At 43.4% G+C, this 71,465-nt stretch overlaps 4 protein-coding genes across 4 annotated transcripts; 3 read left to right on the forward strand and 1 right to left on the reverse strand.

Moving 5' to 3' along the window:
• Positions 1 to 1,563: 1,563 nt before the first annotated feature.
• On the forward strand, positions 1,564 to 21,460 carry LOC306703348 (calcineurin subunit B type 1-like). The gene is made up of 6 exons (XM_079169291.1): positions 1,564 to 1,801; positions 10,910 to 10,949; positions 17,776 to 17,952; positions 18,187 to 18,246; positions 19,291 to 19,475; positions 19,953 to 21,460. The coding sequence occupies exons 1-6, from the start codon at positions 1,799 to 1,801 to the stop codon at positions 19,998 to 20,000; spliced, it is 513 nt and encodes a 170-aa protein (XP_079025417.1). The 5' UTR covers positions 1,564 to 1,798; the 3' UTR covers positions 20,001 to 21,460.
• A 66-nt stretch (positions 21,461 to 21,526) lies between these two features.
• pno1 (partner of NOB1 homolog) lies at positions 21,527 to 24,970 on the reverse strand. The gene is made up of 7 exons (XM_079169290.1): positions 24,716 to 24,970; positions 23,304 to 23,450; positions 23,143 to 23,226; positions 22,847 to 22,907; positions 22,634 to 22,751; positions 21,842 to 21,912; positions 21,527 to 21,728 (listed from the first exon to the last, which is right to left on the reverse strand). Exons 1-7 carry the CDS (start codon positions 24,884 to 24,886, stop codon positions 21,661 to 21,663), a joined length of 720 nt encoding a protein of 239 aa, XP_079025416.1. The 5' UTR covers positions 24,887 to 24,970; the 3' UTR covers positions 21,527 to 21,660.
• A 536-nt stretch (positions 24,971 to 25,506) lies between these two features.
• dnaaf10 (dynein axonemal assembly factor 10) lies at positions 25,507 to 29,873 on the forward strand. Its single transcript, XM_079168877.1, has 8 exons — positions 25,507 to 25,784; positions 26,839 to 26,939; positions 27,081 to 27,211; positions 27,299 to 27,400; positions 27,521 to 27,636; positions 27,938 to 28,072; positions 29,104 to 29,201; positions 29,277 to 29,873. The coding sequence occupies exons 1-8, from the start codon at positions 25,599 to 25,601 to the stop codon at positions 29,482 to 29,484; spliced, it is 1,077 nt and encodes a 358-aa protein (XP_079025003.1). The 5' UTR covers positions 25,507 to 25,598; the 3' UTR covers positions 29,485 to 29,873.
• Positions 29,874 to 41,023: 11,150 nt separating this feature from the next.
• On the forward strand, positions 41,024 to 43,024 carry c1d (C1D nuclear receptor corepressor). Its single transcript, XM_079169039.1, has 5 exons — positions 41,024 to 41,173; positions 41,461 to 41,602; positions 41,844 to 41,910; positions 42,152 to 42,207; positions 42,304 to 43,024. The coding sequence occupies exons 2-5, from the start codon at positions 41,465 to 41,467 to the stop codon at positions 42,493 to 42,495; spliced, it is 453 nt and encodes a 150-aa protein (XP_079025165.1). The 5' UTR covers positions 41,024 to 41,173; positions 41,461 to 41,464; the 3' UTR covers positions 42,496 to 43,024.
• The last annotated feature ends 28,441 nt before the right edge of the window (positions 43,025 to 71,465 follow it).

The raw sequence follows: 71,465 nt of genomic DNA on the forward strand, positions 1-71,465 counted from the left end.
GTATGCAGCAACGTGGCCAAAGAAAATCTCTACACTCTACAAAACTGGACTATTTTCAGTTTATTCTGCTGCAACAGTTATTTACACGAGATTATTAGCTCATTGTTTGTCTGAAAGCTTTATTTAAAATAATACATTTGCACAAAAAAAAGACTTTTCTGAAAGACAATGAAAACAGTTTTGTGTTTTGGAATGGAGCTCTGTGCGTAGCTGCGTGTTTTATCTTGTGGTACCTGTGAACAGTTTGATGCAGTACTGGATGTAGAGGTTTCGTGTTTGGGTGAAGTTGTGCTCCTATTTACAGCGTGTTTGTTTTGTTCTCTACCTCTTCCTCTAAGGACTTAGCCATGAATATCAATTATGTTAAATAATGCATTTGGAATATTCAAAACTTGTATTTCTAGTGGTAACCGGCAGTATTTTTGTACAGTGAACCATTTGAAATGTCTTCATATTATTGTGTGTAGAAATGATCTGAGACATATTGAACTGAGCTATGCAAGAAACCAGAGCAACAAAATCACATTCTGACCTTTTGTTTGTTTATAATGTTGTTAAATGTAAAATGGAAAATGTTTTTGTGTGGCAAAATGTATTCATCCATCTTATTTATTCTAAACCGACGGTACACTATTAACTTTAACTGCTTTATGTGTATTTCAGCAACACAAGTGCTGACAACTCAAGAAACCAGCGCTGTAAATGACTATAAAGGAAACTACATAAGTGACTCATATCAAGTCCAAACTCACAGTTTATGGGCGCTTTTATACTTCTGACCATCACCATTTACTAGTGTATTTACAAGGCAAAAGAGGGAAACTTATGCTTATAATAAAAGCTGCTGGTGCATCACAAACACTGCAGAAATATGTGACATGGCGATAGCAGAAAAATCCCCAAAAGCACACTGATATAGATCAATATGACGCTCACCAACCTGCTGTTTGGTGTCATGCTATTGACTGTTCTGCAGCAGGTTAGAGTCTGCAGAAGGATGATAAAGTGGGATGAAGTCTTAAATGAAGTCCATCTGCCTCTTGTGCGACTTTAAGTTCAGAGTGAACAGTATAAAAGTCTTATTGGAGCAAAACACCCGTGACAGTGGAATGTGTAGTTGTAGAAAAATGTGTAGTTGTCACACGTGTGTAAATTTGAAGTCACAGAGAAAAATGTTTTAGCAGTTTCACAGGTTTTTTTTCTCTCCCACAAACACAACACAACAATTACAGCTGTTTTTTTTTACTAAAGTTCAGAGGTGCAAAACACATTCATACACCTGTATCAAAATAACGTGACGTCATATGCAAAAGACACGTTATTTTTCTAGCACGAGCACGAGTGAATACCTGCAGGTGTTTAGCTCCAATGACACCTTCATAGTGAAGCGTGGACGTCCTGCAGTACCGCAACACCACCAGAGGAGGGAGCCAAAGCACAGACCTAGACAGGAGGTAAATAAACACAACCTGTAGTTCCCGGATGTACAGTAGAGTGGCACCTCCTCCCCCGCCCCCCCCTCCCACCTCCTCCTCCTCCACCGACCGTCCCCTCCCAGCGGGTCTCCCTCCCTCCGCCACTGCAGAGAAAGAGAGCCTGAAGCTGGGTATAAAGCCAGGACGAGCCCTCGGAGAGAACCACATATATACACATATACATACATATATATATATATTTAGTTTTTTTGTATTTCTCGCCACAGCTCGGCGACCTACCAACTCTCCCCCTCCCTCCCCTCCTGTTGGACCTCTTTTCCGCTCTCATCGCCTCCTGGTATTTCATCATCTGACCTGCAAAGATGGTAAGTATAAGCTCTCTTCTGTTATTTCTTCCCGGTGTAAACACAGCACCGGGCGGGCCCGTGGTCGGTCACTGGGTCGCTTCATTTAGTGGTGAAGCGCTTTTTGCTTTAAGTTCGACAGAAAGTGGAGCTCCTCGCTTCTCTCACCCACTTCTGGGTGCAACACCTCCGGAGCGGACCGCCTAAAAGCCCAGATCTGTCTTCTCCTTTCTCTTTATGAGCACCCGAGGCCTGTGCAAAACACATGTACTTTTCCTCATTAAAATACACGTTTTGTTTATGTCTTTATTGTCTTATTGTTGCACGTTTTTACAAAACTGCAACTCAAGACTCGCTCTAAAAGTCTCATTAGTCTTGTTTGTGTGTCGCGTGACGCTTTGTTGACACTTGCAACATTGTTTCATTGGTCGTTCTAAACGCTTTGATAAGTGGCGCGAGGCTTCATTTGTATCCGCTCTACCGTTCTGAGGTACTAGTACTGTGCTGTGTGTACTAGTACTGTGCAGTATGTGAGGTACTAGTACTGTACTGTATGTGAGGTACTAGTACTGTGCAGTATGTGAGGTACTAGTACTGTGCAGTATGTGAGGTACTAGTACTGTGCAGTATGTGAGGTACTAGTACTGTGCTGTATGTGAGGTACTATTACTGTGCTGTATGTGAGGTACTAGTACTGTGCAGTATGTGAGGTACTAGTACTGTGCAGTGTGTGAGGTACTAGTACTGTGCTGTATGTGAGGTACTAGTACTGTGCTGTATGTGAGGTACTAGTACTGTGCTGTATGTTCTCTCCCATAGATCAAACACTCCTCCCACTCGGTTGCTGATCACTTATTGACGTCCTGAGCGTTTCTCCGTTAGCAACAAGAAGAATCTCTTCTGTTGTCGTCTGGACTCAGAAACACATTTATGTTCTCTGCCGCTGTGCCGGAGCTCCAGGAAGCTTTGTTTGTTTTAGTATTTTATAGATTTGGTTTGTTATTTTCTGGTGTATTCAAATGTCTGTAAATATTGACACGAGCCGTCGTTAAGTTGACAGAGTGGAGCCGGATAAATACACATACAGGCTGATACGATCATATAGTAGAAGCATTAATAACACAACATGTCACCGATATGTGTGAGCTCGTTTAGAGACACGGTTAGTTTGTCCACCGGAGACAAGCTTGTTTTTCATCTGTAAAATGTTCTTTTTAGTTCATAATATCACGGTTATAATTCTTTATAACCAGCATGAATATGTTTTAATGTTATCTTTCTTAACTTCTTAAAGTATCGAGCTAAATCCAGGATTGTTCAGGTTAATTAAAGTCAACTATAGCTGCTCAAACAGCTGGTGTTCACGTTCACACTGAATCTGAATGTGAGACATTAAGAAGGTGTCCTGAGATATCTGGACACATTTGAGGAGTGAGACCTCAGATATTGATTATTATCTGATATAAAAAAACACAGATACTTTGGACTATTTCTATAATAAATATGATAACCAGACGCCGTGAGCTGAACCTTGCTACACGTTTGCCCTGCAGACGTCTGGAAGCTGCTGTCGGGGACAGATAGTGTTCATGTCACAGTGTGGTATCCTCAGCTGTGTGTGTGTGTGTGTGTGGGGGGGGGGGGGGGGGGACCAGGATGCTGAGGGGACCGTATGCTGCCTAGCAATCAAGCACCACCCACATGAAGGATGGAGAGATAATGTGAAAGAGATAGAAAGAAAGCCACATTAGAAGTTGCTGATCCACGCGGCCCACTCGTCTGATTCCACTCTGCTCTCTGGCTGCAGAGCTCGGCTCACGCAGCAGATCAGACGTGAACGTGTAGTAAACGCTGATGAAGAGATGAAGAGGAGTAAGGATTCTACTCTGTGACTTTCTGTTGTTGTGTGTCTGTGTGTCTGTCCTGGTGACACCATGATGGACTCCTTCCTCACCACTGAGTCAATGCACGAGAACATTTAGTCGCTGTTAGTTTACGTCTCATCACGAGGTCTTAAACGTCTTCACGGTGAGCTCGAGAAGTCAGGGAGAGAAACGGCTGAGAGGGTTATCTTCATTATCTTCATATTTACACTCGACTCCTAACTCCGACGCGGATCCTCGACACATTTTCACTCAGTTAGTGAACATCAACGTTCTACATCGGGGAACATTAGAACACAGCTGGTGCTTTGAGGAACAAGCAGAGAGTAACTGAGAGACGGGTGAGTGTAAACTTCCACATCTCCTCCTCCTGTGTGATAAAGTAGTTATGATTCTGCATCAGCTGGTTACTGGCCGAGGTTTAATAAAGACCAGCCCGAGAGACTCTGGAGTTTATCATCAACTCTTTGATTCATCATGAAGTGTGGCCCTGAACTAATAAAGCAGAGAGAAGAGACACACAACACACTTCTTCACCTCAAAAAAGAATAAATCAGGAACATGCATCAAACACACACACACACCAGAGGTCTTTTCTTCATGGAAGGCCTTGTAGTTTATCATGAACTGTCATTTTCGGCTCCTCAGAAGTTCCCTGAGCCCTAAAAGACGGCTTCAATTTGCATGTTTTTTTATTAGGACTAACCTCCACATTTTTTTACTCACAATGACATGAAAACATTAGAGAAGCAGGAGACAGGAGAAGCTCTGTATTCTACCTTTAACAATGACTCAGCACTACTCTATATACTGTCTGAGGTTTCCTGTATTAATTACTGAGATCCATTGAGGATAAACTTGACGAGCTTTGGATACCGTGTGACAGACGGCTGCAGCATCCGGACGAGGGTGAACGAGGCATTTTGTGTAATGTTCTTATGTCACTATGTTAAAATGGGTTTGAGAGACTTTGTCTCACGTATACAATCAGAAGACGGCAGCGTTGCCTCTCAACACCCTCAGTGTTAGTTCACAGATTCAGTTTAGTGGTGGAGGAGGACAAACATACAGACCTGACTTGTTGGCGTTACAGAGACAAACAGTGTGTAGTACATATGAATCCACGCGGATGTTTGAGGCGGATTCTGGTGTTTGTCCACATGAAGGCAGAGGACACGGATCAGTCCGCTGGTTCTCATGCACCACAGACGGGATTCATGGAATGATGCGTTCCTCCGCTGTGTTCTTGCATTTTCCTCTGTTACACTTTTAGGATTTGTGCAAGTCATCGCTAGAATCGTCATTCTAGGAAGCAACGGCTGCACTCGGAGGGGTTTACGTTTCTTCAGTGCCACATTAAATGAGAACTCTCTGGTTTTACAGCCTGTTTTTAGTTGTTTAAGGAGTCATAATTCAAGGATTCAGTTATGATTCATTGTCATTCTGTGCACAACAAATTGCAGTCGTAGTCTGTTTGTGCTGAACAAGGAATATAAAACAACAGAAGCGTTCCTGTTTTCATGTCGTGCATTTTATTTAGAATTTGCATCGGAGGAATGCAAACACAGCGAATACTCTGATCAGATAATATGACCAGCATCCCAACATAACAAAGATTAGACGTCGTCCATACACATGAGTTGGGTGTGACTTTTAAACAGTTTCTTTTTATGTCTGTGAAGTTATGAAAACATAATCTATTCCACAAAACAAGTATCTGTCCAAATACAGCTACAACTTTAATATGAACAGGAAATAAATAGTGAAGATTTCAGCTTTTTACTCCCAATATCGTGAGCAAGTTACGATGAAAGGCTCACTTACTGCTGACCACACACTAATTATCTGTCGTTGGCTTATTGTAGAGCAGAATACGTTCTCATGTGCTGCCAAAGACGCCGTCCATGTCTGCTCTCCTCGGCCTTTAGTGGGACGACTGGGTTTTATAATTAGCCGGCGTTTGGGTCGCTGCTGCTGAACCGGCGGCGACGCCAAACTCTTCATTATGCAAAGCGTGTTTTGTGTGCTGAGGCCTAATTGATTCTGAATGAAGCATGCATTATTGATGAGCCAGCACGAGTCTCTCTGTTCCTCTCTGTGCATGCAAGATGCTTTTTCTTTTCTTTTCTGCGTTTTCATAATCATCACATCTGATATGCTCCGTTAGTTGGTATGTGAAGAACAGTGTGAGGGGGTTTGTACAGGAGTTACACCGGAGACCTAACGCAGGCCTTAGTTAGTAAACCTATAATCCTCGGCACTAAATCTGCTTTGCTGTAAGTCTCTTTACCTCCAGGGACTCCACACTTAAAGCACACTGGACATCAGCAGAGAGGACACTCATTTACCCACCATGTTGTTTAGTTTCTTTGAAAGCTATAATATATATCTATCACAAGATTTCATTAATAAGATTTCAGCGTTTCAGTACTGAAAACAAACATTTTGAAATGGTTTGAAACAGTTATTTTGTTTCCACTTTTACTTCTACTTTCTCTTTTCTTTTCTTCAAAACACACTTTTTCTTTTGAGAAAAATACAACTCTCAGTTTGTTCCTCTGTTATAGTTGTGAGTTATTGCGGTTGATTTATTTTCATCTAATTTGACTCAATGATTAGTTTATGTTGCCAAAAAACGACCAATAGATTTGTCCTTCAGACCCCCCACTGACTCGTTAACTACGGATTAAAACACGACCTGGTGACGTCCGGTTTCACAAAGCTTTGGGGACAGCATAGAAATAGAATTAGAGTAGAACGGACATTTAACTGTTTTCTGTGGTCATTTGACTTTTACAAAAGAAAATGGTGATTGTTGTGTTTGGTGACAACAAACGTCAGTTGGGACGTAAAGCTCTGGAGATGGATGGCTGGCTAGTTAGCTAGGTAGGCTAACGTTAGCTTGTCCTTCTCCAGAGGAGCGGAGAGTCGATGCGGAGGCGCCTTTAGACCCAGCACTGCTGCTGACCAGCATCAAAGCATGGTGGAAATTAGCAAGCTAGCTAACTAGCCAGCTTTACGCTATTGTGTCCACCGGACGTGACGTTTAAATGAACTCTGGGATTTTCTGCCGCCGTGCATTTGTGACGAGCTCCTTAGATAAACGTGGAATTAGAAGTGAAATCAAACAGATTTGTCTGCTTATCAATGCAATTTCTAGATGTGAGACATATTTAATGACAGCTGAAGTTGAGACGCAGTTGACCGCCAACCAAGACAAATGTGATGTCTTTGAGCATGCACGCAGAACTGATAATTCATGTGTTTTTAATTATTTATAACTCTTTGTACATTTGCCAGAAAGTCAGTAAGGACCCTAAAAGACAACAATGAGTCATTCTTTTTTCTTTAGTCCTGACCTGAGGACCAAAATAAAAGTGTCTCATGTAGCATTGGTGCATTGAGAGCCTGTCCTTGAGCGAGAGGACACCAGTCCAAGGCGTTGAATCCAGAATCCTGGTGCCCTTTAGCGAGCGACTTGTATCTCCTCATCTCCTGCAACGCTGCTGTGTAGCGGAGCCAACAAAAGGACTTTTCCCTCCAGGGAACAAAGTGTCACTATTACTCTTTGAGCCACACAGGCAGAGGGACACCCAACCCCAGTAAAGCACACTGAGCTGCACTGGAATTCAATCCGTTTAAACTGGGGAGTGGTCAGGCAACTTGTTGTTCCACCAAGCAACGCCACGTTTATGTGTCAACGCTCTCCTGACAGGGTGTCAAATGTAAGTCTCTCTCCTGGCTAATCCCGTGTCACCTCTTTTCTCCTCGCTGCTCTTAAAATACCTCGACCTCCCTGAGGTGAGTCTGCTGGCGTACGGCGGCGCAGCGATAAGACGGGAGATGACATAACGGCCACGAGCCTTTTTATTTCACCGGTGTGTAGTAGTGTATCTGTGTCACTGTGATTCTCTGTCATAATGCGTTACCAATGTTCTTTGGGTTTTCTTTGCAGTTTTCTTTGGTCTTGGCAAACCAGTCAAAAGTCAATTATACACAATTTCCCTTCTCTGTTTTTTTTAAGAAATATTATATATTTATCAAGTATCTCATTGTGGAGAAGAGGGAGCTGATTACTAGTCCATCTACGCTCCGACCACCGACTGTATGTAAGACGTGGACATATCACTTGTTTGTGGACGAACGTTTTGAAGCCTCGAGTTCTGCATTTTGGCCGTCGAGTCATTTTCTCATAGACTTCTATAGAACCAGAGGAGTCGCCCCCTGGTGGACAGTAGAGAGAATGCAGCTCTAAGACACTTTGCATCGGCTTCATTTTGAGAACTGGAGGTTGCCTCCAGAGACATCCAGAGTAGAGCCTCTGCTCCTTCACGTCTGAAGGATCCAACTGAGGTGGTTCAAAGTCAGACCAGGGCGCCTCCCTTTAGAGGTTTTCCAGGCAGAGAGATTATGTATATCTGGTCTGGCCTGGGATCACCTCGGGGTTCTCCAGGAAGAGTTGGAAAAAGTTAACGGACGGATAATAGATTGTAAAATGAGAATCCTTTCAGGTTGCAGCATAACTTCAACTCTACTTGCTGCCTGAATCCGTCTCATTGAATCCACAAACTCAAAACATTTGAGGGTTTTGCTGTAGTTTGTTTGGATTACATTGTGCGCAGAGCGGTTATTTTCAAAGTTCAAATGTTTTTGGAATAAACAGCTCTGAGCATTCCTTGGATGCCCGACTTCTATGTTTTAGAAACTTCTGCTGGTAACGACATTAAAGACAGCCTTGTTTCCACTCATTTAAGATACACAATTTTGACGTTAACATTGAAATAAAAAGGGTTATTAAAACCCAGCTTTGTTGACCAGTAGCTGGTATCCTGGCCGCTGTATCCAGTCCATCTCTGGTCTGCATGTCCAGTTTCTTTGTGTTCCTCGATGGAGCTGAAGGACACTTCCAGATGATTGCTTGCCAGCCCGGAGCTTCTCTCTCTCTCTCTCTCTCTCTTAGCTGTAGGATCAGACTCAAAGGACACTGCAGTGTATGATGGGATGTGAACGCTGAACATGAGCCAAGCACACACACACACACACACACACACACACACACACACACACACACACACACACACACACACACACCGCCGTGCAGTTCCTTTGGATAACATGGTTCATCTAAAGAGCCTTTGCGTAATGCTGGAGGATTCGATGGCGTGCGTTGCTTGTCGCGTGATTTGAAAGACGCTGCACAGTAGATGGGAAACTTCCTCAAGGGGTTTGAGTGAAACATCACTCTGAAAATGTTCCAGAATCTGTTTTAAGTGGCTTCTTTCTGATCTGCAGTCACTGTCACTTTTGAAGCATGCAGGTGAAACCCAAAAAAGCAGAAGACGGGAACTGAAGAATGATCTATTTATTTGCATAATAGGAATAGAAAGTAGACACACTTGGCGGGTCGCGAGAGGCAAAAGAAGTCGCTTCAGCTGAGGACGAAGTGACAAAGAACAGACGGATATAAATACCCAGGGTGCTAATCAGCAGACGAGGCACAGCTGGACTTATGAGGGAAACACTGTGGTCTGGTGACAGCGAGGAGACTGGCAACACAAAGGAAGAGCTGAGGAGGCTCGATACAGAGCTACAAAGAAAGACATGTAGGGACATGTTTTCGGGTGGACATAATCAGAATAACATTATTCATTAAGTTCTTTAAAATGAAAATATCTGCAAAAACACCAAGGAGCCCAACAGAACCAAGACAGTTACGTTCTCAGCCCAACCTCAGTAAACCTCAGTATCATATCTCGTGTAAAGCCTCGAGTTCGCCGTCGCCATGTTTATTTTCATTTTTTGCAACCAATGAACAGGAATCACTGTGTAGCCCCGCCCCTAAAGCATCCCCTGCTTTATGGTCTGTTTGACTCTAAATGGACCATCATTTACTAAATGAACACCATGCTGTATTGAAGAAGACTTGAAACTAGAGATTGAGACCATAAACTCATGTTTACAATGTTTACTGAGGTAATAAATCAAGAGAGAAGTAGAGTCATTTTCTCATAGACTTCTATACAACCAGAGGAGTCGCCCCCTGGTGGACACTAGAGAGAATGCAGCTTTAACACACTTCACCGCTCCACTCGGCGGAACCGGAGGTTGCCGCCTGGTTTAGACTCTTTTCTACAGAACTTTTCCTTGTTTGTCAAAAGACCAATGATGGACCCTAAAGCTCACAGACAATAGAGTAGAGTTGGGTGATCTGTGGTTCAGGTTTTCAGGAATAATGCAGGATATAAAGAGCATTCAGAGATAATGTTGGTAGAGAAGGCTGCTGTAATTATAAAAGAGGTTCCATCCTGACAAATGACAGAACTGACAACAAGTCATCTGGTTATGTTCTCTGGTGTGGAACATGTGAGGATGTTATCAGTGTGGTTTTAGACTTTCAGAGGTCGCGTGTGAAGGCTTTTTATCAAAAACAAAAATCTTTAGTGCTAGAATCTTTAGAAACATCTTCATTGTCTAGAAACTGTAAAAGAATTCCTCAGATTCTCTGTGAGCAAACGTGTCCTTCAAGTAACACAGAGACAACAGTCCATCTCACAAGTCAGGACAGATTCATCATGACAAATACTACTCCTGACAACTGTTTCTGTTTTGGAGAACACACTTTTGGATTTTGGATTTGCATATTAATATTTTCCATATTTGCAAATTATACTTTTAACCACTGCAGATATGACATGTTCTATGATCAACAAGACTGAAAATGTTGCAATGTTTGATTATTTTAGTCCTCGACCAAAGAAATTGTTAGTTGACTAACAGATCCTATGATTGATCCACAAAGAATCAGACAAAAGCTAAACTTTCAATCTTATTATGTTTACCAGAGGACCTGCTCAGTGTCATGAAAAAAGCTTTAATAAAACGACTAAAGTACGAAAGAAGTCTTGGTCAATAAGACCAAAAGCACTAATTAGTTGATTAGTTGTCCCCTAACCCTAAGCCGGGGAGGCTATGTGTGCGGTGTGGTTGGGTTCTGTTTGTCAGCAGGATTATGGAAAAACTACCGACGCGATTTGAATGAAACTTGGTGGAGGATTGTAGCGTTGTAGCGTTGGGGAAAGGAGGAACCTGTGAACTGTAGTAGCGGACACGGGCATTACATCTCCTATATGGAAACGGCTTCTAGCGGAGCGCCCTTTGTGGTCGTTTCTGTACTTTCGCGACTTCTCAAGTTAGAAAATGAAACTGACACCTCTGTCTCTCTCTCTCTCTCTCTCTCTCTCTTTAGGGAAATGAAGGCAGTTTCCCCCTGGAGATGTGCACACATTGTAAGTATTTTCTCTTCTTTTTACCCAAGAATGACCACTTCTAAATTTTTTATACATTTTGCTGCGTGAAACGGTGCCTCTGTTGACGTGTGAATGTCATCTTGGAATCAAATGCTTGTTGGTCCCGTTTACAGAATGTCTAGATCTTTGAGCTCCTGAGAACATATGAGGATATGATTCATATTTCTTCTCTGATGCATCAGCTGAAACATCTCAGTCTCGCGTTGTTGAAAAACGTCGTCAGAGATGCAGCTTTGCTCGCTTTGCTTAGCTGGGTTAGCTTAGCTTCCATCTCACACTCGTCTCTGGGGGCAGTTTGGTGGCGTTTGGTCCAGCAGGTCTGTCGTGTGCCGTTAGCAACACATATACACACATAATATCAAACTAATCAGCCACTAAATCAGTAGACACACTTGCACAGGTGCAACATATCAAATGCATTTATTTTAGCATTTAGATAATTAACTGCAGGGATGACTTTCTTTTTACCTCCAAGATTACACAGGATTTAAAAAAATTGGCTTTCCTCTATCACCTCTCGTTTTGTGCTCCTCTCTCTCTCTCTTTCTCTCTCTCCTTGGCTCTCCCCCTCTCTGTGTCTCTCTCTCTTTGTCTCTCCCTCCTCTCTGTGTCTCTCCCTCCACCGACTGAGCAGCTGCCGAGCTCGTCAAAATGCTCGGACAGGCCGGCTCTGGCCTGCATGTCAGATAGATAAACCCTCCTGCACCCTCAGAGAGACGTCAACCAACAAAAGTCTAACACCCACTCAACCTGCACGGCCATCGTTCAAGTCAAGTCTTTGTTGACGTGCAAAAAAATCAACACGATTAGTCTCTAAGAACCGCCTCCATGAGATGAAAGTAAGGTCATTATTCTGTGCTGGTGGATGAATTTCAAAAGGCCTTCAGTGTGTCACCGCTGCCGGCTTAGCTGAGCTTAGGTCAGGGCAGAATGTAATGGCCTACTTTGAGCGTGCACACACACACACACACACACACACACAACTTCCGCGTGCGAGGACCTGAAACCATGGCAGGTCTGTCTGCAGCCGCCCAAAAATAAACAGCGGGCGGCTCTGGTGGAGTTCCTTGTTGCTAGGGGTTTCCCTGAGGGCGGGAGCCACAGGGTGGATGGGGGGGGGTTCTGATGACGGCACGGCTATAAATAAACACATGAGAGCACGCTGCCTGTCCTTTAGGTTGGTCCACGCTAGCAAGCTGTACATTATCAGAGTATTCAGACTAATGCACCGAGTCCTGGAGCTCTGGTCTGTAGAGCTCACTATGGCTGTGAGGCCTCCTCTCAACCTGCAGCCTGAATGAGATACGACCGAGGGGAGAATGTGTGAGTGTGTGTGTGTGTGTGTGTAATTATAATAATGACCTGATGTCTCCAGATTCTCAGGTAAACCAGAGTCTGTTCTACAGAACCTGATGAAAACAGTAGGAAGACCAAGTCGCCTTCAGCTGTTTTTTATTTTAACACTCACTAATTTTTACCGAATAAAATCTTCTTACCATGACTTTTCTAACGTGTAGCTGCATTGTTCATATCACGAAGAAAACATCGGTGCTAGCTTGTGCAGTTTGGAGTGCCGTAAGCATCGCAACAGAACGGGAGTAGCAGGAGGGTGAGAGCGGCGGCCATTTTTTATGTGTACAGGTTGTTATAGCTTGCGTTGTAGCGGGCTAGCTTCCGTATAAGCTAAATCGACTTGACGACAGGTCGCTGACTCACTGATGTGAGGTTTTATAGTATCGACTAAAACGAGCAGTGGAGTTTTAACGTTACGCAGTGTAGAGATCCAGAGTAAATGAGTAAATGCAAAGTAAAACTAGCAAGCTAGCTAGCTGGCTAACTAGCGGACCACGGGCTAGTTAGCTATCTTGCTAGCTCCACCATGCTTTAATGCTACACTGGTGTTAGAAAATGAGCTGAACGGCTGGCTTGAAGTTACAAAAGCATGAAGTGTTCTTTAGATATATTTACTTAGCTATCTTGTATACATTTTTAGAAGAAACCTAAGCAGTCCTCATCACCAGTAAACTGGTTTACGAGTTCCTCTTTTGTGTATCTGGTGTCCGTCTGCAGCTCACTGCCGTCGGCCCGTATGTTCCCGAGCTGACGCTGCCCCCTCAACACAACCCCATCATGCTGATATTCAGTGTCATGTGTCGCCCTGCTGTAGTTACGGAGCTGTAATTATCGGCAACATGTCGGCTTTGTGTGTCACTTCCTCCCCGCTTGTCTCAGTTCATGTTCTCCGTGTTAATGCAGTCACACGTCTCCATTAACGTGCAGAGGGTGAAGCGCTTTAGAGGGCAAATTAACGACGTTTTGGGGAACTTTTGTTTTTTTTAAATAATCGAACACGAATGGGGAGGAAAAGCCACGTTGCACTGAGCAGATGTTTGTGTTCACACAGCTGTGCTGCTGTTTACTGGTTAGCGTCAGAAATCGATAATACCAGTGATACTTTAATGCTGGACGATAGGAGGGATTCATGTAAGGATTGAGACTCTCGTCTTCTAAGATTCTGAATTCATTCATTACTTCTGAAGACAAAGCGGTATTGAGTGAGGAAGACCGACAGGAAATCCAACACGAGCACAGACGTAGACACCAGCGAACCAAAGCAGACGACCTGACACTGAAACGCTCGGACTAATTACACAAGACACTAATCAACCAATGAAATCACAGGTTTGGTAGAAAACAGGCGGGAAAAAGACAGAGTCAATTTCAAAATAAAACATCATGACATCTTACGATTGAGAAATACTAAAAACTTTTTTTACAAAATGTATTTAATTACATTTATTTTATTTATTGTTTGTGTACATTTTTAAATCTGGAATCGATATTGAACCGAATTATGACCGAAAGAATCGAATGACACACACACCTGATGACATATTACACTTTCATTTCCAGCTCGTAATATTCCGCCTAAGAATTAAAGTCCAGTATTTGACACAAACACACACACACACACACGCACACAGACACACACACACACACACTCATACAACTATAAAGGCACAGGTGGACCTCAGTATGTATTTATGTTAATCGTGTGACAGGCGTTGTGTGAACTCAAAATCTGGTGACATCTACATATGCATGTGTTTTCATGCTTACACTTTCTTTCATGTGTGTGTGTGTGTGTGTGTGCGTGTGGGCTACTTTGGGGGGCTAACGGGTTCCAGTTGCCTAGTAACACAGTTGAGGGTGCATACAGTGCTTATGAAAGTGTGTGTGTGTGTGTGTTCAGTATGTGAGATAATAATCATAATCATCTCACAGTTACACTGGGTCTCCCTCAGAGCGGCTCATTAGCATAAAGCAGTGTGAGACTGTGCAGCCCTCAGAGAAGAACTAGTGTTGTTATTGTTCTGAAACAAATAGATTTACTGAAAAGCTCGTAGTTCTATACTAATATATCAAAACAACATTATTTTATCTTTCTCTTAAGTGTACAAATTGAACATTAATTTCAATTATTTCGGAGATGAAATCTTCGTATCGGCCCGAGCCGACACAACATCCTGTTTTTAGAAGAAGAAAATAGACTCAAGGAAGACATTTAGAAAACTAAACATATTTCATGTGATCTCTTCTCCAGCGGCAGTGTTTTCCTCTCGTCTATAATTATACGTACAGGTGTCGCTGGGATTAAATAATGAGAACATCTCGTACCTTTCCTCTCTGGCTCATATTTCTGCCCACAGCTGTGACACTTTGTTCCAGTTTATTTTAGAAATGTGATTCTGTTCTTCCTCCTGTAAACAAACCAAGAATCGCTGGCAGCGTATGATCTGTTGTTTCCTTTTGAGACGTTGGCTGCAGTAAAGAAGGATGGAAGTCAGCGCTCGTACAGAGTTAGTTAGGAGTCAACGAGATGATGAAAGTTCAATCACAGAGTCTCATTAGTTTATTTTTGATGCAGGAGAAGAGTTTTAAAACGCAGAGCTACATGTCGGATTAGTCGGTTAAACGTACTTCTGTAGTAAAAGTACTGCAGCAGTTCTTCGGCTCAGCCGGCGGACGTGACACTCGTCGGGTCGAGACCAGGACGGAGACTCAGACCATGAGGAAGCTGTTGTTGCTGCTCTCGTGAATAAAACATGTTGTCTCGACTCCTCTGGTTGTATAGAAGTCTATGAGAAAATGACTACTTCTCTCTTGATTTATTACCTCAGTAAACATTGTAAACATGAGTTTATGGTCTCAATCTCTAGTTTCAAGTCTTCTTCAATACAGCATGATGTTCATTTAGTACATGATGGTCCATTTAGAGTCAAACAGACCATAAAGCAGGGGATGCTTTAGGGGCGGGGCTACATGGTGATTGACAGGTCTCTACCAGAGACGTATAGAGAGTCTACGTCACTCCTCCTCAGTCCACATATGGTTACTTCCTGTTCATTGATTGCTAAAAAAACAATATGGGGGCGGACTAAATTGCCGAAGTTAAAAAGGGAGCGCTGCTCTCTCAACTGGTTCTTGCACCATCGTGCAGAATGTGGTGTGTTTGTGTCCGGAAGATGCTGAACCCTCAAACCATAACTACATTTATAACCACACTATCGTGCTCATATGTTGGGTCACACTTGTATCTTTAGGTTTCTATAGAACATGTTTACCTGCGTTCACGTTCAAAGGCACCTAGACCTGCCTGACGAACAAGAAGACATCTCACATTCTACAACACGAGAGCTCAACACTGGCTGTGATTTACGGTGGTGGTGATGTGTAGCTCTGTGTAACCGTGTTACTGCTGTGAACAGGAAGTGGGAGGCTGCTGATAAGGATGTGTGTTTAGTGTCAGAGGACGGACGAGTGGACACAGAAACCTCTCGGCGTACATCAGATTGTGTGCTCGTGTGCAGGTTTCATCTTGTTTCAGCACTTGTTTCAGGAACGTCGTTCAGAACAAAGAGACGCAGCGTCACAGGCGCCTGTTTGTGCTGAAGGGCTGAGTTTCAGACTGACGCTCGGTTTATTCATCAACCGGCTGCAGTGACGTGTTGACGAGGGCCGTAATCCAAGATGGCGACGGTTAAATTACCGAACTCAAGGCTTCAAAGCACCAGTCCACAAACCAATGTTACTATGACTACGTCCACTTCATACACAGTCTGTGTTCCTAACTCACTTAACACCGACCCGCTCCACTAGTTTACTAGTATTTGTTGTGTGATGTCTGTGTTTGCTTGAAGAAAAGGTGCCAAGTCCAAAACCCTGAAGTTCAGGCGTTTTAGTTTGAATGTTTTTATAGCACCTCTGAGCAAATAAAGCTCTTTGTTATCTCTGATATCAGCTTCAGTGAGAGAACAGAAGTGTCCAGAGAGGAGCGTTACATCACCACTGCTTCATGAGCCAAGCACAATAAAGTAGAGCAACGTTTCACTCAACTCACAGTAATAATGATGAGATCTGAAGAGATCTGATGAGGTCTGAAGAGATCTGATGAGATATGATCAGATCTGAAGAGATCTGATCAGAAGAGGTCTGAAGAGATCTGATGAGATCTGAAGAGATCTGATCAGAAGAGGTCTGAAGAGGTCTGATGAGATCTGAAGAGATCTGAAGGTCTGATGAGATCTGAAGAGGTCTGAAGAGATCTGAAGAGGTCTGAAGAGATCTGAAGAGGTCTGATCAGATCTGCTGAAGAGTCGTAACCAACACGAGTCATAACTTCTACTTTCTGCTCATTAAGTGTTTGTGTTGTTTGAGGGATGAACACACTTCTTCTAAAATATATCCGCTCATTATGTGTTTTGGGAAAGCTCTTTATGTTCGGCTATATTTCAAATTTATATTTAGTATTAAGACGTATTGTGTGTAGTATTTTTGAAAGACCTCACTGAAATGCTTCTTCGTTGATTGTGTTTTATATTAAGTGATGTTTTGACTAGTAGTTACGTTTAATAATTCACATCATGTGCATTGTTTCTTTTTTAACTTTGAGCAATATCACTTTAAATATATTAAATCTTATTTGAATGATGACAAAAATGCAAAAACACATCCAACACGTCCGTTTGTGCATTTACAACAGAAGTGAAGAGAAAGAGAGAAGCTCCAAAACAAAAGCTCTGACATGAAGAACTTTTCCTCTTTATTATATTAATAAAGACTTTTATTCTGATCGTCACCACCACATGTGAACCTCTGTTCATCTGGTGTCCGTCTGTCCTCACGGAGGTCAGTGAACATGAACATGAGCGTTACGTATTAACATTAATAGACTCCAGATTAAAGCGGTTGGCCGCTGGGATCACGTGACCGTGTGTGAACGAGCTTATATAGTAATTAACAACTGGCTTTGTTGTTCTGGATTAAATCCTCGTCGCTGTTTGCTGCAGCGTTCTGGAGGTTTTCATGTTTCTGATGGCAGCGGAGCGGACGACACAGACTTATAGAAGAGCAGACAACAAAGGCTGTGAGTGTGTTAGATGATATATAACGTGCACGTTGACTGTTCATGTTCACAATCGGTACTTCTGTTCTCGAGCAGAGAGTCCTGAGGGGACTGTGGCTCTGCAGCGTAGACAGGAAGTGTGTCCTTCACCTGGTTGAGGTGTTTGCTCATAAAAGTTATGACGACTGTTCATCTGCAGGTGTTAGCTGTGATATATATGCTCATTTGTTTGTGTCAGTCATGGCCTCGTGCATCATGACTCCTGCACTTTATGATTTGTTTTCTTAAAGTTCTGATGATCTAAAGAGAAAATCAGATGAACGTCTGTAAAAAAAAGTCTCATCCGGACCCCTCTCCTCCTCCTCGTCCTCTCTCTCCTCTCTTCATCTCTCCCTCCAGTCGATGCCGATGAGATTAAGAGGCTGGGGAAGAGGTTTAAGAAGCTGGACCTGGATAACTCCGGCTCCCTCAGCGTGGAGGAGTTCATGTCGCTGCCGGAGCTCCAGCAGAACCCTCTGGTTCAGAGAGTCATTGACATCTTCGACACGGACGGGAACGGAGAGGTGGACTTCAAAGGTGAGCGAGGAGCTGATGTGTGTAACAGCTTTCTGCTCTATGATGATGTGACACCACGACACTGCTTATATATATATATATGGTGTTGGTTCAAGAGTATTTGGATTTTGGAGTGCAGTTTTTATGTTGCTGCTGGTTACTCTGACTAAAGTAAGTCTCTTTATTTGACATGCAGAAGCTTAGCAGTAGAAGCCAGAGCTCTGACTGTCGTTCTCTCGTTCTCTCGTCTCCCAGAGTTCATCGAGGGCGTCTCGCAGTTCAGCGTCAAGGGGGACAAAGAGCAGAAGCTCCGCTGTAAGTAGTCCTTCATTCTGCTGGTTCCAGGTCTCTGATCCCCAAACATCTGTTTATCCTGCTGCTCTGGGACCTGAACCCAGCGGAGCTTTGTCTCCTGGGTCCCCCCCACGTTCTGTTTGTCTCACCTGGACCTGCTTCCTCTGGGGGAAACATAGAATGATGAGCTGGGTACTAAATGTACTTTTTGTCTCTCCTGCTGAGAGCTTGTGAAGTAAAAAAAACGACATCTTATTGTTATTTTTCAACCAGTTTTCTGTGGAGTTTGTCTCTAGAAAGAAACTTAAAGATAGAAAACTAACCCAAAACAAGAGGGAGGCAAAAGTAGAGTCCAGCACCAGGTAACCAAGACCACAGGAGGGAAGATGATGACAAGCGACGAGGAGGTACTGAGACGAACCGAACGAGACAAAAGGAAGCACAGACTAAATACTGGGGGGGGGGGGGGGGGGGGGGGGGGGTGAAGTGATGTGAAACGAGAGGTGAGAGATGTAAATATAACAGGAAACAGAAAGATTACTTAATAATAAAAACAACAAACAAGAGTTTCAGGTTTGATCAGTTTACTTTATGTATCATGTGCAGTAATACTTTAATATATCAGGCACAGTATAAATGTTCTATTTTAGTTTCTTTAGGGTCTGGTTTCAGTTAACTTCTTATACACGTATTACTTCTATTTTTACTCTTACGTGGTGTAATTTACATTCTTCTTTTCTAAACTTCTTTTACTTAATGTATCTTGGCTCTACAGCTATTCTATTTTTAGTTGTATTTCTTATACACTTCATATATTACGCTATTGTTTATGTATAATTATATAGTTTTTCTTATCTTTCTGTAGTCTTTGATCAAACTCTGACACTAGACTTTCCATTGGTTGAGGATTAACAAACGTCTATTTTTTCTTAAACGTTGCCGTCAGTCTGGCCCTTTAATTAAGAGATTTCTTTATCAAAGACAACATCTGTCTCTCTGCAGATGTTTTTATGTGTGACTGACGCCCCCCCCCCCTCATGAATCCTCCTCACCTTCACTCAACAGTCGCCTTCCGGATCTACGACATGGACAAGGATGGCTACATCTCCAACGGAGAGCTCTTCCAGGTGCTGAAGATGATGGTGGGCAACAACCTGAAGGACACGCAGCTCCAGCAGATCGTGGACAAGACCATCATCAACGCGGACCGGGACGGGGACGGACGGATATCCTTTGAGGAGTTCTGTGCAGTGAGTCCACGCAAGGAGAAAAATACGACGCATTAAAGAGGCTCCACTGATTCACGCGGTTTACTCGTTATCTGGTGTAAAGAATGGAGGCTGGAGGAACGTTTGATAAGGGAACGCAGAAGTCCAATTAAAGATGCTGTTGAGTTGCATTATGGGAAATGTAGGATCCAGTTTGTTTCTAGCGACTTGTTAATAGCGTCTCACGAGTCCTCCAACTTTATGAAAGTGTAAAATAGAAAAAAATAAATAAATAGAGAAAACAGAAAAGAGTTTTTCATGATGTGTCCTCTTTAAATAGTGGAATAAAAACACTATTTTATGTTTCATTTTTTAAGTCTTTTTCCATAGCAGACAGTTTGACTTGTCATAGAGAAGCTTGATCAATATCATTCACATCAGCTGTTATCAGTAAACCTTTAGTGTACTTTCACATGATTAATGATTAATACATGTATTTTGGTCTTCTTCCTCTCACAGGTGGTCGGAGGTCTCGATATACACAAAAAGATGGTGGTGGACGTGTGAGCGCTCCTCCGACTCCCTCCCTCATATTTCAACTTTGTTTTTTTGTTAATTGTTATTTTTGATATTTATTTTGTTCGTTCTTGTTTTTTATAAATAATATAACATACAAGTATATCTATGGTTCGTCTGGTGAGGAGAAGAGAATAGCTTATGAACACTTAAGTAGAAAGAAGGGTATGAAGTGCCAACCGGAACCAGAAACCAGGCCACGTTATTACCCATCATGCACCACCTCCAGTCAGAACTCTGTTATTTTTAACTTACACACGAGCTCTTTCAGCAAAGCGATTCGTTTTTCCAACACTTGATAGTTTCACTCGTACTGAAGAATGATTTTAATATCGTCATGAAATCATTAGCTAGATATAAATTAATGCCAAGAAAATGTCTTTTTCCAAAACTAATAATGTGTGGCTGCAAACAGATAACTGGGTTTACCGTTTGTTTACCAGCGCGCATCCACGAGACCGTCTCCAAAGCAACGACGTGCACACCGACAGGTGACCTGCAGGGACCAGGAGGTTCTGGACTTGTTCAGAGAACCGAGAGGAGCGGTGAGGTTAAAGCACGAGTGTCAAGAGACATAGAGACGTATCTGCAGGCAGCGTTTGTGTTTTATGAATCAATATGTGTACATTAGGTCATCAATGTGTGCTCAGCTTTAACCGCCGGAGGAGAAACGGCTTTTACCTGAAACCTGTTCCGGTAAAGCGAGGTACGGAAGCCGGCAGAGCCTCGTGTGAAAAGCGTGTTTACATGTGGCGTTAATCCTCCTCCGCAGGAAGACTTTTTATTTTTATTCTCAAGACTTAATTTTCTCCCCTCTGACCCAATTACACAAACAGGGAGAAAAACTAACTTTACCAAATGTTTCATCCCTAAAAACAAAAGAAAAGATAAAAATGCTTCCTGCTATAAACGGCATCGGGAAAGCTTTTATTTTGAAGGGCACGCTCGGGCCTCCCTGTGCTTACAGGACATGAGAAACATATTTTAAAGTTGTGCATGATGATCCATTTATTAAAATAAATAATCCTCTTGTTTACACATGGAAGGGGATGTTAATATATTTAACGGTATACAACACGGATGTTGCCAAACTCTGGTAAATATACTTATGAGAGGAAATCCAGAAGGACCTGAACTACAGGGAACCTTTGTATTTGTAAACGGGGTCAGCGAGCGGCTTCCAGTCAAAGTCTCAGATCCCGTCTCAAACTGCCTCTCTGTACGGAGCTTAAGGACATTCTGATGTTTGTGGTTCTTTTGTATATAAGCATTTGTTCTGTTTCTCTGTATCGTTCACATCACGCTGTAGTTTAAGTGATATTTATGTGTGTTTTCTCAGAGGGATCTGTTTAGTTGTTTTTTCTCTGCATGCTGCATCTTACGCTGTGAGACTGTTGGAAACTTGATACTGTAAGAAAAATAAACAATTTAAATAAACTTTGAAATGTTGAAAGTAATCAATTCAGGATGTTATTGAGCAGAATGTTTAATTATCACAAAATGATCCAAAACACAAAATGACACTCGAGCTGTTGGTGCGGATTGAAATGATTTATTTACATAAACTTAAACGTGTAGCGTAACAGAGGAACCTGAGGTGTCAGTCAATCAATGAGGGGCGGGATCAACGCACACAGCAGCCAATCAGAGTTCAGAATCTCTCAGCCGACCGGCTGGCCACCACCCTGATGTTCCCGTAGACCTTTGAAGGTGGACTTCCTGTTTGGGGCAAAAAGGGTTAAAAGGGTCACTTCATGTGGATCCAGAGCGTTCATCAAACATCTTGTTGTACTTGTATTACTCAAACGTATACAAATAAATATGTTTCTCACCTAATATTAAGTTGCATATCGCTGTCCGGGCCATCTTGATATTCTGGAAAGAACCCAATATGTGAACTTTTCTGTTGAGAGACGGAAGAAATGTTTCAGTGAGAGAAACTCGTAATGAGACATCACTTCACAACATTCCTCCTACAAAGACAGTAAATAATATCAGTGGTGTGTTTCTGCAACAGGAAGCTACATTTTATAAAGTATCAAAGTGAAAACGCCTAAAAATGACATTCTCGTGCAACAGAACTTCCTGAATGAGGTTGTTTTGTTGGATTTTGTCGCGATACATTTTTTATCTACGTATAAAGAAGTTTAAAAGAGTCCGTGGAAGTCCTCGAATGGAGCTCAGATTACCAAACAGTGCAACAGTAAAATACTTAACTTAAAAATAGAAAATGTATAATAAAATATGATAAAGAAGAGTATGTAAGTGAAAGTGTCAGGTGTGTATTTAGAACTATAAGTAATTGTCCTGCAGATAAAGTATGTTGTTTCCTCCAAACGTCAGAGAGTGAAGTTTATTTCTATGTGAAAGTAATTCAGTCGGAGACGAGGTTTAGGATCAGAAAGCGACGGAGAGACGAGCGCTTTGCCGTCATCGATAACTACGTCAAACGATCTCATGATGAACATAAACGTTTTTAAATTTTATAACCCAAATGCCAAATTTGGCCAAAATAAAATGATTGGACGCGATTATTACAGTCCTGCGACAACCGACGTTCTCTTTTTTGTCCGAGTTTGTTCAGTTAAACAGTGAAATAACCTTTCAGTGATTAATAAACTCACGTCTCTGCGAGCACTATGCGAGTCTTGGTGACGTTCTCGATGGTGAACTTGGTCTTTCCTCCCTTCCCCGCTATCCTGCCGATGGCTCTGGATAAGTGGTCTCCCTTCAGAGGTTTCACTGCCGAGAGACGCCGTCAGAAAACAATCAAACACAGTTCAGAGATTAGACGTCGAGTTTCAGAGCAAACGTGTTTCAAGCCGTCGTCTTCTTACCGTCTGTGACGTCGAAGCTTTCTAGGAAAAGCTCGTCTAGTCTGATGAGAGCGAGCGCGTCCTGAGGAGACAAGAGTGAGAATCAAACGAGGGTCAAAGGTCATCCTCCAAAACATCACACAATCCGACAGCAACGCCTCAACCGCCTGTCCTCTGGTGGTGAGATCGAGGGGGACAGACCGGTTTAAACAATGAGAGTTAAGCGTGTTATTTGAATTGTCATATTTGATGCTGTCTGACGGGCCTAGTTTATGTATCCGTGTGGGTGTCGCTGTGAATAAAAACAGTTTACTTACTTCGACCTGGAATCCCAAAACAAACGCTTTGACAAAATCTGATGCTTTAGTGAGCGACCCGATGTCCTGCGTCTCTTTACAGGTCTGAAGGAAGAAAGACAAACGTTACACAAACAGCCGTTATTGTGAAGAGGCTCAAAGTCAACGTGACGAGAACTCACTTTGATTTCCACGTTTCTGGTTTTGAGGTTGAATCGAACTTGGAGCTGCAGGTTTTCTACGATGGGCGTGTAAATCTTCAGCCAGTTGTCCTTCAGCGGCGTGTACCTGTGAGCCGGGACGGAGACCTTACGCATCTCATCCGGGCCCTGAAACACACAGAACCAAACACAGAACCACCGTCACCCAACGGAGACAATACAGGAAGTGAAAGTCACAAAAACTAAACGTGACTTAATGGGAAAAAAACGATTAAAAGTTAAAGTCTTGCAGCCACGTTCCCTAAAGAACGTAAAGAAGTATTAGCAGCACGGTATTAATAGAGACAGTGACTTATTGTCCGTGTCAGCATTATAATTACTGATGCATTCATTTGAAATGTTAATTTTGAAGCGGTGGGCGGTCTCACTAATCCGCTCACTGATGGGGAGAGATTTGCTCTTATGAGCTAATCCAATTGTTTTGCATTTAATAAAGTATTCTGCTAAAGTATCGAGTGACTGTAAACTGTACAGAAGAGTGTAGTTGAGTGTTGTGTAGGGAAGTACAAATAAGGTCTTATTAATAATAATAAATTAAACAGGTATTTGTGGTGGAACGACTCAGCACGTCTACTACTTTAATGTAACTTCATACTGCTCCTCTACTGCATCTCAGAGGTAACATTGTATTTTAACTGCTCTACATTTGAAGTGTTTCCTTTGAGTGTTCAGTAAAACCCTCAGACTTCTTGAACTGAGTAAACTCTTAAAAAACATCTGAGATCAGCTGAGCTGTAGATGTGTTATGTCAGTCAGCTGAAATTATGAAAATAAATATTCTAGCACTCCACAAAATAAGTTGTTTTAGACTGCCTGCACTTATGAATTTAGATTAGATTTATTGTTTGTATCGTACCTTTTGATCGTATATATTTTACTACCTAATATATAAAATGAGTTAAAATGAGCAAAACCATAAACATCTCACATTATAGCAGCAAAATGCAACACACATTAATGCAGCAGTAATATCAATACACAAACATCATTTATAACATTAATAAGCAACATTTTACTGCACAAAACGTACTTTTACTACAAATCCTTGTGTATGTTGTTGATAATACTTTGACTTAAGTAAGAGTCAATACAGTAGTTCTACTTGCAACAGTATGTACTGTTACTCAAGTAAAGGATGTGAATACTAGTAGTACTAGCACCACTTGTACAACATGCAGCAGCTGTATTTACAGCAGTCACATGACGACACTACACATTTAAAACTAACTATAAATAGTTACTAGCTTCTTTGTGACTGAGACGAATGACGCTAAATAAACACGCAATGGTATTTAAATTGAGACAACACACAGACCACATGTATACAGTATATAAATACATATACATACATACAGTACATGCACAGTATTTACCTTTAATTTGTCGCTGGATATTGGTGGAAACTGTGGTCGTTTGCTTGCCACGTGCTCCTCCGTGTCCATGTCGTGTTCACGTTTCCGTTTCTGAGTCTTTTTAGACTTAACGGTCGTGAAAGACCCCAAGTCCTCTGGACTCTCAGTGGTTGTGTTTTTATCAGTGTCCATATCGCCTGCAACTAGTTTTAAAAATTAAGATTTAAACGGTTAAAGAGTGAGGCCGGGTGGTAGCTACACAGGCATGAGGGTGTCCTGGTGCGACGGGAAGGACCTAAACTGCCACTCCGTAGACGCCTGTAGAGATACTTTTTTGAAGAATCGTTTTATAATTTATAAATATATCTAATTTGGTTAATATAATTGGGTTATGAATTAAAAATATCCAATTACATTATATTTGTGTCTCAATACGTGGATAATTTACTTAAATGTATACTTCTTGTCAGGCATCTCTTTAGGCAGCTTCACGTTCAGCTCAGCTGGAGGACGACGGTCCCATTTGTTTTGGCAGCGAGCGGAAGTGGACGGGATCTTCTCGAAACTTTCACAAGAAAAGGACCCAAACTGCCACTTCGTAGACGCCTGTGAAGAACAAATAATTACCAATCGTGTTGTAATTAATAAATATGTCTCAGTTGGTTACTATAACTGAGTTTGGGGTAATAAAATATCCAGAAATATTATATTTGTGTTTTAATTTGTAGAATTTCTCAAGAAGTTTCTACATTTGGTCAGGTTTATCTTTGGGTGGCCTCACGTTCAGCTCAGCTGGAACAGGACCGGTCCCATTTGTTGTGGCAGCGAGCTGTAGTGGACGGAAGGTTTTCTAGAAACTTTCACTAGAACAACTTTACACATTATTATTATTATTATTATCAAAATGTCGTCGCCACTAGCGAAGCCTCAGATCATCGCGCACATTCAGAAGGGTCTGAACTACACGGTGTTTGACAGTAAATGGATCCCGTGCAGCTCGAGGTTCGTGTGTTTGGGGAACTTTCCCAGAGGAACCGGAGTGATGCAGATATACGAGGTTCAGCACGGAGAGGCTCAGCTCATCAAGGAGGTAGAGATGATCACTGCACTCTGGTTTATTATCTTCTTCTTCTCCTCAGAAGAACGTCATGTAAACGGCTTAATCTCCGCGTTAGCTGACGGTCAATGTCTCCATAGCAACAAGCAATATGCAAGAAATGCTAGTGGCCTCTGACGTCACTAGTCAAAAGTTAATATACAAATATAAATGTATAAATAAACACACGTAAAATAGCATAGTGGATAGTGCAAACAATATCTGTTATTATAAATAAGTAACAAAACAGTAAAGAATATTAAACAGTAAAAAATCCACAATAACTGAAATATAATATACACAGACAGTATAACTGTAATATTGCACGGTGTATTTATACTGCACACATATTTCGTGTTGTTAGTGTTGTGTGGTCTACTGGGAGCAGAGTCACTCGTCAGAAGTTAATATATAAATGTGTGTATACATATAAATATAGATGTGACTACATATTGTGCTAAAAGCTGTTGTTATTAAACACTATACAGTTTAAATCGTGTTAATAAAGCTCTAATTAACACTAAGCACTACAGTTAACGGGCTCTTCTGTGCTCAGACCCAAACCTGTGAGGGAACAGGAGAAAGTGAGTGATTCTAATTATGAATACAGAAGACGAAACAATTCAAGGGATTACCTGTAAAGACTTATTTCCAACATGGTCCCTGATGTCATAAATAGACGACAGGACACCCACACACACACACACACACACACACACACTCCTTAAAACAATAAGCAACAAAAAACATCATCCTTTGAATCAAAAAATCATCCTTTTCTCCACAATCTGTCCTAAAAACATTCACAAAACCAATAAAAGCACCGCAATAGAAGCATTCACAATTACAATATATATATATATATATATATATGTTGTAATAAAGTCTAGTTACGTCTGTGAGCAAAATGACAAACGTCTCTGACAGTATTTTGCTCACACGTAACTAGACTTTAATCTCATCTTTTCCTTCTTTACTGCTGCTTCACTGCTCGTTGCTTCGTCACTTTCGTGGATCTAAACTAAGCTTTGCTTCTCTCGTGTTTCAGGTAGAGAAGCCTAAACCCATAAAGTGTGGCACATTCGGGGCCTCCTCTCTGCAGCAAAGACACATAGCTACTGGGGATTTCGACGGAAATCTCAATATATGGTATTTTATTCAATAAAATGGTGAAAGGAAGGTTTTTTAGTCCCAAACCACCTTGTGTGCTGAATAAAGACGATCGTATGAACGGCTGTGTGGCTGAATTGAAGGAGATGTTCCTGTTTAAGATGCTTCTGCTGTCCACAGGAACCTGGAGATGCCCGACGTCTCCGTGTACTCCGTGAAGGCCCACAAAGAGATCGTGAACAGCATCGACGCTGTGGGCGGTCTGGGGATCGGCGATGGCGCCCCAGAGATAGTCACCGGGAGCAGAGACGGTGAGATTAATACGTTCCAACGTAGTTTACAAAGCGGTCACGTGGAGACGTTAGCTGGAGTGTGAACTTCCCCCGTGGACGTTACAGGGACAGTTAAAGTGTGGGACTCCAGACAGAAGGACTCGCCCGTCGCCAACATGGAGCCCACGGAAGGAGAGACCAAGAGGGACTGCTGGACTGTTGCATTCGGTGAGTGAAAACATTTACTTTCAGACTTTTAGATGACCGCGGCTAGTTTTTAGGTCTGGTTTTCTAAGCACACACACATGGAGAATAAGTGTTGCTTCACCTCTGACCCTCTGGCTACAGGCCACGCCTTCAACGACCAGGACCGCTGTGTGTGTGCCGGCTACGACAACGGGGACATCAAACTCTTTGACCTGCGGAACATGTCTCTCCGGTGGGAGACCAACATCAAAAACGGGGTGAGGAGAACGCTCGAGACTTCCCCTCTTGAGCTCTTTAAGTCGTGTAGACAGAGTGGCACCACGGCAACAACATTACAGCCGTCTGTGAGGGGAAATAAGAACACAAAGAGCAGTCCTCACCTTTAGAGCTGATGGTTTTATTAGGAGGATGTGGTTCTTTTGCACTCCAACCTGCAACAACAGAGCTGTACGATGTCTTCCCAGTTCCACGGCACATGAAACCACAGAAGAAGTCTGGAGAGCGTACGGAGGGTAGTTCTGTGGAGGAGCTGAACTGTTGTTCTTTCGTCCTGAGCAGGTGTGCTGCGTGGAGTTTGACAGGAAAGACATCAACATGAACAAGCTGGTCGCCACCTCGCTGGAGGGAAAGTTCCACGTCTTTGACACGAGGACCCAGCACCCCACCAAGGGCTTCGCCTCCGTGTCAGAAAAGGTAATTGACCCGAGCGGAGAGAGAGCTAGACGGATGTTTGGCTCCGGTGCACGAGGTTATTATAGCTGCTGTTATTTTAAACGTGTGTGTGGTACAGAGGGAAACGGGAGCGTTTTCACAGCTGGATGTGTTTTGGGGTCGTGTCGGTCTAATATTCTCTGTGGCTTTGTGACACTCGCCAAAAATGACCCTGAGGAGAGAGAAGTTTGGCTTTTTGTGGGGAAAACGGTAGAAAAACACACTTAAAGCTGCATTAGAGCCCGGCCCAGGTGTTAGCCACGTCCCAGAGATCAGACGCCTCGGCTTTCTAAATGTTTGTCCAGTTCTTCTGAGCGACCAGCGGTTAGCACGTCAGCGTCTCCAACGATGACTCATGAGGCTCCTAAAGGAAGATCCCAGTGAAGCTCCACAGAGCTCTGGATGATATATATTATAATGTATTACGTTTGTGTTGTAATAGTGATGCAGCTTTGCTAGAAAACAAAAGGTAAAGTTGAGCGACGGGGAAGGTGATGATACACAATTAAAACTACTAATGCCATTTATTTTTCATTAAGCAGATATTTAAATCAAAATACAATCATTTATTTCCTTATAATTTCATTGTTTTTATGCTTAAAACACTACAGATGACAATAACAAAGTAAACGGGTAACATTTAGAACTGTTGACAGTTTACTGTTTTTATTTCATTTAATTTAATTTGATTATTTTTCATGCAATAAAAGCAATGAAATTGTAGATTTTTCTAAAAAGAAAAACCAAATAGATGTTGGTTCTTATTTACTTTTGCTCCTTAATTAAGCACATGTATGTTTTAGCCGATTACTCGATTAATCAATGGAATAATTGGTAAAATAATCCATAGCTGCAGCCCGAAAGCCAAAGGAAGAGTCTAAAGTGTTATAAACAACCACTGTGACAAAAATGACAGCAAAGCCACATTTAGAGTTTCCTCCTCCGGGTCACGATGTCTGGAGAGGTGCTGGGAATTCATTTAGGAAGTAACGGATCCATCTTCTTTGTTTTAGGCTCATAAGTCGACCATCTGGCAGGTGAAGCATCTTCCTCAAAACAGAGAAATCTTCATGACTGCAGGGGGAGCGGGAAACTTACACCTCTGGAAATAGTGAGTGATTCACCTTTAACTACGACGATGTTCTGTTCAAGTTTCCTGCGTCACTATAAAACATTTCTTTTCCAGCGAGTATCCGGCTCAGAGGAGCAAGATGGACTCCGAGGACACGGAGGAGGGCGTCGCCGGCTCCGTCACCCTCCTGCAGAACGCCACTCTGTCCACGCAGCCCATCGCCAGCCTGGACTGGAGCCCCGACAAGCAGGGCCTGTGCGTGTGCTCGGGCTTCGACCAGACGGTCCGCGTGCTCATCGTCACCAAACTCAGCGCGGTGTGAAGACGCAGACCGAGACAGAGACACAAACAGGAAGTGAATCACTTCTGTGAGGCTCACTCGTCTTTTATTAGAAGACAACGTCCTCCTGCAGGTCTTGGTGGAGGTCCATCCAGAAAACCATTTTACTTAAATGAACTTGAGATCCTTTGTTGTTGTTCTATTGTCTCTTAAATGCTGAGTTAACCTGTAGTGCAGAGAAATGATTCCCCACATTACTAAAAAGCCTTCATTAGGAAGAAGAAGTGAGTTTTGGAAGAAGACTTTAGGATCAAGATTTGATTTCTGTATCTGTCTTTTGTTGCACTGTTGGCCGATGTTCTTCTTCTTCTGTTTTGTTCAAGTTGTGACTTTTAAAATGTTTTTATTGAGAAATGAAATGTGCCTTTTGGAGAAAACACTTTTTTTATTGTCTCTGTCTAATATGAACGTCTCCTTTATAACACCAGTAAGTAACGTCAAGAGGATTACTGTATGAACGCACAATAGAGTCTTACCAGCTACTCAGTCTTTTGGATAAACAGTAAGCAAACAAACATCATCATCATTTCCAGCGTTTGAACTTGAAGAAGTCCTGAAGCTCCTGGTCTTCCTCCGGTCTGCCGTGGACCCCGGCGTAGACGCTCCTCAGCAGCTTCGTCATGGACTTTCCATCCAAGATGTCGATGTATTTCTCGATGCAACCTACGAACACGGATTCAATGTGTACAGACGCAAACGCTTGAACGTGTCAACAGTTATATATATATACTATAATGATCTATATATACATAAAGAGTACGTACTGAGGCCCATGACTTTGCCGTGTGCTACGAGGTTGGGGCCCAGCTGCTTGTGGTCGTACAGCTCCAGCGTCGTCAGCAGGCGGACGATCTCTCCCGAGATGAAGGCGTCGTCGAAGCTCTGCTCCTCCGCCGGCCTCAGAGGGAACCTGCAGTACACTTCTACTGCAGCCCGAGGGTCCGACGGCTCCAGCAGCCGAACCAGCTCGATGTAGGCGTCGTGGACCTGCTCAATGCAAAGGAGGCATTATCTTAGTGAATTTAGGAGAAATCTACAAACAGACAAAGTAGTAAAATAAATGATTTATTTCCTCTAGTCTGAAACGACCAAAGTAACAAAATCAGAAAAGTTGACCAGCGTTCTCTCTCTCTCTCTCTCTCTCTCTCTCTAAAACTTACATTCCCAAACATTTGTTCCGACTTCTTTCTCTCCGACTGCCCTCTCTCTGTGAATGTGGGCAGTCATAGACCTACAGAACCATTCCTCTGGACTTAGGTGGGTGTTAAACAGGTGAGGAAATGTAGCAGAGGACCACTGACCCCTGGTGCCATGGAGATGACCTCTCGGTAAAGCTGCTCTGCCCGGTCGTGGGCGTCTGCAGAGCGGGAGAGGACTCGGGCCAGACCCAGCCTGGAGACGTGAGAGACGCGGTTCACCCGCTCAGCCACAGCCGGCTCTGGATTCACACAGGAAGTAGAACCGACTAAAAGATGTCTGCATGTGTACATCTGTGTATACGTGAACAGTCATCTCTTAGATTGAGAGCTGAATATATGGTGACGCAGCTCTCATATCTCAGTTGTTGGCTTTGGGATGGAAAGGTTTCCACTCTCAATGCTTTGGTCTCTCCTTACCCGCTGCTGTCTCAACCTTTTCGGGGCAGCCGTCCTGTTTAGACCTGTTGGAGGGGAGCTGGGGTTTTGTGCAGTTGTTGGGCGGTCTGGCTGCTCTCTCTGGCCTGGCTGCTGCTGCTGCTCCAGCTCTCCCCCTACAGGACACAACACATTAGACATGAACCTAGAAATGGACGACAGAATTAAATCTATGTTTTGATAAACAACAGACGACTGAATGAACAGTCGGGACGTCTTTTTTGACACACTTAAGTGAAGCCAAACTCAAAACCTTCCAAGACCTGTAAATGTTTCCTTCATTCACATAATTCACAGCAGCTTCTACGAGGAAACGCGTAAACTTGTTCCAGTGAAGCGACCGCATGAAGCTCGACATAAACATGCAGCAGGAAAGAAGAGAGGAAAAGTAAGCATCACACAGGAAATCACCCGGTGCGAACAAACAACCACACAACACGTCGGCCAAGCGGTGTGACTCACCTGGCTGCAGGGGGCTTGGCTGGATGCTGGGCAGCTCTCCCCCCTCTGATGATGGACGCTGGGGGGGGAGGAGCTGAAGCTTTGGTTCCAGCTGCTGCCCCCCGCCCTGGACCGGGTCCTCCTCTGCCCCGCTTAGCTCCTCTGTTGGCCGCGCTGGTCTCAGAGGGCCCCTTCAGTCCTGCTGGTTGGGCGATGGACTGCTTGGCAGCTCTCTGGTTTTCAGCCTCCGGTCGGTCCTGCCACCACTTTTGTTCTGAGCAAACAGAAAAAGGGGGTTTAATGTGGACGAGCAGGCTATCATAACTATTATCATAGACGGAGACAGTAAGCACACGATGCAGACTCACTGCTCAGCTGTTCAGGCGGCTCTCCGCTCTGCGTCTTGTGTTCCAGCTCAATGCTGGCCTGGAAGCTGAGGCGGGCACCGGCTATGGCTTCCTCTGACCCGTCTGAATTTGGGTTGTTGTCGTATTGAGCCAGCTGTGCCAGACCCAAGAGAGCCAGGGCCTGGCTGTCCCGCGGCGTGGTCACCACCGCTAGCTGGCAAGTCTGTGAAAGAGGCATACACATACAGGAACATTAACACATCCTGAGTGTTTTAGTGTTTTAGGTTTAAAGCGCCCGGGGAGCCACTCAAGAAGAAGATACAAGTCTAATTTCATTGTTAACAAGAATGCGTGTGTTCGTGTGGACCAGAGCTGAACTACACGGTTTGCCAGCCCATGTGAACCCTCTTACTCTCTCCTGTAGGTCCAGCAGCTCCTGACAGGGGGCGATGGAGGTGAGGCGTATGAGCGCTGCGAGGGCCTGGCATCTCTTCGCCACCAGGGACCGAGCCTGCCGCTCGCCCCGCTGGATCAGCCTCTGCAGCAGGGCGAACTGAGCATCCAGGAGCACCCACTCCAGCTGCACCCTCGCCGAGCCACGACGCACACACCGACTCACACTCTGGGCAGCCAGCGCTGCTACGCTGAAGCATTCCGGCACAGAGACGAGCAGACATTTAACTGGGTCATACTGATGGGAGTGTTTGAGACTTTTCCTTGAATATGAGCTGAGATCCACCACAAACACCGGGTCAACAAATGTTGTGTCTTGTACACATACGTGTGATAGACCTGCTCCACTTTCATGGCCCCCCCAGACAGTGTGTCTCTCTGCTGCAGCTGGCCCAGAGTGAGGAGGCCTCGCAGGAACTGCAGGCTGAGGCCGGACAGAGGCTCTGATGGATGCTGCTCCACCCAGCTGTAGAGAAAACCATGAAGAAGAATGGCAGTACAGAAAAAAACCAGCCGTGAATGTCTAAAGCTCCTCGATTATAAATCCCAAAATGGAAGTAGCTATTCTTTTCAGCTACAAAAAATGGTGGTTTGTGGAAAACCTAAATCTAGAGGTCTAGGGTTTTTATGTACAGTATGTGTGACACTGTAGATGTCACACACACACACGTCACACACACACACACACACACACACACACACACACACACCTCTTGCTGCAGCGCTGGCTGACAAAGTGCTCCAGTCCCTGTTGTAAGAACAGAGCGGCCTCCTTCTCCGTGTCCTCGGAGGCTTTCTGGTCCTGCTGCAGCAGAGCCAGTCCTGTGAAGAACCTGAGACAGTGAAGGCCACACAGGAGAGATGCTGACGAGGTAGTTTTACATATTAATGAGGAGCACATTGTCGTGGAGGTGGCCGTGCTCCGGCTTGTTTCATGTGTTCATCAGCTGCGTCTTTCCTCCCAGTTGTCACCAGATCATTGTCTCTTAATGGCTCAGGCCGAGGTAGTTTTTGTGTTTTTTTAAGAACTATTCTCGTGTTGTTTTGAAAGCCAGTCGTCACCAGTCTGTCTTCCACCATCACCTTCTCTCCACCCCGTCTCCCTTCCCCCACAGTAAGTCCTCTCCATCTATCTGAGTCAGTGTCCAGCCAACCACGTCACAACACACAATGTCCCGACTGCTGCATGATCACACGATGTCACGTAGGAGTTCTAGTGAAGTTAACCTTTGAGCAGCAGGTTGAGAGGTTGGTCAGAGCTGCTGTGATGAAACACAATACCTGAGCTGAGATCACGTACTGCTATTTTAGTTCTTCATCAATGTGACACGATACACATTCTGCTTCTACTACCAACAACACTTCCCAGACCTGACCTGAGAGCAGGGTGTAGCGGGCGCAGTGCCAGGCCGCTCTGGAGGAGCTGCAGGGCCTCCCTGCTCCTCCCCTCCAGCAGCAGCAGCAGCCTTCCTGCGTGGAGGCTGTACTCCCAGCTGTCAGGACTCAGAGACCAGGCGTCCAGGTACTTCGTCAGGGCCCGGTGCGCGTGGCCCTCCTCGTCCCGCACGGCTGCACTGCTGTCCTGCAACGAGGAGGGGGATTTCATCTGCCATTTACTGATGCCATGGCAGTCTCTTAAGTTACACAACAAGCTCCATAAAATCCCATATTTTATAACTTAGTATCCGTAACCTGTGACAGTTTCTAGTGTTTCCTTTGCTACACCAACTCTCTAAAGATGTGACTCATTAGTTTTGGTTGTAACTCTGAAGTAAGAGAATTACTGTCTTTATAAAATGTTGTAAAGACTATAAAGACTTTGAAAAGACTTTGTAAATGGTGAGAGTAATATCCTGGGATCCCTCTTTGACATTAACTTTTTCGTCTTTTATGAACTGGTGCTCCTAGTTAGAGCTAGTGAAGTAAACTTAGATGAACTTGTGACACAGCTACCCTGCCAGACTTCTTGGAGAGCCAGAGGTAGAGTGTCTGGACGTAGTCCGCTCTGCTGGACTGTCCCTGCTCTCTGAGCTGCTGGTACTCTTTGCCCAAGGCCTGCAGCTGGTGCTCCACCGTGGGCGTGCCGAGGAAACCGTGGAGCTTGCACACGGCCAGGACGTCGTCCTGACGCGCCGTCGATTTGGCATCGCTTAGCTCGTCTCTGTCTGTGTCGGCCTGGAGATGAACCAGTGAGAAGGTGAGAGGCTGAGAGTCAGCTGCACAATTCACTGTTCTTAAATATAAGGAACGCTTTCATTGATAATATGATATAAGAAGCTATTAGTTCATGTTTTGCTGCAGCTCGCCATCTGTGCAGAACCTCAGACTTTGTCGCTTGTCTTTAACCAGAACTACCTTCCTCTGGAGGCCGTACAGCTCTGTGGCGTAGTGCTGCTCCTCCAGAACCAGACCCAGCAGGAAGTGGAGCCTGGCCTCTCTGGATCGGAGTACGATGGCCGATGCATAGTGGACGGCAGCCTGCTCCAGGCGGTCTAGGGGAGACTGGCCATCCTCATACTGCAACACATCCCCTGTAGGAAGGTGTGCAAAACAAAGTTCATGGTGAGCACACGCGGGTCAGCAAGTCCAGAGAACATTTGCATATATCTGTGAGATCATTTGCATTATTACAGAGCTGTAAAACAACATGACCGAGACGGTTTTATCTGCTTTGTATGAGCGGCAACACCCGGACGTTTGATAGTTTATCACGGCCGTCATGGATTTCATTTAACCGTCGTATAAACTAAGAGCCCGTTGTGACATTAGATGAGTTCACTAACTAGAGCCAGAGAAACTCTTTCTCTACAGTCTGGATTCATTGAAGCACAAACACTTCACAGTACACTGCAGGAATAATAGGATCCCATTCATCCGTCTTCTCTCTTTCGCTTACGAATGATTGCACTTTGCATGAAATATTCAGAGTGCAGCTTCACTCTGCAAGAGAGCCTGCTCTGATGTCACAGCTTCTATGTTCCAGAGAATAGTAAAATACATTAAAACCCATTCAGTAATAAAAAAACATGTTAATAAATCTACAGTCTCTTAATATTACAGCTGAAGTATGTTCCCCGGCCTCGATAACGTCTACACATGAGAACACGAGACGTCAGACTGAGCAACGCTTCATGCAGCTTGATCCGGTCCAGACGATCAGCTGTTTCCATCGCTCCCTCCTCTCGCATCACCTCTCTCTGGTGTTACTTCTCTGTTCTGGGATCAGTCTCCAGTGTCATCAAACAGTTAGCGAGAAACTGGAGTGCCTGGAAGGTCTTGATGGAGGCGGAGGAAGCTCGTTTCCATGTATTGTTTAAATGGCTGAAGCTGAGCCGCTGCTGTGCCCGCGCAGAGCGAGGAGAACGATCCTTCTGTGCACATTTAAATACTTATCTAACCAACACTAAATAAACTGTGTTAAAGACGGTGGTCACTGAGACAGACTGGCAATACGTCTACAGAGAATTTATATTTAAACTGATAGATAGAAATATTTTTCTGGATCTCACGACCCATTAAAATTGAAAAACAAAGCAATATTTGTGTTATAGGACCGTGCATGTTAGTGGGGAGAAGGGTAGTAGAGTTGGGGGGGGGAGCTATATGTCACGAGTATTATAAGTTGTGTGTGTCGTAATGAGCCTGTAGTGCTCAAAAGTAGTATTTTATAACAAGATCATCAAGATGTTTTGTCTAAGAACAAGTCCCTACATCTCACTGAGATGTTCAGTGATTGTGTCTCATATCGACTGTTACGATATATGTTGACTAGTAATAAGATAATTAACTTGGTAGGATTTAGTGTTTGGGAGAACAGACCTGGTTTGGGCAGACGTTGCCGGTAGAGTTCCAGGTGATCCTGAGCCGACGCACACAGTTTATCCACATCGTCTCCTCCTGCTGTCATTTGTAGATTTTTCTCCCAGTTACGAAGCTGCAGCGGAGAAAACAATCATCCGCCCACAAGTAAAGAAACACAGCGTCTCATATTATATGGTGCTATTAAACTTACGTTATAGAAGGAGGGGACTTTCAAGAGGAGAAATGTTTAGTCTATCTTAGTTAATTAGTTATTAGTATCTTTACTAGTCAATAAGTTACTCAATAGAAGATGTGAGTATTTAACAGCTGTGATTTTGTGAAATATGTCGGGTTAAACAAACAACAATTAGTTAAAATAAAGCAATTATTCCTTTAGAAATCATCTTTATGTTACATGAATGGTGAACCTATCTCAGGTGGTGGTTTAAATGTAGACGTGTCTACTGATAATGTAGAATAGATGTATTATACCTCCAGTGTGTGTTTGGTCTCCATCTCCAAACAACTGGACGACGCAAAGTGCTTCTTATACCACTCCGTCTCTGTGACTTCCTGAAAATGAGCACAAGAGAGATTCAACCACGAAACGATGAAAGCTTTCAACTGGATCCATTTAATATAAAGAAGCTTGTGTTCTTTATTGCTAGTCGAAGTATAATAACAGGGAATTAAATGCAAACACACGTCTCTGTACACAAACTATCGTTTCATCCGCTATCACACAAACACAAACACGAGATACTTTTACTGTGGAAGTTAAACCAGCACTGAGTCCCTGTGAAGGCCGAGCGCTGACTCGTGAATAAAGGATGAGCGGAGTCGAGGTCGATGGCGGTGATTGTGGTAAATGTGGAGCTGCTGTTTAATGTTTCATTCTGACCTTTGCATCCAGGTCTCCTGTGGGCTTGTGAGGACAGTCCAGAGAGTGTGACCCCAACTCCGACAGCTTCACCACGCTCTCACATCCTTTGTTTCCAAAAACACACACATCAAAGACACAACATATCGCACAGTAGCAGTGGACAGCAGTGTTGTCAGAATAGTTCACTTAAATGACACATTTGTGACCAGTTTAATCGAGTTATTGTGTTGTTTTTCTCACAGAAAGAATTGAGCTGTCAGGCTCGTTAACAACCGAACCTAAAATAAATTGTCTACAGTAACATCATGTGATGTGATAGTTGTCTACAGTAACATCCTGTGATGTGATAGTTGTCTACAGTAACATCATGTGATGTGATAGTTGTCTACAGTAACATCATGTGACGTGATAGTACACAGAGTGTAATCAGGACTGTTGAGAGGTAAGACAAGAGTGTACCTGGCACATTAAAGATGTAGTTATCTGAGCATCTCTTGAAAGAAGAGCTGCTCCAGAGGAAGAAATAATTAAACTGATCTCAACAGTGGAGTCAAAGAATCAGGTGCAGATGTAACAACGTAAATAGGAAAGGTATAGGTAGAGGTGTGAGAGGGGCCCTGGGATGGTAATAACGTCTTTTTTACTCTTTTAATCAATGTGACGTTCATGGTCGAGGGAGGTTAGCAGGCTATTACCTTCCTCCTCTCATTCATACTCTAGCTGACCTTTAACTCCACCGATAGGACAGCAGCTCTGCTTTAGACACATCTAAGACTACCAAACTTCACCTCTGTAAGTAAAGAAACACTCGACCGGAGCGGCCGACATCGTCCTGTCGAGGTCCAGCTCCACAACCTTCCAGCCGTCTCCCAGAGGACAACCGCTCAGCGGGTCGACTTTTGAACCCCGTGCCAGCGTCTCAATATAAGGCCTCGAGAAGATGCTCTTTGGGTCGCTGCGAATCAACAGGAGAGCCAGTTACATCTGGAGAGCCTTTGTTGAACCAATGTAGGAGGCAGAATGAGTACAGTCTATATACTCTAGTATATCTTTAATGTTAAATATAAAACATGAATTAAGGATCTAACCGCTGTTTCAGCTGCTAATATGTTCTCATATTCACGGTGCTCCTCTTCCTGTCCTACCTGTGTTTGACAGACACGGGTCTATAAAAAGCCGTCAGAGAGACCGGACATTCATAGTCCAGCTGCTGCTTCCCATCAGTGAAGGTCACGGGCACGGGGATCATCTATCGAGTCACCCACACCGTGTACACCTGACAGAGTCAGAGGGACGACAGGTTTACACCTCACATGACCCAAACACACTGACTTATACACTGTTATTCAGACACTAACAGTGTGTGTGCAGCTTTGAAATGTTGGATTACTTACAGGATACCAGGTAGGTTAATAGGTGAAACACAAGTGAAGTGTTCTGAAACACACATAAAGCCGTCCTCTGCTCGTGTCCCATCCTACCTGTGATTTACTGCCATCTGCTGAGCAGACGGAGACCTCCACCACGGTGTCTCCAGAGTTCAGAGGGACCGTGTGAGAGCCGCACTCCTGGTTCACAGAGACTCTGATGTTTTGATCTGGAACCGTGGGAAGAAGGCTCACAGCGTCACAGTGAAAGGGAACGAAACCTGCAGAGAAGAAGAGTTTACACAGTGAGACCGACAACGACAAAAACAAATGCACCACACATGGAAATGTTTTAATTTAATAAATACACAAACATAACGGGAGATAAATAATATGAAAGTGCAGGAAGAGGCAGAAAAAAGACTGAGCTTATTTGAAGCCTCTTTTTAAATGATGTTAAAAACTCACAATATTATAAAGATCACAAAATGTATATACATAAGATATGACTACGTAATATTGATGACAACATATATATAAGTGAGTAAAACAACTATAAACTAAATGAAACTCAAAAAAATGAAACACAACACATGGGGAAAGCTTTTACAAAACAGCAATGAAATAGTCTTTTAAGCAAATACAATGTAACAAACACATACATATATTACCATATTTTAATATTTCTATTTCTGCAAGTAAATAAAGATACATTTATATATTCACACACATATAACTCTACATTTTTTACTTTTCTGTACTCGACTCGACTCGACTCGTTTTGTGTAATGAAAAATTAAATAAATGTGTATTTATTTATGTTAATTAAAATACTGAATATGTCCCAATAACTGAAATACAGCTGGCTCAGTGACACACACGGTGTCATAGTGTGTGTCTGTGCTCACTGCTGTAGTCATAGATTTTGGGGTGAAATGCCGGCTGCAGTGGAATATCTTCCTCCAAAACCAGATCGCTGAGTTCTGCAATGTCCGCAGACAGCCGGGTAATTTCCACACAGTATTTCTTCATGGTGCCGTCCTCCGCCACCACCTCCACTTCCACTCTGGTCAGCACGTCATTCACATTAATGGTCCTGGAACCGTCACCAAAGAGCTGAAACATGAATATAAAAAACACAGCAGGGTCACGTTCTATGTTAAATCTCACTAGATATACTGTTTGTCATATCTTTATCATTTAGATTGTTCATGACTTTGTCAATCTATTTTTTCCTCATGACTTCATTGTTTTTTGTTTCTGTTTTAATGAAGGCTTTTTAAAAATACTAATGTATTATTGTGATGGTTGTTTCTTACTATAGTATGTTCTATACCATGTCCTTGTACATTAAATAGACCGACGATGCGTTCACATGTATTAAACACTAATAATAGTGAAGAGAATCATTATCTTCACCGAGGCAAAGATAAAGTATTAATTAAAAAGGTAAGACGTTAGACTTTAGTTTAACACCATTAAATCAACACTACTATATATATATATATATATATATATACCTTTTTTCATGGGTTAACCCTCATCCTATATGTTTTATTTATGGGTCTATAGACATGTATATATTGTACTCACAATAGTGCATGAAGCCGCACAGTCACTAGTAACCATGTTTAGAGTCGCTCTGGTGACGTTGCTGTCCACGGTCACTGTGTAGTTTGTGACTTGTGGAGTGAACTCGGGATGGAACTTCTTCCCACCGGAGACGGAGAACTTCTCCAAATCACAGTTGTCCATGTCTGAAGCCTCTTTCACGGCTGGTTCACTTAATAATAATAGTAATAATAATAATAACTTTATTTATATAGCACCTTTAAAAACAGAGTTTACAAAGTGCCTTTGACAGACAAAAGCAGCACAAGCAATAATAGCAATAACAGAAAGCTCAGCGAGACAGTCGATACAAATAAACTAAGAAATAAATAATTATAGTAAAATAAAACGTACTACTAACCTACAACAGCACGGTTCCAAGTCCTAAACGTACTTAAAATAGTTTACGGAAGCAGCGACACTCAGCTTCATGTACTGACTGTGGCTAACGTTCATGCTAGCTGCTAGCATACATGTTTTTAAGCGCGTTATTTCTGAGGAAAAGATGACGTAATGCCGCTTGACGACGACAAAAAAAACTCACACCTTAAAGTTTATAGTGTTTAGGATACACACAAATGCTATAAATAGTGAATTATTTATGCTAATGTTATCTTTTAAACGGACGATGGCAGTAGAGTACGGAAGAAGAAGAAGAAGAAGAAGAAGAAGAAGAAGAAGAAGAAACGACGGTGTTGTTTTTTGACGTCACTTCCTTTAGGAATAGTGCTTTTTATTTTTGTTCGGTTAATTATTTTAATTGTATTTGTTTTGTTGTCGGTTTAGAAAGAGGGTGGATCCTTAGTCGACACTCCATATTAGTTGGCGGCGGTAATGCACCCGAAAGCTCTTTGCCAACCGCCATTAACAGCAAAAGAAGAAGAAGAAAAAGAACGTCACTTCCTTTCTTAAAGAAACGGGATTAGACCGTAGGATTTCGTTTTTTTTAAATTAATATTATTATAATTATTTATATCCTTTAAAACTGTGCTGAAACTTTTACTCTGAAACCGCCCACTCCGGTACAGTAGGTGGCGGTATGCGCCTTTTCAAGTTGCTTGCGATCTGCCAATCAAATTAGAGAAGAAGAAGAACGTCACTTCCTGTTCGCTGAAGCGTGTTGCGTGCTTAAAGGTAAGACCAGTCTATATGGGTGAAACAGAAATAACCAACGTTAAATATCGTCAGATTCCATTTCCGTTGAATGTGTATTGTGGTTTAACAAGATATGTGTTTATCTACAACTGTCGCCTATTTTCTGCTCACGTAAACATTCGCCGGTTGTCCTGTTAGCAGCATGTGCGAAGCTATCTTACTAGCCACCTAGCTAACATTACAGATTTGAATGGGAGCTATTTTTTGTGACAACACACATATCTAGCTGCATAACATTGTGTGACCACTGTTGTATTGTTCTACAGGAACATGGCAGCGGACAGCAGGATGGAGGACTACCCTCACGAGATAGACGAGCAGCTCACAGGCTTCGGCTCCTCGGTGTCTTCTGTTAAAACCATGTTGGAGAAGTTGATGTCGATGCCCAGGAATGACCTGCTGCAGAAGGTAGGATGAAGACCTCTGTCCGTCTGTCTCTAGAATAATAAATTAACTAAACAGTAGTGTAAAGATTTCTCATAACATGTTATGCTTCGGTTTACCCAGCAGTCTGTGATGAACAGTAAACCAGTGCACATTATTTTTTACTTCTGATTTGTTTATTATTATCCAAGGTGTTTTTTTTCAAGTAAAGGATTTTGATACGTTGTATAAAACTGGTGCTGATTTAAATCTGCTCTGTTGACAGCTGGACCCTTTGGATCAAGCCAAGCTGGATCTGATGTCTGCCTACACCCTCAATTCATTGTTCTGGAGTGAGTCTCTCTCTGGATTCACTGACTATTTTGTGGATTTGGGGAAATATATATTTCAGGCAGATAAACCTGTTTGTTTGGTCACAAACAGGTTTATTTGTTTGCACATGCACTCAATTCTATTTTATTTAGTCTTTACTGCCAGCCAAAGGATTTGTGAAACCCAGTAAACAACTTTCATTTTTCTATATTATTCATTTTCTTCCATTGACGTTTAATCTTACTCTGTTCTTGTTCACAGTGTACTTGGTCACACAAGGAGTGAATCCCAGAGAACACGGAATCAAACAGGAATTGGTGTGTATGTTTTCTCTGCATTGTCTTTAACATGTTCATGTTCTCTGTTTATTTGCATTTGTATGATTGTAAATGTCACCACTCTGTGTTCTTCAGGAGCGAATACGGACGTACATGAACAAAGTGAAGGAGATCGAGGACAGGAAGAAAGCAGCCCGGCTGGATAAAGGCGCTGCTGCGCGCTTCCTGAAGCACGCTTTCTACGATCCCAAAGAACACAACTCGAGAAAGAAAGCAGCCGACACGACGTCGGACGCGTCGCAGTGGAAGCGTCCCAAGCAGAGCTGAGGTTCAGCAGCAGCTGCTCAGTCTCGCCCCACGGCTTCTTAAAACCTCTTTTTATGGACAACAGAAAACTTTGTTCACAAGGCGACAAAGATACTTCACTGGTTGAGTTACACGAGACACAAGAAGAAGAAGTTTGTTTCTCACCAGTGAAACAGTCCGATTGTAGCCGTCGTCTACGACAACATCCCAGATTTAGCTGAACAAATTCCTGCTTCAGAATTTAAGATTTTATTTTGTACTATATTTCATATTTGAGTTGTTGCGTAAATCTTCTTCAGGGTTCCATAACCATGAAATGTTACGTTTTCCTTTAGAAATGTGAGCTACAGATGTTTGTCTTGACAGGTATTAATACGTTTGATTCTTCTTACAGATGAAAGAGAAACTTCTCTTTCTTCAAAGGGATTCTGTGAATCTGTTTTTAGATGTTTTTACACACGTGCCATGTATCAAACATTTACTGATTGACAGTTTGTTGGTGATGAATCTTTATTAGGATCGACCTCTGCATATAAATACTCACCAAACATCACGTTTCAGTTATTCATTTTATCTTCCTGTTATACAAACAATATAATGCCCCCCCCCCGAAAAAAAAAGATCAATTCTTAAGTAAAACAGTTTGGTGTAAACTTAACTGTCGCAGCAGGAAAAGCACAGGTGTGAATAATTGGTCATTCATGCTGCTTCAGTTCCAGGTTCTGTTCACTTGACTACGTCGTTAGTTTTATTAGTAACACCTGAGATTTTCCTTCTATGACAGTCTTTTGTTCCCAGAAACATGCTAATGAAATTACAAAGAAAAAGACAAAGTTTGTTGCAGTTAACAGTAAATGTGGCCTACAGGTCGACCTAGTGATCCATCTAACTAATGAAGCTAAAAAGTGCTGGTTAGACTCTGACTGGTTTACTAATACAGAGACAGGAGACTCTGGTTACGTGATGACATTTTATTTGCGGCCTACCTGTCGACCTTTAACACGTCCCTGCAGGTTAGACACAGGTGCAGTTGATGAAATGAATAATGACTCGGGTACGTTGAGGCCTTGGTGTTGTCCGTGCTGGCTGTGACACGGAATGCAACAGGACCCATGTTGCCGTTACCAGTGGAAGCTGAGGATGTTCAGAAAGAAAGGTAAACCTGGAATATTACATTTACACAGAAGCATTAAGGATTAAAGAAGGTTTATATTACACAACTGGTTTATTAATTTTTTTTATTGAAGCTGTTTTGACAAAATCTCATCTCGTGAGGAAAGAACCTGGAAGACGTTTAAATCGGAATAAAAAGTATAAAATAAATTCCCACGATAGTAGGAACCATTTTCTAACGTTGTCTTTGTAACGTGATGTGTCGTATTCACACCATTTCAAGCCTTCAGTCTCACACTCAACCGTGAAACAGCTGACCCTGAACCCTGAGGGGTCTTGGGGGGACCTTATGAGTGGACCTGATAAACAGTGTCTCAGTCACGAGTCTGCAGGTTATTGGTTGTTCAGTGCTGGATGAGATCTCAGTCTTCAGGGAAAAAGATTAGTATTTTCAATATTTGTATTTATTACATATCAAATTAGCAGTAAATATTATAGAGCTTTTTTGTCCCGAACTGTAAGACATGAATAGTAATATATATATATAAGAAGTTGCATATATATATGTATAAAAGAGAGATGTGTCTTTTATGAACTATGCATATGTATCGTACTAAACAGCGTATCTTAATTCATGGTAACGATTACGATCGGGCCCTGTGGGGTTCAAACCTGTGAGCTTTTGATTTGATTACAGAAGGCCTCTGTAACCCCCCCCCCACACACACACACACACACACACACACACACACACACACACACACACTCTCTCAGTATGCTCAGTACAAGCGTGGGCCGCAATGAGACTTCCTTTTATAAAAACCCGACGTCACGTTTGATAAAGACACCCACACTGCTTCCTCTCTGTAACTCCCTCTGGACGGAGATCTTAATCTCAACGTGGCCGAGACTCACTGCGTCCCTCTAATCAAGCCCAGGAAGCAGAGCCAGTGAGTTACTTTCTCAGGAATGTATCTTTTCATTCTTTTCATCATCTTTCCTTTTCTCATCCTCCCCGTAGCAGCGTCCAAAAAAATGACATTTTGTTTAGCCGAACCAGCCTCCTCCATCCTCAAACTTTTTTCCACCAAGTTGTTGTTTCTAACTGTTCAAAGACGTGTCAGACTGATGAACAGCCCGTCTGCATATTGGAAAAATTTAGATTTTCCCACTTTTTTTTCCACCCCTCCCTTCTGTAACGTTGGCCTTCCGAGGACCTCTTCCCCACATGTGCTCAGCATAAAGGAGTTCGGTCACCGTGGCAGCACATTTGAACAAACAAACTCTGAGACCGTGCGCCCTAACAAGCTCCAAACGCTGGTTTGTCCCGCGGATGTTTATTTATGCTGTTTGTGGTGAGGAAGTTTATATTATGTGGAGCGAAAAGGCATCGGACCAAACGACCTCCTCCGGCAAGACGGCGGTAGAAGCAGCCTTCAGACTTCTACGTCTCCTAAAATGGAACAAACAGACGGACGAGGGCTTCAGTTGTTGCTCTTTCATATTGATTTAACCTGAAAGAACTTACATTTCATCACAAAATCATTTTCTGCAGTTTGAATATATCTTTTCTCATCAGGTAAAGTTAGAGCATCTCAAAGACACTTTATTTATTTATTTATTGGTTTATTTGGTCGATGCAGCGCATGTTAATATAACATCACTGTAAATGCGGCAGAGTTCAAGAGGATTATTTTTCATCAGTAGTCCCTGGACAGATGTTACAAAGTCACCCTGCCGCCATCTTGCCCATCAAAAAAATAATAAATAATAAGTTGTGTGTCTTACTGAGTAGCAGGAATAAACCAGAAACACATTTCTCATTCTCACTCTCTTTGACAGCATTTGGTGGTTAACAACCCGTTAGCAGTGGAAACCAAAGTGCTGATCTATTGTTGAAACAAATCAGGAAGAAGTCACTAGTTTTAGGTCATTCTATTAGACCATCGTTTACTAAATGAACATCATGCTGTGTTGAAGAAGACTTGAAACTAGAGATTGAGACCATAAACTCATGTTTACAATGTTTACTGAGGTAATAAATCAAGAGAGAAGTAGAGTCATTTTCTCATAGACTTCTATACAACCAGAGGAGTCGCCCCCTGGTGGACACTAGAGAGAATGCAGCTTTAACACATGAAGCATCGGCTTCACTTTATAGAACCGGAGGTTGACGCCTGGAAATAGTAGTTGACAAAATAATCTCATTTGGTCTTTTTCAGCAGATGGAGTTGTCAGGAATTGTAAATGTTCAGTTTCATTTTTTCGAGGACTTCTCGTCCAGGTGCAGAATAAAAGACATTAACAGTGAAACAACATGGCAGGGTTTCAAAATGAAGACGTTTTGGTTTGACGAAGACCGTAAAAGACAAAATGTTGTATTAATAAAAAAGTTTGGAGCCTAATTATTTCATTGTGCATAACATCTGGCGCCTAAAGTCCCCACTCTCCCCGTGTTTCCTTGATCTCTTGAAGAAAACCTTTTCTCCACAAAAACAATAGCAATTAAAACAGTGTCAAGGTAACAGGCGGTGAGTAACTGAGATGATGATTTGGGGGTGAAGTATTCCTTTAACAGAGTTTTAACATATTATCTATAAAACATGGAGATGGTTGAGAATGAGACGTGTGAGCTGCTCTCAGTCCGTCATGTCATCTATTCTCAGGATAATAAAGTGAAACGTGTCGTTCGTGGGTAATCTGGGTGAAGTTTTATGATTTACAAACCTGGAGTACAGAAACATTCTGCTGCAGGGAACGACTCGGTGTTATGAAGCCAACTGGAACCAGCTCTGCTTTGAATAAGTGAAGCTGAGAGCGAGCGAAGGACGAACGCTGCAGCTTTATTCGCTCTGACACACCAGGAATTCCATGCAGTCATTTGTGCCACTTTCCATTCACCTCGGCCCCGCTGACAGAGCCGCTGATTAATCATGATAACAATGTTTTCCTTTTATTTTAGCCCTTTACCTCCCAGCGCCGGGACAGATTACCTTCTGTGAGAGTCAGCAGGTGAGACTGAAGCTCGGACCACCAACAAAAACTCGAAACGGCCTCTTCTCTCATTGAACAGTTATTTTCTTACTTAAAGGCGACATCTTTAAAAAAAAACACTCACGTTTTCAGTGCTTGTGCACATTTGTAGCTGGAGTGTCTCCCACACACGGTGAAATAAGACGATCCAGTCAGTTTTAGATGCGATTCATCGAGCCAATCAGATTTGGTTCTATACAGGTATATTCAGACAGAAAGTAGAGAGAAATAATGCGTTTTTGAACAGTGTTAAAGCTGCATTCTCTCTAGTGTCCACCAGGGGGCGACTCCTCTGGTTGTATAGAAGTCTATGAGAAAATGACTCTACTTCTCTCTTGATTTATTACCTCAGTAAACATTGTAAACGTGAGTTTATGGTCTCAATCTCTAGTTTCAAGTCTTCTTCAATACAGCATGATGTTCATTTAGTAAATGATGGTCCATTTAGAGTCACACAGACCATAAAGCAGGGGATGCTTTAGGGGCGGGGCTACATGTGATTGACAGGTCGCTACCACGCCGGCTTCACTCGGTAGAACCGGATGTTGCCACCTGAGTATAACCATGAGATGTCCTTTTGTCTGTGTCATCCACTGGAACTCCTTTATTGTCTTGATCTATGTATCTTAAGAGTAACAGCTGTTTGTCTCGGTGATTTTGTGCAGATTGTTGAGGATCAATGAGGATCATTAGTAAGTCTGTGTTGCCCATTTTCTCTTCTTCTGGTCCATCCATGTCGTGTTTCTGCAGTGTGTTACGTCTCAATTCAGTTCCGGTGACCCCCCCCCCCCACACACACACACATTCACTTCTCAGCAGCACCTGGACAACTTCATCAGAAAGAACCCATTAATGCACCTTCCACAACTTCTTCTCTCCCCCACTACCGTACATCCCAGTGGGGGTTTTGGCAGCATCAGAAAATGACGGCATGCTGAAAACGCGCACCGAGTGCGGCCTTGAACCCTCCTCACTGAAACACATCACATCATCATCGCACTTTATTGAGTTTCCATCCTTTACGCTACCTTACTCCTGCCAGTGTGTTTCATCTACAGAGAGCTGGGGTTGGCCTGCCAACTGTCAGGCTTGAATGAACTATTAGGAACGAAAACATAAAATCATTTTTCAGAGATCCAAGCTTTGGGCGTGGAGGGTTATAGGTTCAAACGTATACGGAGAGACGCTGCGAGTAACTCCTGTCCCTCAAAGTCAAGTTCAAGTTGCTCCGCTGGCTGTGTAGCTGCACTTAATGTGTACACAAAGTTTAGCAAAATAAACCTCCATCTTAAACTAGGATTATTCACCTTCTTTCTCCCATGTGCGGACCAGCTTCACGGTGATGTCACTCCGGCTCCGTGGCCGTTTTGCAGACCTCATCCATTACCGCCGCCCCGGTGTTTACCTCTGGCGTGGACCTCGCTTTAAGCAGTCCATGTGGCTGCAATGTGAAATCAGGGCTTTAAACCGTGAGCTTCTGATGCATAAAGCCTGCAGGACGACTGCTCAGCCATCAAAGAGCTGGACGCTGCTGCACATGCACACAATTACACACAGAGGGAGTAACTGTGCAGCTGTGAAAGCAGGACAAACGCTCGACACTTACACAAAGACACACACAGAACATGGCGTACACGTGCATCCACCCACACACACCCACACACACACACACACACACACACACACACACACACACACACACACACTAGCGTTGACTTGGAGGTGTGTAACGGATTGGATCCCCCTCATAATTCGTGGGACGACGTTGTCTTCGAGGTCCGTACAGAGGCGGATGAGACCACAGCTGTTTGGACATAAATTTCCAAAAGGAATGCCTTCAGTCCGAGCCCTCGGCATAAAAAACCAAGACTGAAAATTCCTCTCAGGATGACAAATGATCGGCCTAAGGCCTGGTGTGTGTGTGTGTGTGATCATGAATGTGTGTGTGTGTGTGTGTGATCATGTGTGTGTGTGATCATGTGTGTTTGTGAGTGTATGTGTGTGAAAACGGTTTCTCATGCAGGCATGTACAAGGTCGTTGAATGCATGTTACAATTTTTTTTCCCCTCATGCTCGAGTGTGTATCTACATCTGTGTGTGTTCATTCCTTTGCAGGAAGAGGTGTGTGTGTGTGTGTGTGTGTGTGTGTGTGTGTGTGTGTGTGTGTGTGTGTGTGTGTGTGTGTGTGCTGCAGGTTGAGGAGGATGACATGGCTGAATGTCATTTCTCTCTCTACAGTAGCTGAAGCTGGAGTCATGTTATCATACAAGTGTGCAGGTTTATGGGAATATTTTGGATGCATTAGGTTGCATGAAGCTTGCAGCATGTGAGGCTGTGCTCTCTCTGGATCCTACGTCTTCATTTTACAGATGCTGGGCTAGATATCTGCTGGGCTAGATATCAGCTGCAGCGTTCACTCTGATATTAACGTGGTTTAATTAATAATAATCATAACTTTATAAGAGCCTTTAAAAACAGAGTTTGCAAAGTGCTTAGACAGACAAAGGCAAGATATTACAACAGCAGAAAGCTCAACAAAGAGACAAAGTGAAATACAATACAACAGATGAGACAATAAAAACAATCGATAATAAATATAAATAAAATAATGATAACTAATAAACTAAAGCAGTAAAAAAGACGACATCACATAAAAGCCAGTCTGTAGGTGTTAAAGAAGCGATTTAAAAGAGATTATTACCATATTTACAGTGTATATGTAAGTATTCTCAGCTCTTATGATATAGATAATACGATATGAGTGTATTACACCATCGGCTACAGCTGAACAAATATCATTAGTGAACAGAGAGTTAGTGGTTGATCTGAATGAAATATCATTTTCAATCATATTGCAAATTGAATTCTGCGCTTTGTTGCAGTTTACGGCGCTCCAGAGCAAAACAAAAGCAAAGCAGCTCACGGACATCAGCAGCATCTCCGGCTCCTCCTCAGTCTTCCTCACAGGAGACCCTCACACAGGCTGCTGGAGATGGACAGCTCGTTTCCTCTCTCCCTCGATAACCCGGCGGGGTTTATAGCTCATCAATAACCCCTCTCATTCGTCTTCCCCTCTTACACTCAGAGCCCATGTTTACGGCCGACGCGGGGCGGAAGGCTGCGGGCCTTGATGCGGGAGCCCCGGGGGCTAACGGTAGCGCCGGGTACCGTAAAGTGGTGAAGGGCCTCCGCTTCTTTTTTTACGTTGATGTGAATGATGTAGCCTGAGAGAGTAAAAAGGAGGTTGTGAGAGCAGCAGCGTGTCCATATACTGTACACGGCTGGACTGCAGGGAAACTGCATAGATTATATGCCCTGCTACTAAATATTTACATCCTCTTTAAGACTGCTCTTTTTTTCAGATGACGTACAGCGTCGACTAAATGTGTGAATCTGCATCGTTGCAAGGAGCAAAACAATCAGTGTTGTGTTCAAAAGCACCAATGAAACGGACTTTATTGCTTCATCTGTCACACCTCCCGGGAGAGAGCCCTCCTCTGTCGCGCTCCCTGAGGCGTCCTCCTCTCTTTGAGCGCTGTTTCCTTTTCCAATGTGAGGGTCCGAGGACAGAGGAGGCTGTATGTTGTACAGACTGTAAAGCCCTCTGAGGCCAATTTGTGATTTGAAATCAGGAAACAAGATTTGACTTTAAATCAGTCACTTAAAAAAACCCAACATTTAGAACTAAGAGCCGATGAGGACGAAGCTGCAAAAAAAAAAAAAACACCGTCCTACTGACTAAAATATGTTCACTAAAATATAAAGTGTCCTTCAGACTGAAACACAGACAGCTACATGTTTGTGATCCGTCGTCTTTAGCAGTGAAAACAGACATCGCTTGTCTTTTAACAGGAGAAAATGGAAGAATTCACAAACCTTATAAGTAACGAAAGAGCCTGTGATCGATCTGTGGTAACATTAAGATGATTGTCTATTACAACTGGAGATAATATTAGAACCAACTGAATGCATCAAACTCTTTTGTATTTAATTATATATGTACATGTCTTCTTTCCCAGTAAATTAAAGATTCAATAAGCTAAATTTACATTTAAAGTATTATTGTGTTTACAAAGAAAACCATTTTCTATTTCTTCTAAATGTCTTAGGACTTCCAGACAGGACTTTTTTTATTCTGACAGCACAAAGAGGATCAAAGTGTGATCATAAGTTCCTCCTAACAGCCACAGGGGGGCAGTCCAACTCCACAGTCCAGACCTTCTCCTCCGGTCAGGCCTGAGCGGTGAACTGAGCTTTTGCTTTTTCTTCCCACCGCAGAGCAGATTGTAGAAGATTAGCCCTTATCACACGAGGAAAACGACAACAATACGAGGAGTTTAATGATAGAAGTAATTGTGGTGGACGTCCCACGTTCTGCTGCGGTGGCGTGATGAATGTGGACCATAATGCACCGCGCTGTGAGGAGATGTGGCTGCATGCTTGTTATTTGTTATAAGTGTAACTTTCCCCCTGAGGTTGCTTAGCTGAGGGGGAGGGACGAGATTTTAAATGTTTTATTCTGAATGAAATAATAAAGTTTTCATTGTTGCTGAAAGTTGAACTCGTAGTAAATGTAGCTATTTACATACAGAACGTGTCAATTCAAACAGCAAAAGATCCAATATTTCATAAAAACGTAGACACATGAACGATGGTATCGGACTCTAATCTTTCCAGTCACCCTCACAAATCACAGTAAGTGCATTTCAGCGTTCGTATCCATCAACTCCACCCTTAAATTGTCTATTCACGACTGTAAATCTGCGTGAAAAGTTCAATTAAAATGTATTGAGTGGAAACAGGAAAAACTTGAATGACAGTTGATATAAGACTTTCAATAAAAGTTGCTGGTATTATTAACCGCATAAATCTCCTGACAAAACTTGTTAAAAAAGAAAAAAAAAAAGAAAAGAAACCTCTGGATGTTCTGCGTTGCTGCAGGCGGTCCGGGCTAATCATGATCTAATACACAGGCGCTGCATGCTTGGATTGACATCAATTGGCTGTTTTTTCTGTGCATGTGGTTTTGTGTGTGTGTGTGTGTGTGTGTGTGTGTGTGTGAGGCAGAGATTACAGTGCTCTTCAGTGGTGAAGGTTTTTGGAATGCTTCACACTGAGACAGCTGCAGTCTAGACTGTCACTCTCGTGTCACTTTATCGCTTCGGGCCCTGAAAGACAAATAAGGAGGAGCGCCCAGATATGTGGCCTCATCTTGATAAGAGAGGTGGTAAGAGGATCTGCTGATGACTTCTTCAATCTAGCATGAAAAGGCAGCTCCGGTGTCTGATACACAGCGAGTGCCGTCAAAGGGGATTTTCTTTTTTTTTCCCCGGGTAGGCGATGAATGAGAGAGCATGAGCTGTCCTGCCTCTAGTGTGTGAATAACATTCGTAACCGTATGTGTTGGTGTGGTAAGCAAACAGCGTGCACACTTTAACTAATAGATCTCGTAAACCAGCCGAGACCAGCATAGTCACCAAATGCAATCTATTGGTGTCAAGACAAAAATAATGCAGATGGAAAGTCAGTTAGGATCCTTATTCGTGGTGGACATGAATTAAATGAACCTAACTGTTGGTGTTGTTGCCTGAACCTAACTGTTGGTTTTGTTGCCTGAACCTAACTGTTGGTTTAGTTGCCTTAATCTAACTTTCTGCATTCTGAGGGACACAACACAAACGGACTCTTCTTGTCCCTGTACATGAAACCAACAGATTGCATCCAGTGACTACTGTATGAACTGCCGTGAGACTGTGTTACTCGTATGTCATAATTTGGATCATAAAAACTGACATTGTTGAAAAAAGTCTGCAACAAACTGTCCATTTATTCGGTTTGACCGAAGCTGTGAGAAACCTTCCAAAGCAGCCAGAGAAGGAAATGCCATTCGTAATGTCAGAGGGCTGCTCCGTTCCATTACGGCAAATCGAAGCCGAATGTGTCATTAGCTAATCGAGGCTAGTCTCTCCTCGTTTCAAAAAGAGCAGCCTCTGTCCGGCCTTCAAAAAGCCCCCATTATACTTCAATGGAGGGTAAACAGCGGCGCCCAAAAATGACGGTCTCCAAAGTTTAAAGCAACATCGTTTATCAAAACCCTGCCAGCCGCTGCAGGTGTGACCCCGTTCCCACAGCCTCGCCGACATCTCGGGCCAAAGGGAGGAAAGTATGCCGGTGAGTTCACGAGCACGCCGTTCAACCTGTGCACCTTTAACAGCAACAACACACTCACAACTTTGCCCCTGTTCTTTCATAAAAAGAAAAAAGCCACACAAACTCTGGAATTCCAATTATGTATTTTTCTCACTGTGGATACAATCATTTCATGTACAGTAGTCATAATATATGTTGGCGTGTGGATGCGTCTTTGGCTGTTGTTGACAAGCTGGAGGGACACAAGTTCAACATCAACTCAAAGAAACAAGCTTTATAATTCAAATGTTTGTTTTTCTTCTTCATCGATGAGGGCGAGGTTCCCGTAAACTTGGTATATTGGAGAAGATTTATTAAAACGTACACCTTTCTGCAGCTTGCTTTGTGTGTTAAAGAGTTAAGGACGGTGCTTTAACCTTTAAACATATGATAGAGACATTTAGCTCACTCAGTGAGTGGAACTACAGATGTGCCATGTCATATTCGTGTTCGGATGCTCAACAACTATTACATGTCAGTGACGGTTTGACGTCGGTTTGCGTTGAGGGTTTGGCAGATATCTTTGGCGAGTTGAGGGAGATTCTTTGCCGGTGACCTCAGTTTCCACCGATTCCTACGGGATGTCTTCGCCTTTTGGTTGACATTTTAATTCACTTTCCCCGCAGCACCGCGGCTTCATGCCTGTTCACTTTGGACGGCTCAAAAGAAAACTACAGGACGCGATGCCTTGATGACATTTAGCACATTAGCGTGGTTTCAGGAGTACTTTCTACCGTTGGTAAGGGTTCTATTGAATAACACATGTATATATATATATATCTATACCTCATATTTATCTTTTTTATTTTCAACCCGCAACAAATCTCGATTTCCACATTTTCCTGGGAAATAGTTTCCTTCAGGCCGCTTCTGCAGCAGCTGTTGAAGGCAGCGTTACTCATTCACCTTCACACTTTTTTTCCCAGATGGCTCAGAGACTGAACCGGTGACCCCTCCGGTCACAGAGCTCCTTCTGTAGCGACGGTGTCTTTATCCGCGTATGTGTGCTTTATCCAGTGCGTGTCCTCGGTTCAGTTTAATTAACAGAGGCCGGGTAGAGCAGATCCCATCGGGGTCAAGGCGATCGAGGCGGTCTGAGCAGGTGGAGAATCGATGAGATTGGCTCACACACAGAGCACATCACTGGTCAAACACAGCCGCTATTGATTGACATGTTTAGTGTGTTTAACAGTGAACACACGGTACGTTCAGATACACAGAAACTAAGGAAAAAGACTGTGCCAGGACGCTACTGCTTTTATTATTTTGCAGATCAAATATGACTTTTTAAGTCCATGTGTGAGAATAGACTGTTGATCCGTTATTATATGATCACAAAAGCTGGTAGCAAAATACAAGGAAGCGTGAGGACGACCAGTAACTGAAAACGCACAGACTAAATACTAAATACAGGTGATTACACACAAGTGGAACAAATCAGGGCGGGGCAGATAATCACAAAGGCGGGAAACACACAAAAGCAGGAAGTCACACAAACAATAAGAAAAATAAACATCTGAACATGACAACTTGCATTTCGATGTATCACAAATAAGTTTAAAATGAGTCGAGGGAAGCTCACGAATACAGAACGGACGAGTTAAAAAAAAAGGACAATTTACAGCGTTAACCACGTGTTTCAAACTGTTTCAAACTGCGGCTGTAATCCGGGAGAATAACACATTTCCCCTTGAAACGGGATTGACAGAGCAGACGGGTCACTGCTCGAGCCATGTGCCTCAATACGTTCAGCATTAATGCAGCGCGATCGGCCATCCGCTCACACTCACCGCGGTCTGATCCTCTCCAGGATTCACAAAAAACCTTCCAAGGAAAAGAAAAAAGACCAGTGATGCAAACGTGGTGCCACTTTTCATCATTTTTACAGATCAAATATGAGCTGCAGCAAAAAAAGACACACACACACACACACACACACACACACACACACACACACACCTGAAGTCTCGTTTATTCATCACGCAGGGCCCTGAGCGCTGGGAGAGAGAGAAGCTGTGGAGGAGATTAAGGGAGGGTGAGAGACAGAGAGAGAGGAAAGGGAGCCAGACTAGGGAGTAGATTAAGTAGCCTTGAAAAGGCTGGCTTCCCCACACACACACACACACACACACACACACACACACACACACACACACACACACACACACACACACACACACACACACACACACACACACACACACACACACACACACACACACACACAAATATAAACCCCCATGTGAAAACACAAGCTAATTATTAAGAAAACAAAAGGGGGGAACCGCAGCGACGTGCCAACGCACACAGATCCCCGGCAGAGTAATTGTGCGTGAGCTATTTGGGCAGAAAACAGCCCCGACTTTGGTGCTCTTCCTCAGCACAGCCGAGCAGAATGAACAACATCTGTTCTGTGGGATGAAAAACAAAGCACAAGGAATGATTTTCTCTCATTTCTTTTTAAAAAAAATATATATTCCTTTTTCTTTTACTGCGATTCAATGGAGTCTGACGGAAGACAATCGTTTTTTTTTGTTTTATTCAGTCACGTTGAAACAACAAAGAATTTTGTGGGTTTCAACAAGTAACCAGAGGTCATTAGCATTATAGTCGTTCCGCTATAAAGGGATCCCATCATCGACATGAAGGGCCAAAGCTCATAAAAAGCTTGGCTTCATGATAATGTTATCACTCCCAGTGAGGCTCACAACTTGGACAGGGTGGTGAAAAAATAACCAACCTTCTGTGTTTGAATGTTTCTGAACGGCCGTCTCTGCATGATTACGTTGTACGATCTACGAGGCTTTTATAACTCCTCCAATCTTTACCACAGGATCAAAACGACCTCAGTCCTACACAGCCCCAGCATATTACTTCCCCAAATCTCACTCTGCATTTTAAGCGCTGAGCGAGGTGTTGCTGGGAATTCGGTTAATGCTCGGCAGCCTTGGTGGAGAGCCACGTTTTGGAAATTGCCTCCGAAGCTGCAGCGTTTAACCAGGCGGCAACCTTCAGTTCTGACCAGTGAAGTCGATGCCAAAGTGTGTTAAAGCTGCATTCTCTCTAGTGTCCACCAGGGGGCGACTCCTCTGGTTGTATAGAAGTCTATGAGAAAATGACTCTACTTCTCTCTTGATTTATTACCTCAGTAAACATTGTAAACATGAGTTTATGGTCTCAATCTCTAGTTTCAAGTCTTCTTCAATACAGCATGATGTTCATTTAGTAAATGATGGTCCATTTAGAGTCACACAGACCATAAAGCAGGGGATGCTTTAGGGGCGGGGCTACACGGTGATTGACAGGTCTCTACCAGAGACGTATACGGCGTCTCTACGTCACTCCTTTCTCAGTCCACATATGGTCACTTCCTGTTCACTGGCTGCAAAAAAACAAAATGGTGACAGCTGTAATCCTAGATAGCGACGGTGAAATCGGCCACAATCAGTCCACAAACCAGTGGATGACGTCACGATGACTACGTCCACTTCTTATATACAGTCTATGTGTTTAACCTCAGCAAGACACCCCAAAAAAAAGCGTGTTTCAATTTGGTTTCTGACGGAGTCAAAACAACTGATGCTTGTCAGTAATCATTGTTCTTCAGTGTGTGACCGGCTCGCTCGAGTTAGCCTGCGGTGAGCTGCAGGACGGTGAAATTATCTCCGCTTGGAGTTGGTGAAATATCTGGTCTTTCTTGTTTTTTTTAACTGTACATCTCTTGTTTTTATCTGTGGCTTTTGAGCAAAAGCTGGCTGCACTTTGCTAAAAGCACTTTAAGAAGGACATTTGACTTGACATTGATTGATGATGACAGACGGTTTAAATGTTCTATTGAGGGGGTCAGATGACAATTGTCTTAGTGTGACTGTCTCGCTCTGTCTCCACACACCAGTTAACTCCTCACAGTGTCCTAATGGAAACTACGCCAGACTGCTCAGTGTGTGTGTGTGTGTGTGCGTGTGTGTGTGTGTGTGAGAGTGTTGTACACCTGCAGGTGCTGGAAACAGGGCGCCCTCTCACTGCTGCTGCTGATGAACAACTATGTTAAGTGCTCCAGTTTTCTCAGAGAACTGCAACCTTTCAGACGAACAACATTCCTCCCAAACACGCTGTTTGTTTAAGTCCCGCGCACACACACACGCACACGCACGCGCACACGCACGCGCACACACACACACACACACACACACACACACACACACACACACACACACTTAGATATGTGCACTTTGCTCAGATGTATATTTAGTGCACACACACACACACACACACACAAACACACTTTGAAGACCATACATGTATGCACTCTTTTAAACATGCACACATTCTGTGTAACTCTGATTATATGAGCCATGGCAACAATTAGATATAATGGCCAAAGATAATAACAGCAATTTTTATACTTACGGGAATGATTAAACGCCGGCAAAATATGCAGCGAATTATGCTTCAAGACGCATGTGGTGCTTTGTTTGTGTGTTTTATTCCAGCGTGTGTTTTCTTTATCGTCTCGAGTGTCAGTCAAAGACACGAAGTCTGCCGGTCGCTCTCAGCTCTACGGGCGGATAAAAGGACTTTTTTGGATAAACTTTTTCCTCGTTACGTGTCGATCAAAAGGCCACACAGTTACAACGCAGGAAGCGTTGATATCCCGGCGCTACATAAAAGTTAATAGAGCAGTTCTGTAACGTCGTTCCAAGTCGATTTAGTCCCAAATTTATTGAAGCACTTTTCATCAAACGAGCAAACAGATTTGCAATAAAATGCAATTTCACATAAAGCCAGATAAAGTGAACCAAAGTGCAATCACTAAATGTTTATTTTAAGATAATCTTTTTCTTTAAATGGACAAAAAACACACAATACCATGACAAGGCCGGTCGTGTTGGTGACAGAACGATATATTTAACTAAGTTAAGCATCATGACGTGTCATCGTGGTCACATTGAATCATGCACATGAGATGCTTTTGATTCCGCTTCCTCCTGAAAATAAAGTTCACGTCCACACAGTTAGTTATTTTGACCAAAAACAATCACGAAACAGCTTCTCGTGTATGAACGATAGTTGTTTAACGACGCCTAAATCTGCTCGAAATAAAGATGATTTCTGTTCTCAGCAAATATTCAGAACCAAGATTTTATCCGAAACCTGAAACAGAATTGGAGCTCGAGGAAGAAGATCGGAATCAAGAAAATCAAAAACTGTATCCGACCCCCCAAACCAGATGGTCCATATTTCATGTTCGTGGTGGTCGGGAACGAGACGCTACTTACAGGAGGACGCTCTATCAAAGTGCGTTAACCCCAACACACTTCAATACCAGCAGAGGGGGAGACGGGTCGTAAGTTATGGGAGAGGGTGTGCGACCACCCAAAGACTTGGGGGGCCCCCCTCACAGCTGCTTACAATGATTGCATGGACACACACGCACACGCACACACGCACGCACGCACGCACGCACACACACACACACACACACACACACACACACACACACACACACACACACCTGTATCATGATACAAGTGCATATTTTTAAACACACACATAAATAATATGCACCTTAGCAACATACACACGATTTGTCCCTCAGCACGAAAACAATGCCAACGATAAGTCAGTTCGGAGTCTTATTATTTACTAAATGAACATCATGCTGTATTGAAGAAGACTTGAAACTAGAGATTGAGACCATAAACTCATGTTTACAATGTTTACTGAGGTAATAAATCAAGAGAGAAGTAGAGTCATTTTCTCATAGACTTCTATACAACCAGAGGAGTCGCCCCCTGGTGGACACTAGAGAGAATGCAGCTTTAACACACTTCCTCATCACCTTGAGCTCAACATTTGCTTTTAGTTTTGCTCGGGACACGGACAGCGTTCTCCCTGAGTGAGCTGGGAGTTAAACCAGTAGAAACCTCAGCACATATGTTGAAACACAGAGAGGCCTGTTGTGTATTTGGAACTCCATCAAGTAAATAAAAAGACCGCAAAAACTCAGCTTGTCGGTTTCTCATTCTGTTTTTATAAAACATAAAGATGAAAATGTGATACTTGTAAAAGCAGTACTTACCACAGCAGGGACTCAGAACGTGAGCTTCAGTAGCTTGTAATCTGTGAGCCTACAACAAGCAGATGTGCTGGTGCTCACATTTCAGCCATGACGCACACATTACAGAGGAACAACCAGAGAACCCGCTCGCCCATGAAAATAAAAAGAATATAAAAAAAAGAGGCTCATCTCAGTATTGTGGAATCCAATCGCTCCTCCGGTGATAGAATCCCCACACAGCTCACCTGCTTCTATTCATGCCGGTGGGTCGAGGGATCATATCTGCCGGGAGAGGGACGGGGATTAACTTTTACCAAAAGAAAAGACAGGGACTGGAAGCTTAGACGACTCCTTTCTTGAAAAGCAAACTGGGTTTTTTTTTGGCTCCAGGCAGCCTTCTCATCCTCTTATCCTCTCCTTCTCTATCGCTCCCATCTTCTGTCCCTCAGGACGGCATTGAGGGAGAGCGGAAAAGAGAAAAAAAGAACATATGTAATTGGAGTGATTTTGTGTCTGCAGGTGTGTGAGGGAGCACATGTGTGTGTGTGTGTGTGTGTGTGTGTGCATGAGTGTGTGCAATTCTGATTTTAATCAAGCATGTTTTGCATGTGTCTGCACTTTGTTTGTACATATAAATATAATCATGTCTACGTGCACGGTGTGTGTGTGTTGTATGTGTGTGTGTGTGACCAGGTCCTGGTCTTCTTTGATCCTTTAAGACCCCCGGTGAGATAGGAGCTGTAATACATGCCGGTGCTGTATTCTGTGAAAGGTCACTGGGGAGGGCCGGCCTTGTTGTTCCCTCGGGGGCCAGACTTCCCTCCACACAAGCACGTCTACTACTTTACAAATCCACCCGGACCGTATAGCGGCTCAGCGCCTGAGGTGGCCCACCGGCGCTGAGCCGTGTTGTTGGAACTGGGTTACAAGGTGGCGGATCAGGTTTTTCACTGTGTCGCTATCGTTTTACAATATCAGTGACGGACTGTGTGATTGTTCTTCATTGGCGGGGATGGGGGCCTTTCTGCCACTTTAGATATTCTTTATTTAAAGCCGCACCTGCTGGAAAATCTAAACGTTTCTTTCTTTCTCGTCATCCCCCCTTTTTTTTAATCTTTTTCTTTCTCCCGTCTTTGAACCGTGAAACGTCTTCTGCCTATAAGTTTGTGCGTTTGTTACATTCTGAACTCTCTTTTCTTGCATCTATATTTTGGGTCTCTGTGTTTGAGTTGTTTTAAAGCTTGTGTTTGTTATTTGGTTTTACGGGGGATCATGATTACTTCTATCTAAGTTGTTGCACGTGTCGGGTTGAACTCTTCTGTGTAGTTTCTGCTGCTGATTTTGACACACGGCCATTAGCTAAATTGAACACACCTGTGTTGGAGGCGATGAACGAGGAGCAGGAGCTCAGCGGCGGGATTTATGAACGAAACGAAACACAGAGAGAGACGCAGACGCAGAGCCGAACCCGCCGGCAGTCGAGCTGCACACCGTCTGGACGGCCGGGGGCCGAGCAGACAAAGTGTAAATACAACAAAGCAAAAGTCTTGTTTTCAGGTTTCAGCAGCAGCGTGATGGCGAAGTGCACCAGCGGAAAGGATGTAGCTAGCTTGCAGCTAGCATAAAACAATGTGGATCTGTGTCTTTTCTATATTTCCACTACTGGGGGAAATCACAATTTCTTGTTCTTTAATTTGTTTTTGCTAATGCATGGTTGCAATCAAGACATGGTGCAGATATCATGCAGTACGTCTATATCCATAACTATCAGTTCAATTGTACACATGAAGCATCTTTTGCTATCGGAACGAGCATTTTAAACACGTCACACGCTGTTGAGTAAAGGGACAATAGCTAGAATGTGTAGCTGTCACGCTAACTAAGCGATTCAAACATAAAGACGCAGCTTCACTGATACTCAGTCGTTCTTGTTCAGCCTACTTCCCACAGAACTCACGCGTTTTACTCCAGACCGGCCTTTCTCCATCCCCACCATACCCTCAGACCCCCCCATTAATCCCAGTCACCTGACCGTTATCTATCCACCTGTTCCTAATCCACCAATTAACCGCCACAGTGTTACTACTGGCCCACCTGCTCCTGGCTACCTGTACCTGCAGCCACTTTCTCCCTGAACCTGTGGACGTTCAGGACGTTCTGTCTGGACTTTCTACCACGTCTTACAATCAGAGAACTGTTCCATTAAACTCAGTGAACTGCTCCCGTCTGCCTGCTTATCTGCAGGGCGGGTCCTTTTCCTTTCTGACTTTGTGACACACTGGACATGAACACTGCTTTTTTTGCATTGCACAGAACTACGAAGTCATTTTTTTGTACCGTAAATGTAAAATTAAGTGTAAATTAAATATAGGTTTAAGTGGTTTATTCATAAGTTGAGGGTAACTTCAGCTTTCTTTGGTTAAAAAGTAAATAGCATAGAAGGCTATAAGCTGCTCTGCTACCCACAATCCTATGCGACCTGACTCGGTTGGTGTCTCACCGCGGGAGCTCCGCCTCCACCACGTCTGGACTGACAACCCTCTAAATGAAGAGTAATGTCCGACTCAGCGGGAAAACTGGTTTTGAATAAAAATCTCCGGTACCTTCTGCTGGCTGCTCTCAGACCTGCTTTGTTTTAGCGGCTGAGTTCCCAGCAGACCAATTCAGGGTCCTTCCTCTGCTGCCCGGGGGGCCGGAGGAGGGGGGGGGGGGGGGGGGCTCGGATGAACTCATTCAGCTGTGATTTTATGACATTTCTACTCCGTCTCTCTCTCCCTTTAACTTCTCCTCCTGCCTTTCTTTCCTTTTCAAAAGCGTTTATTAACATAATTAGTTTATTTTATGAAGTTGCTCTTCCAACTCTCACGATCTAGACATAAGAAATATAAATATTCTAGCTAGAAACCCACCTGATGTCAGAGTGTTTGTGAAGAAGAAAACACGTTTTATTTCCATGTCACAGTATTAGTTTTGCTGCAGAATGATGGTCAAACACACGTTCTGTCCCAGTGAATGTGTATCATTTATGTTTTAATATATTTGAATATTTGACTTCTGTTTAAGATGAGCTCCTTTTGATTTCACTATTTTAAAGTTTATTCTTTATATTGATAGTTTGTTGAACAGAAACTTAAGCAAAGTCACTTTTGTATACATGTACACAGACGATGGAAACGATAAATCAAACCAATAGTTTTACAAACAACAAACGTGTCATTTCAGCAGCATTAAGGTATGATTTATGATTAATTACTTTAAGCTTGTGAACAACGATATCATTGCTGTGTGTGGAAGTGTTGTTTTCTGTGTGTGAGAATATGTGGTTGTGTGTATGTGGTTAAAGCTGTTTATGTATATATGTGCTGTGTGTGTATATATGAGCATACTTGTGTATTTTCCCACACTTTAAAAGTGATTTATCTCAATAAAATTACAAAGTTTAGAGCGTGGCTTATCTCGACCCTTCTCTCTCACTCATCACACACAGGACGGAGTTTATTTTCTCTCCGCTGCGCTCCGATCGGAGCTCGTTTGTCCGCGGTGAGGAGAGATGGCGGCCGCGTGGAGGAGTGTAACATTTCAGCCTCTCTGACCCCAAACTGATCCCGACAAACGCTGGTGGATCGTGTGTCCCGACGGTCGACACGGCAGACGGAAAAATGCACGTTGCGAACATGAAAACACGGTCGACCAACGGCATGAATAATGGTTTGCAGGTATGCCTTGAAATATAAGAGTGTTTGTGCCGGAATGCGTGGATATGTATTTGTGTGTGTGCAGAGTAAATGGTTTTTTTACAGGTTGGCACGTTGTGAGTGTTCTGTCACAACTTTGTGGAACTTCCAGATTTTTCTCGTCAACTCTCACATACAAAATATTTCACATTTAACAATTTGTTTTTTCGTGTTTTGACTTGCTTTTGCTTTTAGGTTTAGGAAACCATGCAGCCATATGAACATATCGTTTGACCTAGGGCTCGATCATGGGGGGGAGGGGGGGGGGGTGCTACTCGCGTGCCACTCGCAGGTGAGCGACCGTTGCATCGTGCACGCGGATCGGGGCGGAACACCGCCGTGCGCGACACAAGCTCCCGTCTCTTCTACTTCTTCTACTCTTCTACTTCTACAGGGTGCGCGCATGACAGCTCTCATCTCGTTCGCCCCCTGGTGGTTGGCTGATTAAAATTCGATTAATTGTGCAGACTGAAAAAAAATCATAATGCGTCTCTGGTATTGTTCAGGGGGCCGGACCAAATGTGGAGGCGGGCCGCATCCGGCCCGCGGGCCGTAGTTTGGGGACCCCTGAGTTAAACCATAGACGTTTTGAAGCCTTGAGTTCGACAATTTGGAAGTCGCCATCTTGGATAAAGGCCGTCGCTATCTTGACTTTTTGTAACCGGTGAACGGAAGTGACCATATTTGGAATGTGGAGGAGGGAAGTAAAGATGACGTGAAGGAATCTGTTAGCGACCTGTCAATCACCGTGTAGCCCCGCCCTAAAGCATCCCCTGCTTTATGGTCTGTTTGACTCTAAATGGACCATCATTTACTAAATGAACATCATGCTGTATTGAAGAAGACTTGAAACTAGAGATTGAGACCATAAACTCATGTTTACAATGTTTACTGAGGTAATAAATCAAGAGAGAAGTAGAGTCATTTTCTCATAGACTTCTATACAACCAGAGGAGTCGCCCCCTGGTGGACACTAGAGAGAATGCAGCTTTAACGTCTTTATCAATGAAGCAATTTGTACAGGAGCAAGTAAAAACTGACTTTGGGAAAGTAGATTTCTGGTCAGCTGAAACATTAACCTTGAATCCTGCAGTGGGCCCATGACTTCAAATTGCGATGTCTTGATTTATTTCCTGTCCACACATTGTTTTTATATAAAAGAAATAACTCCGATGCTTCCTGTCACAATGATGCTACCATTTCATAGAAGAAAAAATAAGAGTTTAGAGCAGCTGTTGGTGAAGCCATATTTATATTCCTGAGTAAACAGAATTACAACACAACAAAAGTGTCTGTCTGTTTCTTTTTGCCGCAACACAACATGACACATGTGACACGTTTGCAAGGAAGCATCTGCGTGACTGTTTAAGTCTTCATCCATACTTACCACATCTGACTGAAATCCATCTTCTCCCCTCTCCTGCCTCTTCACAGGAAGCTGTCATCTGCTTCATGCTAACTAATTACGGACCATAACCTCCTAAATATCAGTCCCCATTCCAAGCCTCGGGTTTCACCCCCCGTAAGGTCTCCTCTGTCACCAGGTTGCACTGGTTTCTGCTGGGTAAGCAAACACATCACGCTGCCTGACACTTCTCATGGATATTTTACATATAAACAACCGTAAACAGACTAAAGATATGTCTAATGAAACGTTCACGGTGCTGCTTAGCAACCTTTTTAAAATGTATGAGATGCTATCGGCCTGTAGATCGAAGCATGAAGCCGAGAAATGTGTCAAATACAGAATTATGACAATAATGACATGTTATTGCTAAACAAGGCCCAACGTGTGCGTTCAGTCCCGCAAGTTTGAGAAAAGAGGAGTTTTGAGATCATTGCTGGAGGACGAGATGAGTCTTTTTCACACACTTTGTCTGTGATGAATTCTAACCAGGCAGTGTTTGATGATGTGCACACACACACACACACACACACACACACGTCGTCATTATGCATATGCATGAGTTCTGTCGTTAAATATTCATCAGAGAGCGTCATTGTTTTTGGAGGACTACATATGGGGTAATTAGAGCAATAGTTTATATCTACATAAACAACTGCCTTCTGGTGCAGAGGGACTCGGCTGTAATGTCAAACAGGCAGGGACAGTGTGTGTGTGTGTGTGTGTGTGTCTGCATGATTGTCAGCTAGTGTCAGATGAATGTGTTGTATGCATGCACATGTGTGTGTTTGTAATGTGAAACAGGCAGTGTCAGTGTAAGCATTTACATGTGTGTGTGTGTGTGTGTGTGTGTGTGTGTGTGTGTGTGTGTGTGTGTGTGTGTGTGAGGGAGGGATGGGTGGGGGTGCCATGTAAAATGTGAAACAGACAGTGGCAACGCCTCAGTGGCACAGAGGGAAAGGCGTGACCGTCTAAACTGCCCCCTGGAGAACCAGAGAATCTGTCCCACAGCTCTCTCTGTGTGTGTGTGTGTGTGTGTGTGTGTGTGTGTGTGTGTGTGTGTGTGTGTGAATGCAGCTGCAGGAGATGTGAAAGGTCAGGTGATACATTACTGTTAGCATGAAACCAGTTGGACTCTTTAATGCTGAAGAACACACCGAGTAATTGGAGTTCCTTCCGATCATCACACGGTTATCATCGTCGTCCCTTTCTTTTCTTTTTTTAAGTAAAGTGCATTTTGTCCTGGATGAATGAAAACAACAATACAACTGTTACTATGACTTTGCATACAGTGAAGTATTATTAGTGAATGCAGGAGACAAATAACATGTTAAAACTAGAACTTAAGAGCTGAAATATGTCCATGACTCCACAAACTGCTTTTGATTTTACAGGTTTTTAATGCTAAACCACCAACAAGTTATTTTACGATATATTTTTCCCCAATTAAAAGGCCAGTGAGTAGCATTAAGGGGGATCTATTGGCAGGAATATAATATTAATAAGTATGTTTTCATTTATCACCTAAAAATAAGAATCCGGTGTTTTCGTTACCTTTTAAATGAGTCGTTTGTATCTCGTGCGCCGTGTTTCTACGGCAGCCCAGAGCGGACAAACCAAACGCTGAGGCCTTTAGGGCTCATTCATGTTTTTGCATCGCTCTTCTACGTGTTTGGCACACGAGAAAAGTTTCAGTTGGTTGGTCTGCACTCCGACCGCTGGATGCCACCGAGTCCTGCCGTCACATTACAATCGTCATCATTCGAATCAACGAAGATTTAACTTTGAACCGGAGTCGACATTTACAAAAAAGTCATTTTAAGTGCTCAAAAAAAAATCAATTTACAATTCTGTCACAACGTGTTCAGTGATCTATCAGCACACATGGATGTGCTCATGTGCTGTATTTACCTGTCTTTGTGTCCTATGAATGCATTGGCACTTATACCTACACCATCACACACATCTTTTCAGTTCACGCCAGCAAACAAAGTACAAAACTCCCTCCTCAGCTCGGGGGAAATCCCACCACAGCATCTTCCGTGGAACTCACTGACGAAAAAAAAATGGAAAAATGGATACATGATAGGCAGAGAGAGAGTGGTGTGTGTGTGTGTGTGTGTGTGTGTGTGTGTGCGCGTCTTTGCATCGTCCACTTTTTGGCGTGCACTTTGTTTATGGGCGGCAACTTGACCAAAAGAAATTCGATTAAAAAAGGGAAAGTGAGCAGAAGAGAGGAGGATTGTTGCAGTTCAGGCAATGAATCAGAGCAGAAGTGGAGTTTCCGTTTTGTCGTAAAAGCCGACAGCGCTGCGGTCTTGGGGTGAATGCATGCAGTTCATCTATTTTATTATGTTATTGCATTCTCTTCCTTAAGTCTTTCACACCTCTGCAGCTCTGCAAGCTTTATGCTCTTTATGGTCTCCATTATTTCATTTGCTCTTCTACATTCTTATTATTCCTGCGCTGTCCTCCTGACTCTTCTATACTCCCAAACTGCAGGACAAGAAACAAAGAGAGTTCAAACCTTTGTCTCGGTGGTAGTGTCTCTGAGTCCCTTTAGAAAAGCTAATTTTACTGCAGAAGGTCTGACAGTCTGCCCCTCTCAGTCCTGGTTCTGGTTCTCCCGTGCCTCCCTTCCCTCCAGCGGGTCCAGCAGCGTGGTGTCGGCTCCCAGAGAGGAGAAGCTCTGCTCCTGGAGGAGGAGACGCTGCTGCTGCTGCCGGGAGCTGAGCTCTCCTCCTCCCTCCGGAGCTCCAGGTCCGAGGCTGCAGGTGAAGCCGGATCTGGGTCTGTCCACGGTGGACCGGTCTCTGCTGGAGTCTGAGCTGAAGGAGGTTCTGGTGAACCTGCATGAGTTCATCTGGTTTCACCAGAATCCGACCCGGTGGCTCCGATGACGAGCATCAAGAATAACTCTATAGAAACAGACCATCTTCTCTCTGATGGTCTCTTTACTGATGGAGGTCTGATAGAGGATCAGGACTACACTGAGACTGGTTCATATAGAGGATCAGGACTACACTGAGACTGGTTCATATAGAGGATCAGGACTAAAAAGACTGGTTCATTAAGAGTTAAAAGTTCCTCACAGTAACTTTAAGTAGATGTATCTTCTTTTGAGTTGTTATATATATATAGTGTCATATTTCATCTTTTAACTGTTTGTTATTGACATCCAGAGTTCACTGTAGTTTCCGTTAAACAATAAATCTGGTTTATTTTATTTCAATCTTGCCTGTGAAGTGTTAAGACTGCCAGCAAGTCTTAAGTTCGTCTTTGCTGCCAAAGGTCTGATTCAAAGTTTGCTCCTCTCGAGTAAATTAAAAATAAAAGCTTTTTTAAGACCACAGGTACACAGACGCTCTCGTGGTTTTCTTAGATGAGCTTTCTCCGTCTCAGCTCACACTTCCAGGCCGAGGATCACTCCCCTTCTCTCCCCGCCGTGTGTGCATCTGGCCGCGGGCTCGCTCCGGTCTGACTCGGGGCGAGGCAGGTCTGCCCGGGGCTCTTTGGAGAGGAAGCTTCTCCTCACCTGCTGCTGCAGCCAGGAGGAGACGAGGAGGAGACAGGAGGCAGCTTTAAAAGATGGAATATAAACTCACCAATTTAACTGTTTGATCCATCGGTATGATTGATCTAAATGAAAAAGGGCGATGGTAAGAGTAGCAAAGGTCTCATACGCCTCATCAGATTTCCTTGAAAACTTTGAAACTTCACATTAAACAGAATATACAGTAAAAAAAATAACATTATAATCCCAGTTACTACTGAACTATTGGCAGGATCAGTCGAGATTAGTACAACTCACTCATTCCACCAGCCCCACACACATCATATCAAAATATCCAGATTAATTTTAAAGTGATGCTTCCAGCAGACTGTCAGACCTGCTGCAGTAGAATGAGAGGTTTTAAAGGGACTCTGGTGCTCAGAGACACTACCAGTCTAGTCCACAGGGGGCGACAGAACCAACACAACGTGAAAGTTCCTCAGAGTAACTTTAACCAAATTGTGCATCTTAATTGGTTTTTCAGTTATATATATACATATTTTTTTCTTCAGTTTTTACAATCCATACCTCCCCACGTGAATGTTCCGAGCATATGTCTCGAGCATACCTTTCAAAATATTATAAATAAATTACATAACTACAGGAATTATTCATATCGCACCTTTTTTAAAACGGAGAACAAAAGTTAAGTTAAATCCAGATTGTGAAATGACCGCTGTGGCCATAATGTGCTTGCATAAATGTAAACACAAAAATTACTACGTCGATGCTCTCACTGCCTCCCTACACACACACACACACACACACACACACACACACACACACACACACACATATACACACACACACACACACACACACACTTCCCCTCCCTGGTTACAGAGATGATCCAAGCAGAGAGTTTTCATGCCAGAGAGGAAACTCTAGCCCTCACCAGCTGGTCACCCTGCCACCAATCAGGTCATCTGCTCCTCTACACACACACACACACACACACACACACACACACACACACACACACACACACACACACACATATGTAAAATCTTGGCCATGCAAACACACACTTGCTCACAGCCTCAGGTATTCACATGCATTCACATACAGCAGACATACACATGAAGCGTGTACATGCACTCTGCACATACAGACACACCGCGTGCACGCTCACAGACCTGCACTCTCTTCAGGATAATGTGCTTTTGGAGCAGCAGCGGTGTAGTGAGCGGTGCTGCCGTCGAGCTCGGTCTCTCCGGGAGTCTGAAGGCCACCAGGGACCTCCGTGCGGCTAAATGGCTGCTAGTAACAACCGCCTGACTGTCAGCATGCAAACCTCCGGGACCTCATTATTTAGAATAGCACTGCATTGTAAATATACGAGGTATAAATAGGGACTTAGTTCTTGTTTAGTTTCTCCACCCTTAACAAGCCAACATTTTGTCTGTTTTAATCGAATTCTGGTGCGGACCAAAACAACCGGTCCCCAGACCGCTTGTGAGACTTTGACTGTTTCCAAGTGAACCCTGGTCCGGTTCGAACACAACCCGACCCAACTGCAGGAAGTGAACAACAGCACAGGCGGCCTCCCCGGTTATTTGTTGAGATGGACGTTGGGTCAACGGCAGTTTAACATAAGCGGGACTGACGTGGACTTCTGCAGAAGTCTGATGTTTGCTGGGCCGAAGAGAATGGGCAGAATAAATAAAGTACACAAAAATAGATGCGTTAATAATAATCAATGTGTTTTTTTCGGAAGCTTATGAGCCCTTCACATATAGGGAGCAGGTCATCTTCATGGAGTCCACCGTGTTGCACCGGCACGTTTCTACAGAAGCCCAGAACGGACAAACCAAACACTGGCTTGTTTCGACGTTACCCTGAAGGCTTCCGTAGTTTTCTACACGCTTGTGAAACTGCAAAAACCGCGGTACCGCCCGTCGCCGTCTGACTTACGTTGCTCCTTCAAAGCAGTGGCGTTATGTCGAGGACGGCCTCTGAGGGAAGCAGTGTTACCATGTTTAGATGCCACCAACTCCTACACGCGGTCCCTTTAAGCATTCCAGCAGTGACGGGACAGTCTGTGGTCAAACTATTGAAGATGCTTTTCTTTAGTCTCCAGGGTAAGCGTTTGTTTTGTGGAGTATTTTTCTTCTTGTTGCTTGATAATAATTCAAATGTATCTAGTTTGGGATCCACATTATTAATGCTGAACATCAGGTTTTTAAATCACAAAGCAAGATCCGTCATTCAACACCAACATTCACTGACAGTTCACCACAGAACGAAACCGCAGAGGGAACAGAGACGAGTGGGAACGTTATAATTCACAACATGAGTTCAACAGCCAGAGTCTCAGCTGCTGTCGGCCTCTCCGATGTTTGTACTTCAGATTCAAAATTACTTAAAATGCCAAATCCAATAAAAACACAGGAACCTGCCTCAGTGACACACTTCACGTTGGTGAACTGCACCACAAATGTTCCCCGACCGCTTCTCTCCTCATCCTGAAACACTGTTTTGACTATATGCAAAAACAATGGGTGAAACTCAAGCACCACATGAGTCACATAAAACCCAAGAGCTGGTTTTTCGCGGCGTTGCTTTTCTCTCTGTTTCAGGTCCAAGTCTGACCAGAGTCCTGGATCTGATTTCAATCTTCAGATACTGTTGCAGTGGCCAAAGGCTTTCAGTTTCAGGAGGGGGGGGGGAAGCTAAATACTGTACAAAAAAAACATTGCAACATGTAATCAGATATGCCATGTGACATTTTCTTCCCTCAAACTTAAAGTGCAATCACTCTCTCTCTCACACACACACACACACACACACACACACACACACACACACACACTCACACTCGCATACGTAGCTACAGATGACACATGTATGCTCCAGTAGTCTCACACACACTGTCTGCCTGCCTGCGCTGTTTTTTCCGCGGTCAATCCTTCACTGTTTCCTCCAGTCTCCTAATTGGCTTCACCCGGGCCCAGCCCCACAGACCCGAGTCACAAACAATTAAAAACTCCATTTATATTCCCGCAGTGAGCGAACGGGCTCCCAGGCCCGTGCGTCTAACACACATCAGCCCTCATCATCATCTGTGTGCGATTTGAACCTTCAGGCCGCTCTCTGTATTTATTTGAACGCGGGCTCGACTTGAAAGCTCTGCGGACCGAATGGCGGAAAAAAAAAAGGTTCTGTTTTGATCACACAAATAATCTGTAACATCGTCCAGCGGCTGCCTTTTAAATAAATATCTGATTCAGAAAATATTAGCTCTCCGAGCAGCCTGTTTATTGTTTGAGTGTTCTGAGTGAAAACATTTTTGCTTTTTACGTCGGCATCAGTGGTTCAAGAGGCTAAGATTTCATAAGGGGGGCTTGATGACCACGCTTGACAAATAAACAAAAAAAAAGAAAACTTGCGCAGGCCTGGAGCTTTGCAGACAGGTAATTACCTTTTGCTCTAACAGAGAATGTACCACACATGTATAAATGACCACATAACAAGGACAGAAGAAGAAATATGCAAACTTAGCAAATCCCAGTTTTACCCTTGTGACCAAATCCAGCGTGTGGACATAGATTCTTATCAGTCCATTTGGTTTGTATTGGTGCCGTGGGCAGCAGTGGGCTGATTTAACGACAGGAGGAGATCTCAAATAAAAAAAGAGGATGTGGCACCGTTTGAATCAGAGATTTAAGATTAAGGTGTCAGCAGTGCAGCAGTGATGGCGATCAGAGTCTCTGGTGTGCAGCACCGTCTGGATCCAGCGTTGTCTCTTGTGATGCTCGATCATGCAGTAGTGTCAGAATTCACCGTTACCTGTATGGATGGATCACTTCAGGAGCCCCCCGGCCTTCACCAAGATGTCATCCAAAGAGACACAAACCAACCAGCCAACACACAAAATGACTACAAAGGAAAACAAAGGACTAT

This window comes from Pholis gunnellus, assembly GCF_910591455.1.
Source record: "Pholis gunnellus genome assembly, chromosome: 11".
Taxonomy (NCBI): Eukaryota; Metazoa; Chordata; class Actinopteri; order Perciformes; family Pholidae; genus Pholis; species Pholis gunnellus.

What these genes read in the sequence shown, in the direction of transcription:
- LOC306703348 (XM_079169291.1), top strand. An exon ending in CCTGGAGATGTGCACACATT is followed by an intron (nt 10,950 to 17,775) that starts GTAAGTATTTTC and finishes CTCTCCCTCCAG; the next exon opens with TCGATGCCGATGAGATTAAG. An exon ending in CGGAGAGGTGGACTTCAAAG is followed by an intron (nt 17,953 to 18,186) that starts GTGAGCGAGGAG and finishes CTCGTCTCCCAG; the next exon opens with AGTTCATCGAGGGCGTCTCG.
- pno1 (XM_079169290.1), bottom strand. Translation starts at nt 24,886, where the DNA reads ATGGACACTGATAAAAACACAACCACTGAGAGTCCAGAGGACTTGGGG. An exon ending in CCAGAAACGTGGAAATCAAA is followed by an intron (nt 23,227 to 23,303) that starts GTGAGTTCTCGT and finishes TTCTTCCTTCAG; the next exon opens with ACCTGTAAAGAGACGCAGGA. An exon ending in CGCATAGTGCTCGCAGAGAC is followed by an intron (nt 21,913 to 22,633) that starts GTGAGTTTATTA and finishes GTCTCTCAACAG; the next exon opens with AAAAGTTCACATATTGGGTT.
- dnaaf10 (XM_079168877.1), top strand. Translation starts at nt 25,599, where the DNA reads ATGTCGTCGCCACTAGCGAAGCCTCAGATCATCGCGCACATTCAGAAG. An exon ending in AGGCTCAGCTCATCAAGGAG is followed by an intron (nt 25,785 to 26,838) that starts GTAGAGATGATC and finishes CTCGTGTTTCAG; the next exon opens with GTAGAGAAGCCTAAACCCAT. An exon ending in TCGCCTCCGTGTCAGAAAAG is followed by an intron (nt 28,073 to 29,103) that starts GTAATTGACCCG and finishes TCTTTGTTTTAG; the next exon opens with GCTCATAAGTCGACCATCTG.
- c1d (XM_079169039.1), top strand. Translation starts at nt 41,465, where the DNA reads ATGGCAGCGGACAGCAGGATGGAGGACTACCCTCACGAGATAGACGAG. An exon ending in CCTCAATTCATTGTTCTGGA is followed by an intron (nt 41,911 to 42,151) that starts GTGAGTCTCTCT and finishes TCTTGTTCACAG; the next exon opens with TGTACTTGGTCACACAAGGA. An exon ending in ACGGAATCAAACAGGAATTG is followed by an intron (nt 42,208 to 42,303) that starts GTGTGTATGTTT and finishes TGTGTTCTTCAG; the next exon opens with GAGCGAATACGGACGTACAT.